Source organism: Triticum aestivum, chromosome 5B (assembly GCF_018294505.1).
Source record: "Triticum aestivum cultivar Chinese Spring chromosome 5B, IWGSC CS RefSeq v2.1, whole genome shotgun sequence".
NCBI lineage: Eukaryota > Viridiplantae > Streptophyta > Magnoliopsida > Poales > Poaceae > Triticum > Triticum aestivum.
Window position 1 is genome coordinate 641,401,416 of NC_057807.1, and position 72,089 is coordinate 641,473,504.

Genomic DNA, 72,089 nt, shown 5'->3' on the forward strand with positions numbered 1-72,089 from the left:
CCAGTCTGTACGATCATGTCTGCTACCTCCATGGATCTGGAGTTTAGGCTTGAGAGGAAGAAGGGAGAGACGGGCAAGAGAGAGGAGAGGGAAGGGGAGATGGGACGACGGCGTGTCTGAGAAAGGAATGGGGAAGGGGGAGGTGTTGCGTGGGCTCGGATGAAATGGAAAGTCGCGGGAAGTTCGCTTCGTAGGGGAAGGAAAAGCAGAGGACGGTCCTAGAGGAGGTGATATCTTGACCAGTTCTAACCCAGCTTTGTACAGTAAAATGACAGGTGGATAGCGCGATTGAGCGCTCTTGTAGCGTAGCTTATTGTGTTGGATGGGCTGCTCGGTTTTTTTTTGCGGGGAAATGTGGGCTGCTCGGTTTTTAACTAAGAGAAATGTCATAATTATAATAGTAATAGGTGCTATGGTGGCGTGTTGGTCACCTTGGTTTATACTATTGTAGAGGTCTTGAGTTCGAAGCTTGTTGGTGCTTCTATTTTTGAACTTTAATAGAAGAAAAAAAGGTGTAAGTGGGCCGGCCCAGGCAAGAGGCGGGCTGCTCGCAGAAAGTATACTTACCCGTAGGCTAATCATACATATGAAAAGTAGATACAATTTGTGAAAGGTTCAAATTACCCTTTATACGTTTTGTGAGGGGGGTGTACCCAAGTGGAGCTCGTGCGAATATTTGAGGTTTCTAAGCCCAAACAAAAGTACTCTACAAACCAGTTTAAACAAAACAGGAACTTTAAACTGGTTTTCCTAATAATCCCCTTGAAAGTGATTGCCTTGTTGGGCCCTGAACTATCCAAACAATCACTATAAATAAAAGCATATAAAAGCATAGGCGCTAGCGAGTCATTCTCCTCCTTACGGGCTGGGTCGTCGGTCGAGCTTTTCTTCCTGGCGCTTGACTCGAAGCAGCGTCGCTCACACTTGAGATGTAACTAATGACACGGATGGGTCTTGGATACACTGCAATGGCAGCATCAACTTCTCTGCTGACAGTGCTACCGTTGAAATCGATCAGGGCTAGTCTCATCAGATGGTTTATTCCGGTTAAAGATTCTACCGTGCTGTAAGACCATACAATATTCTCAAGCTTCGGAGCCGCTCCTTCCTTGAAGCTAAGGCTTGTGATGTTGGCGCTGTAACTGTGAACCAATATAAGAAACTTGAGATTTTGGAACTCGTCTTTCTCGAAGACCAGGCGGTTGTTGTCATCGAAGTTGTCATCACACAAACTGATGAGCCCAAGCCTAAGGCAGCGCAAGCTTGCGAGCTCGCCGAGCCTCCTTACGTCACGATTCACTAAGAAAGTACCTTGCAGAGTTACCTTTACAAGCTGATGAGGCTTCAGGGCCCAACAAGGCAATCCATGTCGAAAGCCAGATATTCTTATGCTCTGAAGAAGCACCGGAAGTGTGATCACCTGGGCCATGTAAGTGGGGTGGGTGCTTGTGCTTTCATCTTCAACTTGTGGTTTCAACTGGATTGACAGAGATCGTAAGGATTTGTCCAGCTTTTCAATTGCATGGAGCACATAAGAAAGTCAGGATTCACTTTGCCCACTGAGAACCACACCGAACTTCCTCAGTTTTTTTAACCGCACAATGTCATCATAGTTGATTATCAATCTGTCAGAATCACAGGAGACATGTACTTGGGACAATATCTGCAACTCCATCATGTTACCAATCCCTTCGGGCATGCCCACGGCCTCTAAATTTGGCACATCCTCCACACGCCAATATTTAGTACTCTGGGAAGCTAGAAAATCTTTCATAGGGTCTTCCATATACCAATATTTAGTACTCCCAGTAAGTAGATGCTTCAGCTTTAGGAGATAAATTATGTTTGCGGGGAGCACAGTTACCTATAAATTATCACAGATGTACAATAGGAGTTATACTACAAGAAAACAGTGGCATACATGGAAGTAAACAAATTAGTTGGCAAAAACTAAGACGAGTGTAACAAGTTAGCTTAGGCATTGGGATGGTAGGGAAGTCATGAATGCTCTCGCGGCGAGAGTCTCGCCCGCTATCATGGTAGCTACCAGGGAGGAGTCGGGAGGTGCGCGGCTTGTGGTGGGGAGGAGCGCGGCTGAGTGTGAGGACTGAGGAGGGCTAGACGATGAGGATCGCGGGGGGAAGGGTGTTGGGGTGCAATGAGGAACTTGCTTTTCCAGGAGGGCCTGCACGCGCGCGGGAGTGTGCGTGTGTGTGTGGTGATGGGGAGGGGGGGGGGGGGGGGGCAGTTGACTGGCGTATTGATTTAAACTCGGTAAAATTCTATACAAAGAGTGAGAGAGACTATTTTGTGTTCTTGCGCTTCTCGGCGGCATGTGTACTTCCTAAAGCAAACATGTGCACGTTCCATCATCACTATGTGTACTTTTGGGTGGACGATCTAATTATTGTTTATACTTACAAACAAGTGGTTCTTATTAATTTTTCGAATATTGCCCTATCCTACCATGTGTGCTTCCAAGCTCCGGTGGGCAGGGTATGGCAGCCGCCATACCGATCTGGGACTCGTTCGACCGCAGCCAGCGCTGGCCTGATGGGCCGATGCATCCGGGCTGCTGGGCCAGTAGCTGGTGCCCGGTGGAGATCGACCACGCAGGCAGGATCAATTCGATCGAGCGCCCACGCACACGAGGCAAAAAAAAAAAAAGACGCACACGCACGCTCCACCCAGATGCGTCGCAACCCTCAGCTAGCGCGGCGGCGGCGGCTGGCCAGGTCGCGAGGACTAGGCGGGCGACCGACGACGGCTGCGGCAGGCAGGGGGCTTAGAGGGATGCGGCAAAGTAAAGATGTTGTTAATAACGTGATCAAGTACACTCCGATGAAAGAGTGGGCTTGGGATAACATGTCATATTTGGATACACTAGCAGAATCCAAAACTCATAAATTCATAATAGAATATATATTTTTACAACATCAGAAAATTGTGAGAACTTTCCTATGGCACTTTGGTGCATCTCATAGAAAGAAAGAAAATTTAATGAGATTGGACTCAATGAAAAATTTCCTTGAAACTGAAAGCAAAGTAGACAATATATATAGGAATAATTCAGATGCATGGTATCTAATCCTAGGTGTACAAACCAAACGAACTCCTAAGTAATGGAATCCTTTAAATTTTCCTATTAAAAAAAGGCATCCTTTGGAAGAGGAGCTCAACCTTATGCACAGAGAGTTTGGCATTATATCATGGATTGTACTGTGAGAGTAATGTATATTAGCAGTAAGTACCTTGGTCTCTCGGATGTCAAGCGTCTCCAAGTTTTGGAGCCTGCTGATCTCTTCGGGGAGCTCGGTGACAACTGTTCTCCTCAAATTTAGATACCTGAGCTCAGATATCTGGCATATATTCTTGATACAATACGTTGGTAAGGGATGACTTCCAAGGGATTGCAGATCCAGCACTTTCAGCAAGCCCCGCCGCTCAATGGTGGGCAACGACTCCAGCAATGCTATAATATTATCCCAGGACGGTTTCGGGCCTGGTCGATCGCAGTTGGTGATGCGCCACCGGACGCCGAAGCCGGAGTTGAGCATGTGCCGCAGGATGTCGAACCAAGAGCGGCGCCGTTCTCTTGGGACCTGCTGCATCTGGATTCCGCTGCCAATGGAGATGCGGTGAGCCAAGTCGAGAGGAAGATTCATATCTATGAAGTTTTCGGATCCAGCGGTCTCCCCTATGAATTGGAGGACAGGATCAGGTACCATGATAAACTTGGCCTTGCCAGCTGCACCGCGTCCAATGCAGCGGAGTAACCCTCGATCCAGCAGAGCGCTGACGCAACGCTCGGCCGCATCGTCCGCGCTCAGCCCAGCTCTTCTGGTAATGAGGCCGTCGGCGAGCCATCGCCTTACCAAGCATGTCCGCCTGACCCCTCCCAAACTTTGAGGGTAGATAGACAGGTACATCAAGCAGGTCCTATAAACGGCCGGCAGATCGTTGTAGCAAAAAAGCAACATTTGGCGAGTATTATCCCACTCGCCTCCACCAAACTGCAGGCTGTCGTTCAAGTCCCCAAGTTGCTCCAAGGCCCGATCAGGTCTGACATATAAGAGTTGAAGCAAAATATCCGAGCAAAAGGAATTCGCTGCAAGTTTTGTCATAATTATCTTCAACACCCCTGCCTTCTCGTCTCTGTGAGGCTCCTGGATTAAAGCAGCAGCTCGCCTCAGGTAAATCTCGACGGTGTCGGCAACTCCATCCAAGGATCTGTAGGTCGACGACGAAGGCTGGACCAAGCTGTGATCCTTGGCGATCACTATGATTGCACTACCACGAGTACAAACACTCTTGAGATTTCCCTCGAGTGTTTCCCATGTATCTCTATCTATACCATCCAAGAAAATCAAGAACCTTTTCTGGTGAAGCCGGCCAAGAACCTCGTCCCACGTTCCTCTACCTATGTCCTGCAGTTGGTGCTGCTCCCCATCTTGCGCTTCAAGTGCAGAGAGTAGCTGCTTCACTATATCCCACTCGTTGCTCCCCATATCAACAGTGATCCATAAGATACGAGTGAAATGGGTGGCAATGGAATCATCAAGAATAAGTTTGCTTCTGAGACTGGCTTTGCCCAAATTACCAATCCGGTGGACGCGGATGAGCCGTGGGATGCCATCGCCAGTTTTTGTCAGCCGCCCGGCAAAATATCCGAGCAAAATATTCTCCTCCTTCGGGATGTCTTCTAAGCATCGCCTTCGAGTGTTCTGCTGCTCCTCCGTTTCATCTCCTCTGCCGCGGCCATCCTGGAGATCCTGGAAAGTTCGTTTCCTTTTTGGCGGCACCTCTACGCCGTACCTATTGCGCCTCTCACCGATCTCCTGTGCACGAGCCTTTAGCTCCCCAATCTTGGTCGCGACCTCCCGGCGCTCCGAAATCGTCAGTACGGAGTGGGTGACCTGCCGCAGGTAACCCAAGAAACCTCCACCATTCGGAGCTTTACCGGCCAAACGTTGGTATCGGTCGACCCATCTCTCCGACTCGATGGCTACATCCCTGATTTGTCTCATCCAGGCGCACAGCTGGTGGTCCTCGTCTTCAGAGGTCTCGCCAACGTGGAGGAGGAATCCGTTCATGCTTTCCATCTCGTCCTTGATGAATTGGACGTCACCCCGGATATAGCCCAAAAGCTGTGTCTCCTCGCGGATGACCGAGCCAAGGATGCCGAGGAGTGAGTCCACGGCACCCTGGGCGGAGCCGAAAGTGGCCATGGCCATGGCCGTCCCACCCACACACCCTCTTTCAGAGATGACTGGGGGCTGGCTGGGGGGAGGCCACCCGGCCTGATTATTGCGTGGTGTGGTGATTTGTTCAAAGTTGCATGATGCCTGCCCTCAACACGTACGTGATACTTCTTATATATAGCGAAATCGTCTATGATGGCATCCATTTTGTTCGTCTCACATCCCATTTCATTATCTTCTTCTTATTCCCCGTACTTTCGTGGGCGACTATCACGATGTTGACCCGGTTCATAATGCATTGATAGCTAAGAGATGTTATTGTCGTGTTCTTTTGGCATTATTATGGTGCCGATCAATACAAGGTTGGATAGTGACCTCATCAGGTGGGATTCGTTTGGTTGTGCTTTCTATTCTTTGTTTATAAGAACGGCTAGCCGGCCGCCTTTGATTGAACAATGATGTTCATAGGTATACACGCAATTTTTCAGCTAATGGAAGGACCCACACGTACTGCCGGCCTTAACCTAGAATAATTGTTACCCTAAAAAAACTAGATTAATTGCGTAAAAGCGAACGTGGGCAAGGTCGATCACAGCGTGCCAGTTTGAAAATCGCCTCACCACGGCGGGAACGCTACTTGGCCCACTTCTTCGGGGCCCGGAGAGCCTATTTGTGCACTACAACACGGCTGAGCATTAAGGGCGTTTTGTAGAAGGAAGTTTTAAAAATGCCATGGATTGCCTTTCTTGAAGGCGTTTTTTGAAAAATGCCTTCAAAACTCTTACTTTCCAAGGCACATACGAAGTATGCCTCACATAATACTCAGTTGAAGGCATTCTGAAATCGTCATAGTATAAAGGGAGGCGTTTTCAGAAAACGTCGTATAACATGAAAGCATAGGAGGCTTATTGGAAAATGCCAGCATATTTTGAATGCATTCTGGAGGTGAAACGCCCCGCGATCACGTTACAGAGAGACCCTTCCATTCGTAAAGTATTCAATATATAGCCTTCTTCTTCACCTCACAACATTCAAACATTAAAGAAAGCCGCCTTCTTTCTAAATTAAATAGCTATCATCGATCTGGTGGCCTCCCATGATACTTGCTAGACCCTAGCACTACAACACGGCTGAGCATTAAGGGCGTTTCCTAGAAAACAATTTTTAAAATGCCTTGGATTACCTTTCTTGGAGGCGTTCTCGAAAAAGCCTTCAAAACTCTTACTTTCCAAGGCACTTACGAAGTATGCCTCACATAATGCTCAGTTGAAGGCATTCTGAAATCGTCGTAGTATAAATGGAAGTGTTTTCAAAAAAAGCCGTATAATATGAAAGGATAGGAGGCTTATTGGAAAATGCCAGCATGTTTTGAAGGCATTCTGGAGGTGAAACGCCTCGCAATCACGTTACAGAGAGACCCTGCCATTCGTAAAGTATTCAATATATAGCCTTCTACTTCACCTCACAACGTTCAAACATCATAGAAAGCCGCCTCCTTTCTAAATTAACTAGCTATCATTGAGCTGGTGGCCTCCCATAATACTTGCTAGCCCCTAGCACTACAACACGGCTGAGCATTAAGGGCGTTTTCTAGAACACAATTTTTAAAATGCCTTGGATTGCCTTTCTTGGAGGCGTTCTCGAAAATGCCTTCAAAACTCTTACTTTCCAAGGCACTTACGAAGTATGCCTCACATAATGCGCAGTTGAAGGCATTCTAAAATCGTCGTAGTATAGATGGAGGCGTTTTCAGAAAAAAAAAGGTATAACATGAAAGCATAGGTGGCTTATTGGAAAATGCCATCATGTTTTGCAGGCATTCTGGAGGTGAAACGCCTCGCAATCATGTTACACAGAGACCCTTCCGTTCGTAAAGTATTCAATATATAGCCTTCTACTTCACCTCACAGCGTTCAAACATTATCGAAAGCCGCCTCCTTTATAAATTAACTAGCTATCATTGATCTGGTGGTCTCCCATGATACTTGCTAGCACCCAGCACTACAACATGGCTGAGCATTAAGGGCGTTTTCTAGAACGCAGTTTTTAAAATGTGTTGGATTTCCTTTCTTGGAGGCGTTATCGAAAAATGCCTTCAAAATTCTTGCTTTACCAGGCACTTACGAAGTATGCCTCACATAATGCTCAGTTGAAGGCATTCTGAAATCGTCGTAGTATAAATGGAGGCGTTTTCAGAAAAAGTCGTATAAGATGAAAGCGTAGGGGGCTTATTGGAAAATGCTAGCATGTTTTGAAGGCATTCTAGAGGTGAAACGCCTCACAATCACGTTACAGAGAGACCCTTCCATTCGTAAAGTATTCAATATATAGCCTTCTACTTCACCTCACAACGTTCAAACATCATAGAAAGCCGCCTCCTTTCTAAATTAACTAGCTATCATTGATCTGGTGGCCTCCCATGATACTTGCTAGCCCCTAGCACTACAACACGGCTGAGCATTAAGGGCGTTTTCTAGAAGGAAGTTTTAAAAATGCCATGGATTGCCTTTCTTGGAGGCATTCTCGAAAAATGCCTTCAAAACTCTTACTTTCTAAAGCACTTACGAAGCATGCCTCACATAATTATCAGTTGAAGGCATTCTGAAATCGTCGTAGTATAAATGGAGGCATTTTCAGAAAATGTCGTATAACATGAAAGCGTAGGAGGCTTATTGGAAAAGGCCATCATGTTTTGAAGGCATTTTGGAGGTGAAACGCCTCGCAATCACGTTACAGAGAGACCCTTCCTTTTGTAAAGTATTCAATATATAGCCTTCTACTTCACCTCACAACATTCAAACATCATAGAAAGCCGCTTCCTTTCTAAACTAAATAGCTATCATCGATCTGGTGGCCTCCCATGATACTTGCTAGCCCCTAGCACTACAACATGACTGAGCATTAAGGGCGTTTTCTAGAACGCAGTTTTGAAAATGCCTTGGATTGCCTTTCTAGGAGGCGTTCTCGAAAAATGCCTTCAAAACTCTTACTTTCCAAGGCACTTACGAAGTATGCCTCACATAATGGTCAGTTGAAGGCATTCTAAACTAGTCGTAGTATAAATCGAGGCGTTTTCAGAAAACACCATATAACATGAAAGCATAGGAGGCCTATTGGAAAATGCCAGCATGTTTTGAAGGCATTCTGGAGGTGAAACGCCTCGCAATCACGTTACACAGAGACCCTTCCTTTCATAAAGTATTCAATATATAGCCTTCCACTTCACCTCACAACATTCAAACATTATAGAAAGTTGTCTCCTTTCTAAATTAACTAGATATCATCGATCTAGTGGACGCCCATGATACTTGCTAGCCCCTGGCACTATAACACGACTGAGCATTAAGGGCGTTTTCTAGAAGACATTTTTTTAAATGCCTTGGATTGCCTTTCTTGAAGGCATTCTTGAAAAATGCCTTCAAAACTCTTGCTTTACCAGGCACTTATGAAGTATGCCTCACATAATGCTCAGTTGAAGGCTTTCTGAAATCGGCGTAGTATAAATGGAGGCATTTTCAAAAAAGTCGTATAATATGAAAGCGTAGGAGGCTTATTGGAAAATGCTAGCATGTTTTGAAGGCATTCTGGAAGTGGAACGCCTCTCAATCAAGTTATAGAGAGATCCTTCCATTCGTAAAGTAGTCAATATATAGCCTTCCAATTCACCTCACAGCGTTCAAACATTATAGAAAGCCACCTCGTTTCTAAATTAACTAGCTATCATCGATCTGGTAGCCACCCATGATACTTGCTAGCCCCTAGCAATACAACACGGCTGAGCATTAAGGGCATTTTCTATAAGGCATTTTTTTAAATGTCTTGGATTGCCTTTTGTTGGAGCGTTCTCGAAACATACCTTCAAAACTCTTACTTTCCAAGGTACTTATGAAGTATGCCTCACATAATGCTTAGTTGACGGCATTCTAAAATCGTCGTAGTATAAATGGATCCGTTTTCAGAAAACGCCGTATAACATTAAAGCAGAGGAGGCTTATTGGAACATGCCAGCATGATTTGAAGGCATTCTGAAGGTGAAGCGCCTCGCAACCACATTGCAAAGAGACCCTTCCAATCGTAAAGTATTTAATATATAGTCTTCCACTTCACCTCACAGTGTTCAAATATTATAGAAAGCCGCCTCCTTTCTAAATTAACTAGCTATCATCGATCTGGTGGCCTCCCACGATACTTGCTAGGTCCTAGGTTGCTAGTTCCAGTCATGGTTTGCTAGCAATACTACCAAAATTTGCCGACATCCCGACGGCCTTATCTATGCCGACAGCCCCCGTAGGCATACATGGAGGTATCCCGATGGCCTAGGTCAAGCCATAGGCGTAGAAAAGCCGTCAGCATAAGTCCATGTATGCCGATGGGGGATGTCGGCATAGCTCGGCCGTCGGCAGCACATGCTCTATGCCTACAATGGTCGTTGACATAGGTCGGGCTGTCGGCATAATAGTGGGCCCGGCTGTTGGGGAACGTTGCGGAAAATTAAAATGTTTCCTACGGTTTCACCAAGATCCATCTGTGAGTTCATCTAAGAAACGAGTGATAGGAGAGAGATTGCATCTACATACCACTTGTAGATCGCGTGCAGAAGCGTTCAAGGGAACGGGGATGATGGAGTCGTACTCGCCGTGATCCAAATCACCGATGACCAAGTGCCGAACGGACAGCACCTCCGCGTTCAACACACGTACGGAGCAGATGACGTCTCCTCCTTCTTGATCCAGCAAGGGGGAAGGAGAGGTTGAGGAAGAAGGCTCCAGTAGCAGCACAACGGCGTGGTGTTGGTGGAGAGGCGGTACTCCGACAGGGCTTTGCCAAGCACTTAACGGAGGAGGAGAGGTGTTGGGGAGGGGAGGGGCTGCGCCTTGGATGTGTTGTGCAGCCCTCCCCTCGCCCCTCTATTTATAGGGGAAGGGGGAAGGGGGCCGGCCCCCTCTAGATCAGATCTAGAGGGGGGGCGGCCAAGGGAGGGGGCTTGCCCCCCAAACAAGGGGGGCGCCCCCGCTAGGGTTTCCCCCCAACCCTAGGCGCATGGGCCCAAGGGGGGGGGCGCCCAGCCCTCCAGGGGCTGGTTCTCTGCCCCCTACGGCCCATGAGGCCCTCCGAGAGGGGTGGCCCCTCCCGGTGGACCCCCGGAACCCCTCCGATGGCCCCGGTACAATACCGATATGCCCCCGAAACTTTCCGGTGACCGTATGACAACTTCCCATATATAAATCTTCACCTCCGGACCATTCCGGAACTCCTCGTGATGTCCGGGATCTCATACGAGACTCCAAACAACATTCGGTAATCACATACAAGTCTTCCTAATAACCCTAGTGTCACCGTACCTTAAGTGTGTAGACCCTACGGGTTCGGGAGACATGCAGACATGACCGAGATGGCTCTCCGGTCAATAACCAACAGCGGGATCTGGATACCCATGTTGGCTCCCACATGCTCCTCGATGATCACATCGATGAACCACGATGTCGAGGATTCAATCAACCCCGTATACAATTCCCTTTGTCAAACGGTACATTACTTGCCCGAGACTCGATCGTCGGTATCCCAATACCTCGTTCAGACTCGTTACCGGCAAGTCACTTTACTCATATCGTAATGCATGATCCCGTGACCAAACACTTGGTCACTTTGAGCTCATTATGATGATGCATTACCGAGTGGGCCCAGAGATACCTCTCCGTCATACGGAGTGACAAATCCCAGTCTCGATCCGTGTCAACCCAACAGACACTTTCGAAGATACCTGTAGTGCACCTTTATAGTCACCCAGTTACGTTGTGACGTTTGGTACACCCAAAGCACTCCTACGGTATCCGGGAGTTACACGATCTCATGGTCTAAGGAAAAGATACTTGACATTGGAAAAAGCTCTAGCAAAACGAACTACACGATCCTGTGCTATGCTTAGGATTGGGTCTTGTCCATCACATCATTCTAGTAATGATGTGATCCCGTTGTCAACGACATCTAATGTCCATAGTCAGGAAACCATGACTATTTGTTGACCAACGAGCTAGTCAACTAGAGGCTTACTAGGGACGTATTGTGGTCTATGTATTCACACATGTATTACGATTTCCGGATAATACAATTATAGCATGAATAAAAGACAATTATCATGAATAAGGAAATATAATAATAATCATTTTATTATTGCCTCTAGAGCATATTTCTAACACCGGCTACCCCGTGGGCAACGACCGTTTGACGGCATCAGACCTATGCCGACAGAGCAAACAGGGGTCGTCGGCATAGCTATGCCAACGTCATCAATCGGTGTCCTCTGCCACATCATCGATCTGTGGGCGTAGCTATGCCGACGACATAGATTTGTGCTAATTCTTCTCTATTTTGTTTTTTCTCTTGTTTATTTATTTTTCTCTTTTTTTCAAAACTAATTTGATTAATTTAAATTTTCCCTATCTAAACAAAAACATACCTCAATTATATATCGATGCCACCCCCCTCACGGACGTCGTTGCCGCCGTGTCATGGATGGGGGAATCGACCAACACAGAGGGAATCTAGTTTAGACGGGACGGGGTACCTGGTGGTAAGCAAACACGTCAGGTCTTGCGGTGGGTCCTCCTACTCGTGTTGAGGCATGGTGGCAGGCGGAAGCACATGGTACGCGGCTCCGGGGTGTGCACCCCTCACGGGCGTTGCCGCCGCCATGTCACGGGGGTCGGAAAACGACCACGTCGGGCCGACACGGAGGGAATCTTGAGGTGGGTTGGGCCCTGAGCGTGTTCGTGGGTGTAGCTATGGGCTGGGCTATGACAACCTGGTGAAACCGTCCATCGATCAAACCCCGTCCGACGAAAGTCAAAGGCCTAGATCCACCGGTCGACTATGTCAGGGTTAGATGGGACGGGGTACCTATTGGAAATATGCCCTAGAGGCAATAATAAAATGATTATTATTATATTTTCTTGTTCATGATAATTGTCTATTGTTCATGCTATAATTGTATTAACCGGAAACCGTGATACATGTGTGAATACATAGACCACAACATGTCCCTAGTAAGCCTCTAGTTGACTAGCTCGTTGATCAATAGATAGTCATGGTTTCCTTACTATGGACATTGGATGTCATTGATAACGGGATCACATCATTAAGAGAATGATGTGATGGACAAGACCCAATCCTAAGCATAGCACAAGATCGTGTAGTTCGTTTGCTAAAGGTTTTATAATGTCAAGTATCAGTTCCTTAGACCATGAGATTGTTTAACTCCCAGATACCGTAGGAGTGCTTTGGGTGTACCAAACGTCACAACGTAACTGGGAGACTATAAAGGTGCACTACAGGTATCTCCGAAAGTGTCTGTTGGGTTGGCACGAATCGAGACTGGAATTTTTCACTCCGTATGACGGAGAGGTATCTCTGGGCCCACTCGGTAATGCATCATCATAATGAGCTCAATGTGACTAAGTGGTTAGTCACGGGATCATGCATTATGTAACGAGTAAAGTGACTTGCCGGTAACGAGATTGAACGAGGTATTGGGATACCGACGATCGAATCTCGGGCAAGTAACGTATCGTTTGACAAAGGGAATTGCATACGGGATTACTTGAATCCTCGACATCTTGGTTCATCCGATGAGATCATCGTGGAACATGTGGGAGCCAACATGGGTATCTAGATCCCGCTGTTGGTTATTGGCCGAAGAGCTATCTCGGTCATGTCTACGTGATTCCCAAACCCGTAGGGTCTACACACTTAAGGTTCGATGAAGCTAGGGTTATTAGGAAGACTTGTACGTGATTACCAAATGTTGTTTGGAGTCCCGGATGAGATCCCGGATGTCATGAGGAGTTCTAGAATGGTCCAGAGGTGAAGATTTATATATGGGAAATTGTCATACGGTCACCGGAAAAGTTCGGGGGCATACCGGTATTGTACCGGGGCCACCGGAAGGGTTTCGGGGGTCCACGGGAGGGGCCACCTCTTCCGGAGGGCCTCATGGGCCATAGAGGGAAGGGAACCAGCACTTAGAAGGCTGGGCGCCACCCTCCCCCTTGGGCCCATGCGCCTAGGGTTGGGGGGGAAACCCTAAAGGGGGCGCCCCCCTTGCTTGGGGGGCAAGTCCCCCCCCTTGTCCGTCGCTCCCCTCTAGATCTCATCTAGAGGGGGCCGGGCCCCTTCCCCCTCCTCCTATAAACAGAGGGGCGAGGGGAGGGCTGCAGCAACACATATAAGGCGCAACCCCTCCCATCCCGAACACCTCTCCTCCTCCGTAAGAGCTTGGCAACAAAGCCCTGCCGGAGTACTGCCGCTCCATCACCACCACACCGTCGTGCTGCTGTTGGAGTCCCTCTTCCTCAACCTCGCCCTCCTCCTTGATGGATCAAGGCGCGGGAGACGTCACCGGGCTGCACGTGTGTTGAACGTGGAGGTGTCGTTGTTCGGCGCTAAGATCGGTGTCCACCGCAAAAAAGATCTGAATCGCTTCAAGTAAGACTCCCTCATCCGCGTTCTTGTAATGCTTCCATCTCGCGGTCTTCAAGGGTATGAAGATGCACTCTCCTCTCTCTCGTTGCTAGCTACTCCATAGATTGATCTTGGTGATGCGTAGAAAAATTTTAATTTCTGCAATGATCCCCAACAATACCTATTGAGGTAGCAAACACGTCAGGTCTTGCGGTGGTCCCTCCTACGCGTGTGGAACCGTGGTGGCAGGCGCAAGCACCTGACATGCGGCTCCGGGGTGTCCCCAGCGACGCCATGTCACGGAGGGGGCAAACGGCCACGTCGGGCCGACATAGAGGGAATCTTGGGGTGGGTTGGGCCCTGACCATGTTCGGGGGTGTAGCTATGGGTTGGGCTATGAAAAACCGGTGAAAAAGTCCATCGTTCCAACCCCGACTGGCGAAAGTCAAAGGCTGAGATTCACCGGTCGACTGTGTCAAGGTTAGACGAGACGGGATACCTGGGGGTAGCAAACACGTAAGGTCTTGCGGTGGGCCCTCCTACGGGTGTGGAAGCATGGTGGCAGGTGCAAGCACCCGGCATGCGGCTCCGGGGTGTGCCACCCCCCCACGGGTGTTGCTGCGGCCGTGTCACGGAGGGGGGAAACGGCCACATCGGGCCGACACGGAGGGAATCTTGGGGTGGGTTGGCACCTGATTGTGTTTGGGGGTGTATCTATGGACTGGGCTATGACAACCCAATGAAAAGGTCCATCGGTCAAACCCTGTCCGGCGAAAGTCAAAGGCCTAGATCCGCTGGTCGACTGTGTCAGGGTTAGACGGGACGAGGTACCTGGGGGGTAGCAAACATGTCACGTCTTGTGGTGGGCCCTCCTACGTGTGTGGAATCGTGGTGGCAGGCGCAAGCACCCGACACGTGATGTCTACTACGCAACCTTCTTCTTGTAGATTCGTGTTGGGCCTCCAAGCGCAGAGTTTTGTAGGACAGTAGCAAATTTCCCTCAAGTGGATGACCTATGGTTTATCAATCCGTGGGAGGCGTAGGATGAAGTTGGTCTCTCTCAAACAACCCTGCAACCAAATAACAAAGATTATCTTGCATCCTCAACACACCCAATACAATGGTAAATTGTATAGGTGCACTAGTTCCGCGAAGAGATGGTGATAGAAGAATAGTATGGATGGTAGATATAGGTTTTTGTAATCTGAAAATATAAAAACAGCAAGGTAACTAGTAACAAAAGTGAGCAAAAACGGTATTGCAATGCTTAGAAACAAGGCCTAGGGTTCATACTTTCACTAGTGCAAGTTCTCTCAACAATGATAACATAATTAGATCATATGGCAATCCCTCAACGTGCAACGAAAGTCACTCCAAAGTTCCTATCATGGAGAACATAAGATGAAATTGCTTGTAGGGTACGAAACCACCTCAAAGTTATTCTTTCTGATCAATCCATTGGGCTATTTCTATAAGTGTCACAAACAACTCTAGAGTTCGTACTAAAATAACACCACATGACACACATTAATCAAACCCTAATGGCACCTAGATACTCCAATGTCACCACAAGTATCCGTGGGTCAATTATACGATATGCATCACACAATCTCAGATTCATAATATTCAATCCAACACAAAGAACTTCAAAGAGTGCCCCAAGATTTCTACCGAAGAAACAAGGACGAAAACGTGCATGAACCCCTATGCATAGATTACCCCAATGTCACCTCGGGAATCCACGAGTTGAGTGCCAAAACATACATCAAGTGAATCAATAGAACACCCCATTGTCATCACGAGTATCCCACGCAAGACATACACCAAGTGTTCTCAAATCCATAATAGTATTCAATCCGATAATAGTAAAACCTCAAAGGTAAAACTCAATTCATCACAAGAAGGTAGAAGGGGGAAACACCATATGATCCAACTATAGTAACAAAGCTCGTGGTACATCAAGATCGTGCCAAATCTAGAACAGGAGAGAGAGAGAGAGAGAAAGAGATCAAAGACATAGCTATGGGCACATACCCTCAGCCCCGAGGGTGAACTACTCCCTCCTCGTCAAGGAGGCCGACGGGATGATGAAGATGGCCTGCGATGGTGATTTGCCCCTCCGGCAGGGTGCCAGAACGGGCTTTCATTTGTTTTTCGTGAACTCAGAGGCTTGCGACGGCTGAACTCCCGATCAAGGTTTCTTTCTGGGGGTTTCTGGAGTTATAGGAATTTTTTGCGTCGGTTTCACGTCAGCGGGGTCCATGAGTCAGCGATAAGGCAGGGGGCACGCCCTCCACCCTTCTCATTGACTCGGGACTCTTCTGGCCCAACTCTTGTGCTTCGGTGGCTTCTTTTGGTCCATAAAAAATAACCGTAAATTTTCAGCTTGTTAGGACTCTGTTTGATATTCCTTTTCTGCAAAACGCAAAAACAAGGAAAAAAACAGAAATTGACACTAGGCTCTAGGTTAATAGGTTAGTCCCAAAAATAATACAAATAGCATATTAATGCATATAAAACATTCAAAACATATATTATAATAGCATGGAACAATAAAAAATTATAGGTAAGTTGGAGATGTATCAGCATGCGGCTCCGTGATGTCCCCCCCCACCCCCCCGGTCACGGGCGGCGCCTGGTTGGAGTACCCCGGGTAGGGCCCCGCGGAGCCAAATGGTCCGCCGAACTACATGGACGGAGTTGGCTGTTCCAGAGCCATGGTGTAGACTGGTGGTGGCAAAGACCTGGCCGCCCAAGCTGGTATTGGCGACGGGGATGACGGGAACCGGATGTGCTGTATCGGTAGGCCAGCCGGTGCGGGCGACGGCAGGCCGAAGCTGGGCAGAGGTGGCGCCTGGAGTTGCAGCTGTTGTTGGCCGGGAGCCGTGGCAGCAGGCAGCGGCCACTGTGGCCAGAGGGGAGGCTGGGGATGGCTGCAGTTGTAGCATCTATGGCGATGGCCCGCGGGGGTGCCCCGCCTGGAACGGCAGCAGCGGTGGCCTGCTCAGGGCAGGGATGCCCTGGGATGGCCACGACAGCGGGGGTTGGCTGTAGGCGGCGGTGGTCGCAGCCAGCGGAGGCGCGGTGGGCCGGCCAAGTACAGGCGGATGCTTTGGACGGCCGTCACGAGATCCCAGAAGGTGCTGGTGACTTCTTCCGGTGTGAAGACGGCGGGTGAGGACGCAGCGGGGGTGACCGGGGCCGGCGGGATTGCCCCGTCGGTGGTGATGGCCGCCTGCGGGGTGGAGGTGGTCGGCAGCTACGGTGTTGGCGGTGAAGACGACATGATCGATCCCGAGTCTTTGGATACCAAATTGGTAGAACCCAGGGTCCTACCGGACCTGCTCCTTAGGTTGTAGGGGAAGACAGGAGGTTGTCGGGGGCGAGGACGCTGCGGTCGGCGCGTGGGCGCCGTCGCGATCAGGAGGGAGGGCGGCTGCAAGAGAGAGAGAGAGAGAGAGAGAGAGAGAGAGAGAGAGAGAGAGAGAGAGAGAGAGCTGGCTAGGGTTTAGGATTTTTCTCCTCTGGGAGCCGGGCAATAGATTATTCGTATTGCTTGATGTCAAAATAGTCTTACATCTAGTATATATAACCACGGTTCTAAAAATAAGATAACTTGTGGGCCAAGTCCCTAACTAAACTTGCCCGGTGGGCCTCCTATGGCCATAAGTCTGCCCAGTCATAACAGGAGTCCTTGGAGAAAAAACCTTAATTTCAGTGGAAGTTTCAATATTTGGGCTCACGCCATCGCTCGACTGAAATTTGAAGACATAGAAATATTGAGACCATAATGGGTCAAAACACAACACGAGATTATAATCAGAGTTTGTTGGTCCAGGTTCAGTATTTGGAAGTGCCATCCACTCTTGGGTTGCTGGATTGCACACAATAGCGTTGGAAATTTTCTGACTCGCATTTCCTCCCCGCTAACAAAGAATTAGGCCATTGCTGCAATCCTCAAGCTGTATTGGGTACTTATAACATGGCACAAAGCTAAGTGTTGTGTCAATTTTCTTGTCACTGGAGGGCAGTCCAGCGAGATGGATGGCAGTGCCAAGAGACCAGGGAAGTTTGCCATGCTCCCGTTTCCTGTACAAGAGACCAGTGGGAGTTCTTGGGAACTTTTGCCGGTAGTATGGATGAGATGAGAAGGCAAGCCAAGACTTGCAGACACATTTGAAGCGGCACAAGGACTTCAGCGGCAGTCGAGACAAGATGTCCACCACCAGCTCATCAGGTAGTACACATGTGGATATCCCTTGCCGGGGCTTTATATCTCGCCTGAGCCAATCTAGCATCTGAACTTATCTATACTACTATTATCTATACTACTATTAAACAAGAAAACATGTTCAGGGGTGAACAAAAACTCTGCCGTCCGCCGAATCGGCACGAAAAGAGGAGCCAACGTCTGCCGTCGGAAAAAAAAGGAGAGCCCACATCTGCCGTCGGAAAAAAAAGGAGAGCCCACGTTTCGTCCTGCCTCGCCTCCATCGTTCCCCACTCCCCTCCCTCCCTTCCCTCTCCTCCTCGCCGCCGCCACAGGACGCTGCTGGGTCCCTCTCCTCCCTCCAGCAGCAGCGGCCGCACGAGCCGCAGCGGGCTCGGCCTTCGTTGGTGGCGGGGTTACTCTCTTCTGTCAAGCAGCGGCAGCGGGGGATGCAGCGCGATCGGCCTGCGTCGGCGGCGGCGGGTCCCTCTCCTCCGACGAGCAGAGGCAGCCGCATGGGACATGGCGGGCTCGGCCGTGCCGAGCGCAGGCTCACTTGACGTGGGAATCATATTCCTCGAAAACAGATGCAGGGATCACCGCGGATGCCGCAGGTTCTATCATCGAACAGTTGGCATGTCAAATTATGTCCCTGTTATCAGTGTATATCCACAGGTCGGCGGAGTTGACTCTCTTGAGGCTGACGCGGCAGAATGGACAGGACTGGGATCTTGATCTCCTACAGGGAGGTAAGGCCACACTCTTAAAACAATGGACGTTCATTTACGAAAAAATGGAATGGATCATATAGAATGTTGATTGTCAGACTCTGACACTGAAAGATAAATCTTGTGGCATTATCTTGAAGTTGATCCATATTTTGATTTAATGAATACTCAAGCTACTACCATCTTGATGTAGCGAAGGAGGGGTAATCTCATACTCAAGCCAGTTGAAGTCCTCCATTGACACGCCGAGGACGAGGTCAAGCGCATCGTGGTGTTTGAGTAGGAGAAGCAGCGGGCGGCGGGGCTGAGGATGGTGCAGGCGAGCGGGAAGAAGTGGGTGAGCACGTACGGCAGGAAGGCAGCGGGGATATGGCGGCCCAGTCGATGTGGGGGTAGAAGAAAAGGCGCTCGACGGAGTCCATGAAGAGCCAGGCGAGGTCGTCGAACAAGTGATGTGGAGCTCCGAGGACGGGTGTCCTCGCCGCCGGCGCCACGTGGATCTGCTCCAGCAAGTGCACCTCCGCTTCCGCCATGGGTTCGCTGGCTTTTCTTGCTTGGGTGGGTCGATCTTATCTTCTCTCTATGCCCACCTACCACTATCTGACTATCAGTGTGCTTTGCTTGCTTGCCTGTGACTACAGACATGCGGGGTAGGTTTGGCACTAATCTACTGGAGTGATTTAGCTCCCATACTGCAACGAACACGTTTCGTCCAGCCATCGCTCATATTTCCGTAGTTCACAAGACCATCAAGACCGTCAAAATGAAGGTTCATGTATCCATGTGTAAGTTTTAAAATCTTCACAAAGGTAGGAACCAATAGATTGACACAAATTGCTCACTCAGTGGTTCAGCCTAGTCAGACAGCTTTCATGCCTGGACGACACATACTCGAAGGAGTGGTCGTCCTACATGAAACACTTCATGAGATTCACTCGAAGAAACTAGATGGGGTTATCTTAAAAGTGGATTTTGAGAAGGCTTATGATAAAGTCAAATGGCCTTTTCTTCAGCAGGCAATGTGTATGAAGGGTTTTAGTGAAACCTGGAGGCACCAGGTGGATACTCAAGTCCAGAAAGGTAGTGTCGAAATTAAGGTGAACGATGATATCGGTCACTACTTCCAGACGCATAAGGGGTTGCGACAAGGGGATTCCATGTCACCTCTTTTGTTCAATATTGTGGCACATATGTTGGCCGTCATTATTGGCAGGGCCAAGCATCATGGCCATGTAGAGGGTCTAATTCCTCATGTGGTTGATGGGGGGGGGGTGTCCATTCTACAATATGCTGATAACACTATTATTTTCATGGAACCTGACATGGCTAAAGCACGTAACATGAAACTTATCTTATGTTTATTCGAACAATTGTCTGGATTAAAAATCAATTTTCATAAGAGCGAGGTGTTCTGTTTTGGGAAAGCCAAAGACGAGGAACATACTTACAGACAATTGTTTGGATGCGAATTAGGTGCTTTACCATTCAATTACTTGGGTATTCCGATTCATCACCGTAAACTATCCAATAAGGAATGGAAGTGTATTGAAGAACGAATTGAAAAAAAACTCAGCTGCTGGAAGGCAAGTTGATGTCATATGGAGGTCGACTAGTTTTGATTAACTCAGTATTGACTAGCATGCCAATGTTTTTACTTTCGTTCTTCAAAATTTCGAAAGGAGTCCGAAAGCGACTTGATTTCTTTAGATCTCGTTTCTTTTGGCAGTCTGATGAGGCCAAGAGGAAATACCGTCTTACCAGATGGGATATCCTTTGTCGACCTAAAGACCAAGGGGGCCTCGGTATTGAGAACTTGGAAATTAAGAATAAATGCCTCATGAGCAAATGGTTGTACAGGTTAGAGATAGAGCCTGAGGGCATGTGGGCTCAAATCCCGCGCAATAAGTATTTGCACTCGAAAACGCTAGCCCATGTAACCATCAGACCGACTGATTCACTATTCTGGAAGGGACTTATGAGAACAAAGGATATGTTCTTTCGTAGGGTCAAATTCTTGATTGGCAACGGGATGTCAACAAGATTTTGGGAGGATACGTAGCTAGGAGAGACACCTCTGGCCTTACAATATCCTACCGTTTATAATATTGTGCAACGTAAGGAAGATTACGTAGGTATCGTCCTTCAAACTATTCCCTTGAACATCCAGTTCAGACGTACGTTAGTGGGTGAGAGATGGACAACCTAGATGCACTTGGTTCGTAGATTGATTGAAGTTCGACTCTCCGACGTGCCGGACTCCACACTTTGGAAGTTAACTAAAAATGGGATATTTACGGTGAAAACTTTTTATACGGATCTGATTAATTCCGGCCCCATCCCAAGGTCAATTCATATATGGAAGGTTAAGGTTCCTTTACGGATTAAAATTTTCATGTGGTTTGTCCACAAGCAAGTAATACTCATAAAGGACAACTTACTTAAGAGGCGATGGGTAGGTAACTCGCGGTGTTGTTTTTGTACTAAGGATGAGACAATACAACATTTATTTCTCGAATGCCCACTTGCCAAGTTACTTTGGAGAACAATTCATATAGCTTTTAATATCAATCCTCCAGTAGATATTGCGTCTTTGTTTGGGACGTGGTTAGCTGGGCTAGAACAGATCACGGCAGCTCGTATTCGGATTGGAATATGTGCGCTATTATGGGCTATATGAAACTGCAGAAATGATATGATTTTTAACAGACTACACAACTTAACTTTTTTGCAGGTTATCTTTAGAGCTACAGCTTGGATCCGTACGTGGTCCTTATTCACTCCTACGGACTCTAGGGAGCCTTTGGTTACTGGGTGCAACCAATGGGAGATGGTGGCTCGGGTTATATTCAACCGGTTCGGATGGCGTTTGCATAACAGGATAGGAGTCTAGAGAGCTTGTCCTTATTATCAACGTACCGGTTGTCTTTGTCCGCTTGTATTTTCCAGTTCTATGTGCTTTGTTTTTGCTCCGTTTGCGAGCTGTAAGACCTTTGTGTTAATACTTTCTGGATTTTTAATAAAAGGGCCGCATGCATCATTATGATGCAGAGGCTGGGGGTATACCTCCATTTAAAAAAAAATCCATGTGTAAGAATAGCTTAAATCAAGGTCTGAAACATATCAAAAGTCCGCAAAGCGTATGTTTTTTGTATCTTAGATTTCTGCTAGGGTGTTATGTATTTCAGGTGTATTTGTATTAGTTGATACTTGCAGCAAAATCACCACCATCATACAGAAAATCTAACAAATTATATGTATTGATGCTTCCTTGAGTCTACCACTAATGGGATGGCATTGTGTTTTTACTGAAAAGCTGTAGCAGCCTTGATTCAAGTCGAAAATGAAGTATGAACCCATTTTTATCCAATTTATGTGGATTGTCTGCCCATAGAAGGTACTGATAATGAATCGCCTCTATGTTCTTAAACTACATTTCAATTGAGAATTACTATCTCTAATGAAATATGGTTGGCCAGTGGTACAAAAACACTAGCCTTGCTGCACTACAAATTCTAACCTACAGTAAGAAGGTGCTTTCCGCTGGTGTATATCCCTTTGTTCCGTCGAATTAGCAATAGTACAACTACTAGCATGTCGCCGCCGCGCTCGTCGATACGTTGTGTTTATATATGTTACTTCTATTTTTACAGTTAAACTCAATTTAAAGCAAGAGAGCTAGATAGTTGAGGTTACAATCATAAAAGAAGAAGCTAGAAATGACACATTTATCATCACCGTGCATATGTATTAATGTTAAGTTTCGTATATATGTTGCTTTTGTCTTGTTTTATAAACTTAAACTTAAAATGAAAATCTTTAGTTCCATATGTTAGTATGAAAAGGGCAAAACATGCATGAAAGCAAATTCGTAAGTTTGTAATGAAAAAAAGGGCAAGACATGATAAAAGCAAATTGAGGACGATACACTAATTATTAGGATGAGTGCTACATCTTACAAAGTCCAAAATACACATCGACACTATCTTAATAAGACTAAACACATTTCATTTTTTTATGACATCGCGGCTTCATGCATGTGATGAACTTGTATAGATCTTTTGCAAATTGGTGCATATCTTCGCTAGGATCTTAATCTGTCTTGTGAATTTATTTTGCTAGGCGGTTACATGTTGAACTGTCATTGGTTGGTGCGTGCCTTCTCTTGCATTGGAAACAGGTTTCTCTTTGTGGCTTCAAATGTGTTAATAGTTATGATCATTGATAATCAGGTGATGCTATAGTGAGCACAACCTTGAACAGCTCACGATCGGAGGCGGGAAGAAGCATGGCCAGGAGCAATGGGGCCGCTATCCTATGGCGTGTTTAAAGATCAAAGCGAAACCATCATTGGGAGAGAAGGACATGCTTCGTTCGAAATTGGGCCGACCGGGCAGAGGTTGGTGGAGAACATGCCGTACTGCCAGAGGACATGGCTAATCACATGAAGGAAAAATATCTCAATCAGAAAAAAAAAATTCAAAAACACCTAAGCTAATCACATGAAAGAAAAAAAATCTCAATCGAAAAAATTAATAATAACTAAAAAACGAGCTAATCACATGCACGTAGTCACATCCATTGACATGCAGGTAATCACATCCCCTGAAATTTTTGCCCTGTCAGTGCACTCACCTATCAGCTGCCAAACCGAAAACTAACCAATCCCATGCCGCAAAGCAGAAGGCAGTTTGAGCAAAAAAATAAAAATCCCAGGATAAATCGCTATGTCCGTCCAAGGAGAGTACCACTCAATTACCCTGGAATTCAAATGGGAAGCCCATAAAAATGGATGGTAAATCCAGGAATATCTTAAATAAAAAAAGAGAAATGGGAATCCCTAGGGGAAATAGAGAAGTTAGTAGTACGTGAAGAAAGAAAGAAATTAGTTCAAACACCATGCATGTTGGTGTATCCGTGTATATATGCATTTCATGTCCAACACTGGATTTGTTCAAATAGGCACATTGGGTCATCAGTCTAAAGCACATCAATCCAGAATCCAGTTATACCGATTATACATCCATTATTGACAGAAAGCATCCACTAATTCCATCCTCATCATTGAGTATAATCTCTACTCCTAATGGAGCAGTTGGTAGTCTCCGCCGGTCAATTTTCGTCCCACCTCCGCTGGTTTTTTTTCGTCCTAAAAAAATCTACGATATTTCCTAGGTTAACCAGGGACAACTATGACGACGCCTTAGCCTCCCTCGCACGAAAAAAACCCTCCTCTCCATCCACCCCTCGTGCGACCGCTCTCTTCCCCTCTCCTCCCGGTGCGGCGCTGCCCCATCTCTTGCTCCTCCGCCTCCGCCGCCCCTGCTTCCCTCCCGCTCAGACACCTCCACCGCTCCCACCCTTCTCCCCATTGTCGGATCCGCTTGCATATCGTAAAGGTTAGGCGGCGAAGCTCCACGTCCGCGACGCGCATCGTCAAGGAAGCTGCTCCCGGATCTGAGGTCGCGCGGCCGTGATGGAAGGGCTCGAGGTGGCCGCCGAAGACCAAGCCCCCACCATGTCTAGAATCGCTTCCTTCGCCGTGTTCCACTGAGGAAGGAGCCGTCGCTGCCGATCGTCTTCCCCGATGGTCGCCGTCTTCCCTGCCGGTCCCCGTGTTATACGGTCAGTCGTTCGTCTCGTTCGTATCGCTCCACCTTCACCTCGCGCAATTCTTCTATCGATAACCAGCACCGACACCTCGGACGAAGTCAACTCCTCGCTCTCGCCCAAATCCTCGCCTGCCCCAATCGCTCCACAAATCGTTGCATGCCTCGCTCACGCATGAAGCATATCCGCCTCGCGCTGCCATAATGGAAGAAAGGGAGCTTCCCGAACCCTAGCGCCGCGCCCCCGCCAGGCCTGTCTCGCGTGAACCAGACAACCAGTAGCCTGCTCTCGACGCCTCCATGCGCCGCCGCCGCTGCTCACGGTCACCGCGTGCCCCTCGACGACTCCACGCACCATCGCCGGGTTCCCATCTCGTGAGCGGCACGGGTGATCGGAGATTCGGAGTCTCCAGATCACAATGTCCTGAAGCTGCGCACTTCCCCTCCACAACCTCTCGCTAGCCACAATAACTACAGCAATGATGTCGAAGAGGGCGTGCACAAGACCATGTCCTTCCGGTGCCGCCACCATGAGATCTTCTATTGCCGACCACGCCACGATCATTTTCCTCCTACCTCAGTTAGTGCTACCCCTACCTCTTCGCCTGATTGTTGAGATCATTTGTCAAATTTGTGTGTTAATGTGCTGCAGGTTTCGTACGGCAATTCACGACAGGAGCGTTGGCGCGGGCTCCAGGTACGCCCTCGGCCACGTCGCCCCTGGGATGCCCTTTGGTAGGTCTGAGCTCCAGGCCCCCAAGCCCATGGCACATACAATGTTGGTACCAACACACATGTCGAACTAATGGATGTTGGTATTTTGATCTTGCTCTGTTGACCAGCAGTACGATGTAATGTATGGACGTGTCTTTAGGATCAGTGGCAAAATATGCCTGAAGAACGTGTGCACGGTGAGTTAAAAGATTCAGATATGGTCCTTATTTTAACCTCTGTAGTTCTCCTTGTGCTGCTTCTCATTGAATTTTCAGTTTTACCTTTGTTCCCATATGGCTGCAAGCACCCTTAATCGCGAAACCTAGCTACATCAATGCGCCGCCGTCGAGGACAATGCCCAGCCCGCAACCGAGGTCTTCCACATATAGGATTTATGGAACAGCAGGGGCAGCACTACCACAGCTACTGTCTTGCTGCAGTGATGCGGGCTGGAGCTAGCTGGGTTGCACGCGGTGACGAGAGCATTGTATATGTCCGTTCCTCCACCTTCAACATGTCGATTGCAGGTGAGGACTTCTTTTTTTTCCTTCTCCCTTTTTTCATGCAAGTGTAGAACTTATTGTATGATTTAGTTTTTGTCTACACATAGATGATTCAGATGTTACTCCCTCTCTCTCAGTTTACAGGGTATGCGCGTATCCCTAGGTCGTCAATTTGACCAACCTAATACAAGTTATATATTACAAAAAATATACCAATATAAACTTCAAATGTTCTATTTTCAAAAGGTATAATTTTTATGTTATATAGTTTATATTAGGGTGTTAAAATTGGCAACCTAGATATACGCGTAGGACTAGTAAACTGTGACGGAGGGAGTAACGTTGAAGAAAAGATCGACATTAATGTGTGTGCTCATCTAAAAAATATGATTACTTAAATAGCCAATAGTTAATTCTACCTTTGTGAATTTGCAGAATGTTGAATGCTATTGGGTGACATTTCTCATCATGACATTTAATAAGAGGATATTTGTTATCAAGCGACGTCAATGTCTCAGGTATAGATAGTTCTGTTTTGAGGAAGATGATGTGCAACCAGTGAAGAAAATATATTAGGGTGGAACTCCAATGATTTTGTGGATCACTATCTATAGTTTTTTGCGGCCTATAAAGCAGAGGTCCGGCGTGTCAAAATAGAAGTTTCCATGAGTTGTTGCTTTATAAAATTTAGGCGCCCCTATAATGTTGTTGATGATAGAGTAGTGCAACTTATTCTGATTAGTTTTGTTCCCTCCTTAGATCTACGGCCAACACCGGTTTTACTTCTCATATATACAATCTCTGATTCTTTGAGAAGCTGAGCAATTGATTCAGGTCATGCTACTTCCTATTATAGCTTTCTCTATGTCTATAGTTCAGTAATAGTGCATTACCAATTAGGAGTTCTCGATCATATCCCAAATTGTGATTTCCACTGCATTTTCTTCTGTTATTACAACTAATAAATTACTTGTGCTATATTAGGAATGGATAAAGTGGCTGCTCCTCCCTACCAGTTACAGCGAGATGAGGCCCCTGGTGATCCTCTGAAATTTGATTCCCTTGATGGTCCAGGCTCATTTTGCTTTGAAGTCTAATGCACATTTTTTTTATCTCACGTAGGAAGAATGTATTCCCTCTTTACGAAGATGTCTAGCTTGCCTATGTGTTGTAATATTAATAAGTGCATTTGGCCTAACAATTTGTGCACCAAATGAATTTGCTGCGATATGGAAGAACAAGGCGGCACACAAGAGTTGCCTGAATTGCGGTGGCAGCGACGTTGTAATATGTAAGAGTTTGCATCAACTTGGTCTCTTTTCTATGCATAAATCTGATGTGTTGGCCCTTGATTATCAGGAATGTGTTATCAGGGATCGATCTTGTGAAGAACAATTTCGTTACTTTAATAACACACACTTGTGACCCTGAGGAGCCTTGGCGCAGTGGTAAAGCTGCTGCCTTGTGACCATGAGGTCATGGGTTCAAGTCCTGGAAACAGCCTCTTACAGAAATGTAGGGAAAGGCTGCGTACTATAGACCCAAAGTGGTCGGACCCTTCCCCGACCCTGCGCAAGCGGGAGCTACAAGCACCGGGCTGCCCTTTTTAATAACACACACTTGTAGTAACTCATTAAGAGATATATACAGTAAATGCAAGATTGCTGAGCTAAGAGCCACCTGTGTTATCTCCATAAATTCACTGAAAGCAAAAATAATTTGCCCATAGTCATGCGAAACTGCAATCTATAATTCTTTTTAGTATTATTATACATTGCTTGTGCATTCCATTTTTTATCACTTCTAATAACCTCATTAACTCATTTTCCTATCATCATGTCAGTCCTTGATCTACAATTTTTTGTTAACATGTTGCACTACTTTTGATTTTCCATTTTTATCACTTCCAACAACCTCATTGGCTGTTTACATCTCATTGTGTATACCAAGAATGCAAGAGTGATAATTTTATTTTCTGACATTAGTTCTCAATTAGGCTTACAAATATTTTACATTGGCAGTAGTTCTGTCATCAAGCTTATGTAGAATGTATTCCCTAGAATGGTATTTCAGCCATTTGGATTTAGGTGGTATGTGATGGCGCATATTTTCAGCCATTTGGGTTTAGGTGGCATGTGCTGGCACAAGAAAAAGGAAGGCCCTGAACTGAAAGAGAGCAAAATATATTAATGAATTGACAGAATGCCCAAATTGCTATTATATGAAGCAAGGCTTATTTCTCGAACTTGGACAGGATGATATGAAGCATTTGATACCGACGCTCACCTCTTTGACAAGCCATGCAGAATACATTCTTATTCATGCAGTTACCTGCGAGCGACTACTTTACTGTACTTCTTTTTCAGGCTTATAGTATTTCAGGCCTCTATTCCAACACACACATTCCAGTTGCCCTTGGTGAGCAAATAAGATATAAAGTTACTGGTAATGTTCATTACACATGTTAAAAGTAATGCAAATCATGCTTTCTGAAGAGTTGAACTACTGACTATTGATCGGAGAATAGTTTTTGCCTTTTTGGTGACCAGTGCCCAGGGTGTGTGAAAGCGTCTAAAGTTAAAGTTTAGATTTATCATATTGGCTACTCTTTCAAAGGTAAAAGCAATAGCATTATTTCACTTCTACTGTAGATTTTTCGGCATCCTTGTATTTTTATTATCTGAGATTTGCATAATTATTTTGAGAATGGGGAGAGATGAGACTGGTAGTTAGCCCACTTCCGTAGCCTGTCAATATGCCTCTGAAATTGCTGGAATAATAAACATGGCCACGATCATACATGTCTATTTTAGCTTCTCTACTACTCAACATACTTCACTTTGGTATTTTTGGTACGTCTGAAAGTAGTACCTTTTCTAGCATATGTGAGTTTATAGGACAGGTTTTAATAATCCATGTACAAAAAGGCAACGTTTTTAACAAAAAAGAGAGATTATACTTATACTTCATATGCATCATGTACATATATAATGTTACAGATAATTCTATTGCGTGTGAATGAACAGAACATTGAGAATGGCACCAGAAAAAAGCAATCGAAGTGAACTCCCTTTTGCTGATATCGGAAATTTGTGCCATGGTCCATAAAGATAACAAGTGCAGGTGTGTGTTCCGATCCGGTATATTTGTTTCATGTACCACAAGAGATGACTCTGCTATTTGACCATGATCTTGAGAGGTACAACTTTACTTAGGTTCTCTATGTTCATAGATACGATGAAACCAAATAAAGCCGCAACTAACATGTTACATTGTCTTTCAGCTATGAACTTTATGATCATATTAGTGACTCTCAAGTTCGGCAAGAGTTTGTACAAAAGATAGGGAAAGTGTTTGAGGCTGCACTGGAAGAGATAATTACTTCTCTCAGTTCGTAGTGCCTTTTTTTTGCTGATATCTCTTGGGTTTTGATTTCTTGTATATATGCGCACAGACTGGCAAGTTAAGCACTGGCGGAGCTATGCCTATAGCTGCAGGGGCCATGGCCCCCCCAGCCCATGAACTTTTTCTGAAGCAACTCCATTTTGGATAGCACAAATTCAGAAAAATACAGTTTTTGGCCCCTCCAGAAAATTATATTTCATCATTTGCCCCCTCAGCTTTTCCTCGCTAGCTCCGCCACTGAAGTTAAGGGAAGAAAACAAGGAAGATGTTTCACTGCCCACATGCTCAGGGCTTCTGGGAAGAGGCGTCGACTTGGCTCGGCCTTCGCCTGCCTCCCCTACACTCCAATACTTGGGCGTGTGATGTAACTTGTCACCCGCAGTTTTCAGTAGACGATCGAGCCAAGATCACTACCATAATGTGGTCTATTTGGCATTCGAGGAACCGAATCAAACATGGCAACGAGGGGAGGGACCCCATAGCAACCATGAGATCTATCAAGGAAGCAATCTCCCTCTTACAGCTGCCTCGGAAGGACGCTATGATTCTCCCAGGTCACGGCTGGCGACCCCCGGAAGAGGGTATGATCAAAATCACAACCGATGGAGCCCTAAACTTTGATGAAGGGCGGGGCGGTGCTGGAGGAGTGGCTCGCTCCTCTACGGCCCTTTTGGGTTCATGGTGCAAACCATACGTGGGAGTTTCGGATCCCTTGATGATGGAGTGTTTGTCCTTGCGAGATGGAGTCCGATTCGCTTGTCTTCGAGGATTCCCGCAAGTGACTATGGAAGTCGACTGCTTGGAGCTGGTGAAGCTCTGGCACACTCGCCACAATGCTCGTTCTGTTGTGGCTCCTTTACTTTTAGAAATAGGAGAGCTATGTACTTCTTTTTCTTCTTTCGATATTCAACATGTAAATCGGTCGGCAAATCTTCCGGCGCATCTATGTGCCAAGCGTGCTTGCACATTGAATGTTACGGAAAGCTGGCTCGATGATACCCATGGCTTCTTGGTCACCAGCCTACTGGCTGACTGTCCCAAGAATGCGTTTAATGAATAAAAGCTCTCTGATTTCCCGCAAAAAAAAACAAGGAAGATGTTTCTATAGATAAGTCCATCGCAATTTTTAAGGCCAGGGAAAAGGTCTTGATATACCCCTTGATCGCAGGTTTAAATGTTATAAGCATGGTTCCCCACATCCAATTTTTCAGGGCAGGGAGCTTCTTTACCTAACATGGTCAAGAAGTCTGCAAAATCCAGTGACCATAGAGTAGAGCCAGTTGCATACATATCTACAGAATGCATGTAGTGTGTGTGTGTTATCTATATCTTGGTAAGTCACCTATCTGCAGAATGCATGTAGTGTGTGCAACATGTAGTGTGTGCGTGTGTCAGATATACAGTGAAAAAAGCACCACAATGCAAGTGTCAAATCTTCTTCTTGATGCAAATTTGCGACTTTGTTCTGGACTGGTTGATGTTACACTGAAGGAGGAAATGAGTTTCAACCTTAAAACGACCTTAATTATGTTTTCAATTCATTTGTATGTATTGGAGCCCGTAGCAACGCACGGCGTTCTACTAGTCTAAATAAGACTACACTGGATCAAGACATGTAAAGCATTTGTTAATAATAAATATGTAGGACATGACCAAACCTGAAACTGAACAGAACAGAGATGACATACGGCCATCCCAGATAAAAGTCGTCACCCATGATGGCCAAGGACGTGTTCAGACCAAGTCGCTGCTGAATTGATCTGTGGTTCCATGTTCCATGGTCTATACAACATAAACATGAAATCTCCGTAAATAGACACGCAGGCACAAAAAAATAAAAGGAGAAGACAGGAATTGAAGTAAGGAGACGAACGCTTACTACCCACGTACCTGTGAAACGAAGACAGTAGCAGCATGGCCGCGTGCGAGAGGAACGCACGCCCCAGCAGTTGATGTTGTAGAGCGCCGAGAAGAAATTGGTCGACCCGCAGGCGACGCCGTCGTGCAAGATGCCAGCAGCTCCCCGGCTTTTCTCGGTAAAGCAGCTAAAACGGCGCAGCCGGCTCCTCCATGGTGGTGGCTGCTCCTCCTTCGACGAAGATGCCCGAGGGATGCGCTGGCGGCACTCCCGCTCGAACGGTGAGAGGCAGACCCACCCGGCGATGGCGATGCAGGTTCTCGCTCCTCAGAGCAGCATCGGCATCGACTCGACGCAGCTCCTTGCCCGATACAGGCCCCTGGTGGCGGCGACAGAACCCCCCTGCGCGGCTGCACCCCGAGCGATCCCTGGTGCCTTGTGCGGCTCCATTGACTGCACGCCCAGCGGGCTGCCCTCGATGTCCCTAGCAGCTTCCGGTCTTTCCACGGCTCCCCGCAGCGTTAGGGCACCATGAACTGCAGCAGGAAAAGAAAAACATAATGAGATCGGAAGAGGTGGAGAGGCGACGACAGCGAGAACATGAACAACATCGACGGGAATGGCATGCCGTCGCCGCCTTAATCCTGCTTCCCGCACGCACGCCTTTTCTGGCAATCTCTGTGCGCCATCGCCATAGTCGCGTAGAGAGAAGGTTGGAGCGGGACCCAGAAAAAGAGGGCGCCGAGACGGGTAGCGCCGAGGACGGACGTGGGAACAACCTTGATCGGGAGACGCACGCCGAAGGGAGGAGCTTTTATAGCCGGAAACGGCGGTAGAGCGGTGCTAGAACATTGGACGGGATTCTTCGTGACCCGCCTTCGACTGCAGATGAAACGACGACAACTGCACCGATAAGAAAGAAACAGCAGGCTCTGGAATAGACGGTAAAAGCGGCAGCGAGAAAAAAAACAGCAACATCTACTCCCTCCGTCTAGATGTGTAAGTCATCTTACGAAAACTAAATATTTCAAAACACTTAGGCGCAGTGCATTAACTTCTACCTCGTTTCTTGTTTCTTGACATATCAACCAATAAGATATCAGGGGTGTGCATGTTTCTAATGACTTGAGACTACTAAACATGACATGCAGTGGTTAGTTCATTGCATGCAATGCTATTAATTAGCAAATAAGTATTAAGGTCTTTCGTTTTTCCCTCCTCCTTGGTCACGGTGCACAACCTAAGATGACTTACTCACCTAGACGGAGGGAGTAGATAAGATGATCGAGGCGGCACTGTTGTTTCTCTTCTCGCAGCAGGACGACACCGATTAGCCCAACGGAGGACAACACATATAACCCAATAAAGAGACTTCCGCAGTCAGCACCATCTAGATCGAACGACCGAGAGCGGTAGAAACACGCCACCGCGAAGCGAAGGAAGACCAACTGGGCCAACAGCAGCACGCACGCAACCCAATGGGACAACATTAAGGGACAAAATTACTGTTCTGACCTATGTGGCTAACAAAATCCCGATTTGACCTCGTTTTGAAAAAAAAAATCGTTTCCGACCTTTTTAGGTGACGCCAACATCCCTGGCGTCTGGGTTGCGAAGCAAACGCGCCATGAACCCTGGCGTCTGGCCCCTGGCCCGCACTGCCCGCCTGCCCGTTGACCTGCTGACGTGGCAAAGGTGCCAGGCGCCAAGGACCCTGGCGTCTGGCCCTGGTAACTGGATAACCCCCACGGGCCGAGCCCACCCACCCATCTGTTCTTCTCCCTGGCGGCGCACGAACAGAGGGGTTCTCTCCTTCGCCCCCCTTCTCCCTCACACCAAAGCCCCCCTTGATCTACTCCATCCTCCACCCAAATTTGTGGATCCGAGGCCCCCAAGCATCCTTGAGGTATTCTCCCCTATTCCCTCCAATTTGTTTTGGTTTTCCCCTCTCATTTTGGATGCATTATTTCACATTAGGTGATGTTAGATTAGTAGATGGTTTCTTTGTTTTAGGAAATAGTTTGTAGTTGATAGATGATTTGGTAGGTAGTGTAGTTGGTAGATGTTTGTAGTTGTCCACCAATAGACATAGTTTGTAATTTTTTTGAATTATAGATGATGTAAGCATGTGCTAGTAAATTAGCTATATGTTGAATATATAGATAGCATAATATTTGTTTGAATCTGAGAAGACTACTTTGGCAAGCAAATATATTTAGAAAAAATATTATATGTGTGAAGTGGTATGACAATATAGTTGAATATATAGATGGCATAATTTTTTTTGCAAAAGAGATGATGAAATTTGATGAGTGTGTGTGACATGATTTGTTTAATAGAATGGCGGATGATGATTATGAAATTTATTTGATGGTGAAATTTGGTACTCTAGATGATATGTGTGCATATGAAGAAGAAAGAAATGATGTTGTTATGTTTGAGAAGAATGGTGTGTTCATATGGCATAACTTGGAGAAGGAAATTTTATTGTTTGATATTGTTCATGTATTCATAGATGTTTGTGATTTGTTTTGTAGGATGGCGGATGATGATGGACCTTGCTACGCCGGATTAATCGATGAGTGGGATAAGGAGCATCGTGCTCGTGCATTGAGAACGGAAAGGTAAGAAGCAAGACTTATCAAATTTCTTGTTTCTCATTTGTGTTCTTGTATTGATCAAAACATCACTTTATTTGCAGCTTGTAGTTGCTATGCGCATGAGGGGTCATTCCGCTGATGGCTTTACTTACGACCCGCGGTACGAGCCTTATATTCGGAGATTGGGTCTTCTCCCATTCGTGTTGCAGTTTAAGCGACGCGCTCCGCCGGTGAACCACGCGGCGTTGACCGCACTTGTGCATCGTTGGAGGCCAGAGACTCACTCGTTCCACCTTCCATGTGGGGAGCTGACGATGACCCTAGAGGACATGGCTATGATAAGCGGCCTTCCTATCAACGGACATGCTGTTACCGGTCGTGTCAGCTTCGTTAATTGGCGAGAACGGGCTGGCATTTTAATTGGTGTTCAGCCCGACGACCCTCAAAAAGGCAAGGCCGATACCGCGAGAGTGATGCATTCTTGGCTAAAACTAGTCAGAGGAGACACCAATCCGTGCCCTGAGGGTGCCAATGACGTGGTTGTGCAGCAGTACGCGCGGGCCTATCTTTGGTATGTACTAACCAAGGTAGTCTTCTCATATGCAACCGGGAACTCAGCCCTGTGGATGTTCCTGGAGCTACTCAATAACTGGGATACCCAGTATAGCTGGGGTTCGGCCGCACTAGCATATTTGTATCGTCAGGTAAGAGATATTTGCAATCATTTATCTTGCATTTGTCATGTGCCTCCATATCTAACATGTTTGTTTGATTGCAACTTGACTTGGCATGTCGCAGGAAGGGAGATACATCCTCATTGGCTGGGTTTGTTTGGAGCCTATCCGTGTGGATGTGGGAGCGGATCCCGGTTGGACGCCCCGATTTCAAGAACCCCAACATGCCAAACCCACGGGGTAATCATGATGGGGTGCATGATAATGATCCATATCAGCGCCCTACGGTTGCGTACTATTGGGAACAAGTGACAGTGTACACATGAAGCTCGCATGTGCGATACAAGTGCTATATGAACGAGCTGGACACCTTGACTGTTGAGCAGGTATTGAGAAGTTCGATGAGACAAAATTTAGTCAAGAATGAAACTTGTATCTAACAATGTATCTCTTTGTTTTGCAGGTACATTGGTTGCCTTATGTGGAAGATTGTGGCTTTGATCTTAATGAGATGTGCACGCGTGATAGCCATCTTTGGCGGGCGAGGTGCCCAATGATATGCTTCTTCGCAGTCGAGTGGCACTTTGTAGACCGTGTGGCAAGACAATTTGGAAGAAGACAAGGTATTCCAATTGAGGAGAGCATGGAGGAAATGCTATCTCTGCATCGGTGAGCAAGCATGTCCTTGAGTATGTAGTAGAGCATTGAATTAGTCTATGTTTGCTAATGCTTTGTACCGTGCATCATTTGTAGGTTCGATCGAAGGAACAATGAGGATATATCTGATTGGGCAAACAAACACCGTGCGTGGATACAAATTTGGGATCAAAGATACACGTTAGTGCAATCAGAGAACAGACCTCACAATCAGTTAGCATATCAGAAGTATCAAGTGTGGTATGCGGATCGTTACCGGTTAAAGTGAAAGCCTGGTTGGACTCACGAGGAGTGGTTGGAGTTGGTGTCTGAAGACCCGGAGACTGCAGAAGGTTATCAGACCTTCAACACGGTTGTGAGAGACACCAGAGGGGCTCATGTTGACTATGCACCGGTGCATGACGAAATGGTAGTCTAATGAACCTATTCTAACATACGTGCATCATATTGTCTTCTTTCAAATACATAAGTTTGGTGTGTTCATGAATTGTAGGGCAGAGAGTTGCTTCTGTGCGTCAACGATGCCAATGTTGCACTGAGTCATCCACCTGGTGGTGGATTATCTGAGAGGACTCTTAGGAGCACGATGGAGGTTAGTTGCGATATATTATAAAAGTTTCTTTTCGTGGATTAGTTATTTGCATCTCATATCATAGCATATTTTGTGTTGTCGCAGAAGTTCAAGAAGCGGTTCCATAAGATGGCAGCTATGCTTTCTTGCCATGGTGCTCAGTCCAGTGACGTGTATGCACCGGGTAACCACGCCGCCAGAGCTAACAAACGGTGTTATGTCCAGAACGAAGAGGACATAGAGGAGGAGGTCCATGAAGAGGAGCCAGCACATCACGATGAGCATGAGTATGATGCAACACATCAAGAGGATCATGAGTATGATGTTGATGCTCCACAACCATCACAGGTTACACAACAAACACAAGGCAATGCCCGCTCTAGAAAAGGCAAAGCCATAGCTAAGACACCGGGCAAGAAAGGTAGAAAGAAGACATGGAACACTCAATTCCATAGTCTGGAGTATCCTCATCAATTTATGCCTACGGGAATGCAAAGATATAAGTCCAACAATAATGGGGAGGCGGAGGAGGCTAGCAAAGAGGAGGAGGCTAGCGAAGAGGAGGAGCATACACTTGCAGATATCGTGAAGAGAGGAAGGAGGAAGTGAGCTTGTTGTAGTTTGTTTCAATGAGCTTGTTCTAGTTTGTTTTGATGAACTTGGTGTAGTCTCTTTCCATGAACTTGTTGTCGTTTCTTTTCATGAACTTGTTGCCATTCGAATTAAGTTGCAATGGATTCGTGAAGTTGATGTGAATGTATGACATGAATTTGTCGTTTAAAAGTAGTACTCAATCATGTGATTTATGTGAAATGTTGTTTCCTGTGATGTCTATGAATTCATTGATTGCTATGAAATGTTGATGAAATCTGTCAAAAGGAGGAGTCATTTAGTCATTTATATGCACAGGGGACCAGACGCCAGGGTCCTTGGCGTCTGGTTGTAAGTCAGGAGACCAGACGCCAGGGTCCTTGGCGTTTGGCAGTCGACTGACACCAGAAACAGGGTAAAGCAGGGGAGCTAGACGCCAGGGTCCTTGGCGTCTGGTCCTGGTGCAGACAACACTTCTCTTTTCACTTGTAGTTTTGTCTAGCTACCTAATTGCACACATTGATATACACTGTAAATGACACAAATATCATGATACATAGAAGATTAGTCTCGAATAACATACATAAGCATTGCATAGTATTTTCATACAACTATAGTTCAACACACACACAAGGTTTCAAATGACATAGTCTCAAATTACACAAATTACACAAGGTTTGAAATGACATAGTCTCAAATTACACAAATAATTGAGGACCACGATAGTTCAAACCACTAGATTAAAAGCATTACATAGTCTTTTGAAACCACTAGGACATAAGCACGATAGTTCAAATGACATAAACATCACATATAACTCGGTTTCCGGTAGCAATGCAACTCAACAACCCTTTTCCATTCCCATTCGCTCAACATTTCTTGAATCTTGCCATCATCAATTATGTCAATCAATTTTCCCCAGGGCCATCTGACTGCCTCCTGCTGACATAGTACACAAAATCGTCTTCCTTCAACCCTTGCTTCAACATGAATTTAGTCTTCAACCAATCAAAAGTGAGGTCCACTTTACTAACTTGCACAACGCTTGGAGGAAGGCCTTGGACATGAACAGTAGGTCTAAGCACCCACTGAGCACCCGTATCCATCTGAGGGGGGGGCAGCAGCTCGTGAATGTGAGTGGAGATTAATGGAATGGGGGTGGAATTGATTTACCTACCCCTTGAGCATAACCACTAGGAAAAATGAAACTAGGGTTTGCACAAAAAATGATACATTAAACCAACCAAAAATAGGGGTGGAGTTGATTTACCTTCTTGTTATGAAATCCCGAAGATCCAACAATGAAACATGACTGATTTGTGAGAGATTTGTGGGGGTTAGGGCGATGGAGAGGGAGTGAGGGGGGCAGCAGCTCATGAATGTGAGTGGAGATGAATGGAATGAGAGGGCTTGATGTTGGCCCATAGCATCTTATCCACATACCCTAAGTGAAACTTGGCAGCACCCAGACGCCAGAGATGAATGGATGAGAGGGCTAGAGGTGGGCCCAAAGAATCTTATCCAGATGCCACAGACCTTGGCGTCTGGGTGTGCATCAGACACATCAGACAGGTGTCTGGTCACCCGCGTGACCAAAACGAGCCAGACACCATGGTCCTTGGCGTCTGGGTGTGCACAAACAGCAAAAAATGCTCTCTGGATAGGGACCCAGACGCCATGGACCTTGGCGTCTGGGTGTGCATCAGACACATCAGACAGGTGTCTGGTCACCTGCGTGACCAAAATGAGCCAGACGTCACGGTCCTTGGCGTCTGGGTGTGCACATCAGCAAACTGCAAAAAATGCTCTCTGGATAGGAACCTAGACGCCATGGACCCTGGCATCTGGGTTTGCATCAGACACATCAGACAAGTGTCTGGTCTCCTGCACGACCAAAACGAGCCAGACGCCAGGGTCCTTGGCGTCTGGGTGTGCACATTAGCAAACTGCAAAAAATCCTTCTCACGACGCTCCCGCTCCAATCCCCGTGCATAGGACTCCTTGAACAGGCGCTGCCTCCGTAAGAAATCTCGACGTTGGTCCTCTTGGACATCTTTTGGTACCTCGTGATCTATCCAAGTGAAGTACTTGCAAAGTGGAGGGGGGGGACTACATATAAATCACGTTTGTGTTAGAAATAAAATGACAAACATATTTACATTTTTTGTATGTATACCTAACATACCGGTGGTATGTCATATGCGTTAGTTGGCCTTCGACGATCATGTGCATAGTTGGGACACACGAAAAATCTTCTATTTTCTGTCCATGACTTCTTGTGATCAGTGGACACCTTCAGCTTGCAAACATCACCACACCAACATAGTGGTGTGGGCACATCCTTCTCCTTCTCCTTGTCCAACCTGGCCTCCATCCCTATCTTGGGCATGTCCTCTTGGTCCGCACACGCCGGCCTCGTCCTGGAACCGGATGAAGCCATGCCTACAAAAAGAACAATTGTTAGCACAAGACACAAAGAGAGTAAATGTGTAAATAAAGTAAATCAATAAATGCTAGGAATTGTATGAACAAACAATATACCATTATTATTAGATCAACCATCTAGATTAAGCAAAAAACCGAAGGCCGATCCATTATCAACCATTCTTCTACGACCACCACCACCTCTAGCACTTGTGCTTCCTCTACGACCACCACCACCTCTAGCACTTGTGCTTGCTCGACCACCACCTCTAGCACTTGTGCTTGCTCGACCACCGCCTCTAGCACTTGTACTCCCTCTATGAACACTAGCACCTCTAGCACTTGTGCTCCCTCTACGACCACCACCACCACCTTTGTCACTTGTGCTTCCTCGACCACCACCACCGTCATCTCTTCCAACTTGTGCACCATCGGTGCCACCTCCACGACTTGTTTCCCTTTTCTTGGTTTTCCTTTTCTTGCATGTCCGCTCATTGTGTCGCCCTTCACCGCACACCCACAGTTGATAGTGTCAGGAGCCTCCATGAAATGACCGCTACCAAATTGTTTCATGCCAGTGTATCCAGCCAGGTCATCCATATCACCCCTGAACCTCTTAGTTCTCCTTCTACCCTTGGTCACCACCTTGAGAAGAGGGTCTGGCTTAATATGAGGGCCATGGTACTCAAGCCACTGTGATTGGTCCAAGAAAGGGTGAAATCTTGGCGCCCATGTCAACCTAGTAGCTTCCACATGGAACTCTTGCATCCGCACGGTTTTTCCATCACAAACATGTATGTTTCTCGCCTTCGTCGCCGTTATCCAATGCGAGCATGGCCAATGATACTTACTAGGCCTCTCGCACTAGCACCACCGAGTCTTCGGATGCACCTCAAATGCAACACCACCATATTGAAAACCGTCTCGTGTTGTGCCACCTGGCTCATCAATTTGATAGATCATTTCAATTCTGTCAAATATGATAACTTGTTGCCGTGAAGACTTGCTTGCTTGTAACTGCAACCATTCATCAACCTTTTCCGGATAATCCTTTTTTTCACATATCCATTTTGCAGTCTCTTCAGAATGCCTCTGAAAGTACTCATTAAGCTTGAAGAAGGTGTACTCCACTATTGCAGTCACCGGCAATGCACGAGCACCCTTCAGCACATTGTTGAAACATTCTACTAGATTGCTTGTCATGTCGTCGTATCGCCTACCACCATCGTCATGAGCGCGTTCCCACTTGTGCTTCTCGCTTAAATTCCTAGTTAAGAACTCTTTTCCCCCTTCGTTCACCGCTGCAAAGAGTTTGTTGTACCGAGCATCAAAACCATCGGTGGTGAAGGCCACACATACATGGGTAAGGTCTTTGCTGAGCTCCTTGCTCTTACATGCCCGGTAAAAGTTGGCCACGAAATGCCTCATGCACCATCTATGGTGAAGCTTTGGAAATCCTGGAATAACAATGTCCATTGCCTTGAGTATGCCATGGTGCTGGTCTGATATGATGCATACCTCCCTAGCCCCAATCACATTGTGCCTAACATGACCCATGAACCACTCCCAGTTGTCTTGGTGCTCGGAAGGCACCAAAGAAAATGCAACTGGCAACATGTTGCCATTTGATGAGTGCGCCATTTCTACCATTAGTGTGCCCTTGTATCTACCGGTCAAGAACGTGCCATCTATAGACAAGACCGGACGATAATGCTGAAACGCCTCCACACATTATCCATAACTCCAGAAGGCACTGTGGAACACTCCTTCGTGATCCTCGACCACATGAAACATGCCCGGGTTCTTATGTGCAATCGCGCCCAACAACCTCGGGAGCTGGTTGTATGCTTCTTCATAACCACCATACAACATCCTAATAGCATTTGCCTTTGCCTTCCATGCTTTCCCATACTTGACTTCATAACCAAATTGATTTTTCACCGTCCGCATGAGAAACCTCACTTTCACAGTGAGATCAAAGCCTATGTCTTTCATCCATTTGTATCTGAGATACTCAGATGTGAGTTGACGGTGTGTCGTTCGAAGTCGTTTAGATGGCGGTTTGCACTTATGAGTGGCAACACAACTTCTTAACGCCCATTCTTCGGTTTCTTTAGGCTTTCTTGCACGAACCTTCCATGGGCATCGTTCTTTCTCACACTTCACGGTGTAACGCAACTTCATGTCGGAGTGCTCAACATAAATTGGCCTATGGTTCCGAATGGCATAGTCAGCCAACCAAAACTTCAGCATAGGCAAGCTCAGAAACTTCACTCCTTTCTTCAAATAAGCATTCTCGTCCTCATTCTCCACCCTTGGTTCTCCTGGATCCGGGCATGGTGTTGGCTCAATCGCCGTCATTCTCATTCCACCGTCAATAACAACTTTATGGGCAAGGCTGATATCTTTAAACAAGTGAGTTCTTTTTTCTAAGCCTGTCAGCTCAAAGTGGATTTGGTTTTCCTCCTTTGTGAATCCATCCTCGTCCAACTGTTCAACTCACTACAAAAAAAAGACACATCCGTGACATTTTGGGCCGAACGAATTTTTTTCTGTCATACATATGACACTTCTATGAAGATATTTGTGACAAAACCTGGTATCATCATAGATGTGGTGGGCTCCTACTTCTATGACAAAAAATCATGACAGAAAATGGGCTTTTCGTCCTGGGCGGGCCGGAGACGCAGCTGCATGACATTCTTTGGGCCGTCCATGACGGAAAAAACCGTGGTAGAAGCAAGGGGGAGGAAAATTTCAGGGAGTTGCCGGTTACGGTGGGAGGTCGGGGGCGGAGCGATGCGTGTTTCTCTCGTACGTACGCGCGTGTGTGCGAGGCGTTGGCTCTAAGTGAAGCTGAGCGAGGCGTTGGGCTCTAATTGAACCCGAGCGATTGCACTGCAGGCTATGCGTTACTGAACCCGAGCGATCGATCGATGGCTGTTAACTAAACCCGATGGAGCGATTCCTTCGCTACTGCTGCTAACTAAAGCCGATCGATGCTACCTCTGGGATGAACAGTGAGCGTTGCGGGGGAGGGGGGAGGGTTGGACGAACAGTGAGCGGTGGCGTTGCCTCTGGATGAACAGGAATCCGTGGTGTGGAGGGCTGGATGAACAGTAGACGGTGGAGGGGTGGCCGTGGAGGGGTGGTTGAACAGGACCCCGTGGTGTGGAGGGCTGGATGAACAGTAGATAGTGGAGGGGTGGTTGAACAGTAGCCGGTGGAGTCCCATTTTGCGGTACGCCACACCCCTCCCGATGAACAGGACCCCCATTTCGACCGTAGCGCTCCAACACAAGTCCGTTTCGTCCGTTTTGCGGTACGCCACACCCCTCCCGATGAACAGGACCCCCGTTCCTACTGTAGCGCTCCAACACAAGTCCGTTTCATCCGTTTTGCGGTACGCCACACCTCTCCCGTTGAACAGGACCCCCGTTTCAACCGTAGTGCTCCAACACAAGTTCGTTTCGTCTGTTTTGAGGTACGCCACACCCCTCCCGATCAACAGGACCCCTGTTTTGACCGTAGGAGGTCCGTTTCCTCCGTTTTGTGGTACGCCAGGCCCCTCCCGATCAAAAGGACCCCGTTTCGAACGTGGCCGGTCGAACACAAGGCCGTTTCCTCCGTTGTGCGGTACGCCAGGCCTCATTTCCATCGCCTGTTCCGTCCAAGCCCTCCCGATGAACACGACCATGCATTCCGTTCCGACCCAGCCGGTTGGCGCCCCATGAACACGACGATGATGTTGTTTCTCCGTTCCAACCCAACCATGTATGTATGCACGATAGGCGTTAGAGACCCTGCCCGTATGTACGTACGTGGCCATATTTTCTTTCTTGCACCCTCGCCGATGTACGTACGTGTACATGCTACGTGCGCGCCTCTACTACGACACGTGCGCGCCTCTACATCTACGACACATGCGCGCCTCTACATCGACCAGTATGTACGTACACGTTCGCGACCAGAATGACAATGCTACGTACGCTTCGACCAAGTGGGTCCCGACTGTCAGGCACTTTCTTGCCTGCGAAGATGTAGCTGGTGGGTCCCAGCAGTCAGGGGGGTGAATCATTTTTTTTTGCCTAGACGCACTTCCTTGCGTGCGAAGATGTAGCTGGTGGCTCCCAGCAGTCAGGGGGGCGAATCGTGTTTTTTTTGCAAAATACGGTGGCCCGTCCGGTGGGTCCCCGCTGTCAGGTGGAGGAATCATTATTTTGCGCGTAATAAGGAGGCACTTCCTTGCGGCGGCCGTGGACCCAGCTGTCAGCCTCTCCACGTACAGTCCACGTCCGATGGAAGTCGTTCCTTGACCACGTTGACCACGCCGCGCCGAGAGCACCACGGCGGTGGACGACGGTGAGGCCTAGGAAGTGGACGACTCAGAGCCGAGGAAGACGCAGCAGTGGATGCCCACGCAAAGAGGAGTACGAGGATTCACTGGTTCGGCTGCGGTGTGAGGCTGCTGTCGCCGCAGAATAACAGGGTGTGTGGGTGAGTAGAGGGATGGTCTGGACAACGGTGGGAGTAGTAGGGGGTGGTGAGGCCTCCACGGCATCACAGCCGGCCACGGGAGGCAGGAGCACGCGGCACGACCAGCGCTGGTTTGGGCGGCTAGAGCAAGAAGACCAGAGGTTGAAGAAGCACTATGGCCATTGGATGAACATTGTACGGTAACAGGAGCTAGAATCGTTCATATTGACTAATTTGACAAAGTCCTCCGTCCCCGTCAACTTGGTAGGCCCACAAGTCAGCCTCCCACTATGCTGGGTTCCAGATGGCAGGGGGAGTATTCATTTTTTTGTGCGTAATAAGGAGGCACTTCCTTGCGTGCGAAGATAGCTGGTGGGTCCGACATGTCAGCTGGGGGCACGTTTCTTTCGCGAAATACAGAGGCCCTTCCAGTGGGTCCCAGATGTCAGGCGGAGGAATAATTATTTTGCACGTACTAACGAGGCACTTCCTTGTTGCGGTCATGGACCCAACTGTCAGCCTCTCCACGTACAGTCCACGTCCGATGGAAGTCGTTCCTTGACCATGTTGACCACGCCGTGCCGAGAGCACTAGGGCGGTGGATGACAGCGAGGCCTAGGAAGGGAACGACACGGAGGCAGGGAAGACTCGGCAGTTGTTTCCCACGCGGAGGGGAGTACGACTGAACGAGGGTTTACTGGTTCGTCTGCCCTCGCCGGAGAATAACAACAGGTGTGGCCGTGTGGGTGAGTAGAGGGATGGCTAGGCCAGCGATGGGAGTACGATGGGGCGGTGAGGCCTGCGTGGCAGCACAGCCGGCCGCGGGGAGGAGGGATCAGGCAGTCCCGCCGGCGCTTGTTTGAGCGGCTGGAGCAGGAAGAGCAGAGATTGTAGAAGCACGACGGCCGTTGGATGGACATCGTACGGTTAATGGAGCTAGAATCATTCATATTGACTAAGTTGACAAAGCCCTCTGTCCCCATCAACTTAGTAGGCCCACAAGTCAGCCTCCCACCATGGTGGGTCCCAGCTAGCAAGGTGAGTATTCATTTTTCTGTGCGTAATAAGGAGGCACTTCCGATGGGTCCGAGCTGACAGCGGGGGGAACGTTTTTTTCCGTGGAATATGGTGGTCCGTCCGGTGGGTCCCAGCAGTCAGGGGCAAACGTTTTTTTTGCGAAATACAGTGGCCCGTCCAGTGGGTCACAACAGTCAGGGGGGGAACGTTTTTTCCGAGAAATACTGGTGGCCCGTCCGATGGGTCCCTGCTGTCAGGTGGAGGAATAATTATTTTGCACGTAATAAGGAGGCACTTCCTTGCGGCTGTCATGGACACAACTATCAGCCTCTCCACGTACAGTAGTCTTCCGATGGAAGTCGGTCGTTGATCACATTGACCACGCCGCGCCGAGAGCACCAGGGAGGTTGTAACGCCCCGGATACAACTTTCCATATTCGTAACTCCGACTCTTGCCTTTTCCGGAGATGCTATATGATATTTCCTTCGTGGTTGGGTTTTTGTCTGTTGTTTTGCATTTTGTTTTTGTTATGCATCTCGTCTCATGTCATCATTCGCATTTCATCTGCATGTTTTTCAAAACTTGCATCCGTTCGGGTTCCGCCGTTTCTCTCCATTGTCCGTTCTGAGCCCGACCACACTCGCAAGCGCCCGCGGCACCTCCGAAATATTATTTTATATGCGGCATAAAAACGTTCTTGGAATGGGTTGCAACTTGTTGTGCGGTCTTATTATAGTGTAGACAGGCCGCCTGCCAAGTTTCGTCGCATTCGGAGTCCGTTTGACTGCCCAACCGTTATATTTATAACCGCGATATAGTCGGTTTAGTCGTCGGATGTTTCGGTCTCCGAAACTGCCACCGAGTCTCTCTGTTTCTCTCTCTTCTCAGCTCGAGGCATTCTACAAAGCCCACCTGCAGCCACCTAGTCCCCCGCTCTGTCCGGAGCCGTCCGATGTCGATCTGAGGCCCCGAAACGCCCCCAAACCCTCAAACCCTAGCCCCTACCCCTTTATATACACCTTCCCCTTCCAATTTTGGCAGCCTACCCCCCTCCTCCTCTTTTTCCGTGCCGTCGCCCTCCACCTCCCCCAGCGCGCCACCTCGCCTCCCCCAGCGCGCCTCCTCCACCTCAAGCCCGCGAGGCCCAGATCGGAGCCCGCCGAAACTCATCTGGGCCCGGCTCCCGCTCGCCCGCGCCCAAGCGCCGCTTCCCCTCGTCCCCGAGCCAGGAAGATCCAGCAGCGCCCGATCTGGCCTCGACCTCCTTCCCTTCGCCTCGCCGGACCCCATGCCGCCTCGCCAGACCTTGTCGCGCCGCCGCCGCTCCAGGTCAACGCGCTGCTGCCGCCCCGTTTCCCTCTCCTCCCTCTTCCTCACGAGCTCTCCCCTCTGCAGATCCCCGCCGCCCTTGCAGCTCCTCGCCGGAGTCGTCCCCGTGCGCCGCCGCCATCGGGAATGGATGGATCCGGCCGGGATCCGCCGGATCCGCCCCATCCCGGACCTCTCCGGCCTTCCCTCGCCCCACCGCCGGCTCTCATCGCCTTCCGCGTCGCCGGCCTCGTCTCTATGCATCGGGAGGACGACGCAGGCGCCGCCGGCCTCGTGGCCCGGCCTCCCCACGTGGGCCTCGGCCCCTCCCCTCCAGGCCCAGCGCGCCGACTCCTCCAGGCCCTGCGGGCCAGCGGCCTCCAAGGCCTGCCTTGGCCTCTCCTCCGACTGGGCTGAAGCCCATGGTGAGCATCCAGCCTATCCCTCGCCCCAGCGCACCACATGTTAGCTTGCACCCACCAGATTCGGCCCGCATGTGTTTTTTTTCAGTCCCGCGAATTTGCTAATTTCCAGAGACTGCAGTTTTGCAGAAAAACCCCTAAGCATCATACATTTAATTACTCTTGAATTGTGCATCAGATTAAAATGATTTATATATGTAAAATGCTCAGAAAATTGTGTAGATTAATAATATGCCACTTTCATCCATGTTAAAAATGTTTAACATGTTGTTTGTGTTTATTTTGCATAATGTCATGCTAAAATGATTTAATTCATAACTAAATAACCGTAGCTCCAAATTAATTAAACTTTATATGTAAATGGGTTGGAAAAATGCCTAGTTTAACATGGTCCACTTTATGTTGCTGTTTAACAACAATAAAATTGTGTTTAGGGCAGAACAGTACCAAATCCATAATTTGCATATGGGGATTTTCCGGAATTGTTGTTTGTTACTTCCGGCCTCATTTAAAATTGCCTAGATAGGTAGTTTGGTTATACTTCACCTCTTGCCATGTTAATCAACATTTAATATTGATGTGTACCTAAACGAGATTAAACTAAATATGTCAATGTGGTGTTTCGTCAATATGCAACTCGTTGCATATTGAGCTCCACTTAACTTGTAGTATTGTTTGTTGCACTTGCCATGCCATGCCTCATTAAACCGGACATGCATCATACTTTTTTGTGCATCATGCCATGTTTATGTGTTGGTTGTTTACCATGTTGTTTGTTTCTTTCCGGTGTTGCTTCTTAGTTCCGGTTATGTTGCGATTGTGAGGATTCGTTCGACTACTCCCATTCGTCTTCTTCATGGACTCGTTCTTCTTCCTTGCGGGATCTCAGGCAAGATGACCGCTACCCTGGATCTCACTACTATCATTGCTATGCTAGTTGCTTCGTTCTATCGCTTTGCTGCGCTACCTATCATCTATTTGTCGAGCCATCCCATGTTGCCATGAACCTCTAACCTTTGACACCTTTCCTAGCAAACCGTTGCTTGGCTATGTTACCGCTTTGCTCAGCCGTCTTATAGCGTTGCTAGTTGCAGGTGAAGTTGAAGATTGCTCCATCGTGGACAGGATTTTGGTTGGGATATCACAATATCTCTTATATTATTATTAATGCATCTATATACTTGGTAAAGGGTGGAAGGCTCGGCCTTATGCCTGGTGTTTTGTTCCACTCTTACCGCCCTAGTTTCCATCATACCGGTGTTATGTTCCCGGAGTTTGCGTTCCTTACGCGGTCGGGTGATTTATGGAACCCCCTTGACAGTTCGCTTTGAATAAAACTCCTCCAGCAAGGCCCAACCTTCGTTTTACCATTTGCCTCACCACCACCTATATTTCCCTTGGGAGTAATTAACCCAAGGGTCATCTTTATTACAGCCCCCCCGGGCCAATGCTTGTCTAAGTGTTGGTCCAAACTAGAGCACCGTGCGGGGCCATCCCTTGGCAACTTGGGTTACGTCGGTTCCTGTACGCTTAGCTTATCTAGTGTTGCCCTGAGAACGAGATATGTGCAGCTCCTATCGGGATTGTCGGCGCATCGGGCGGTCTTGCTGGTCTTGTTTTACCATTGTCGAAATGTCTTGTACACCGAGATTCCGAGTCTGATCGGGTCTTCCTGGGAGAAGGTCTATTCCTTCGTTGATCGCGAGAGCTTGTCATGGGCTAAGTTGGGACACCCCTGCAGGGTATAATATTTCGAAAGCCGTGCCTGCGGTTATAGGCAGATGGGAATTTGTTAATGTCCGGTTGTAGATAACTTGACACCAGATCCGAATTAAAACGCATCAACCGCGTGTCTAGCCGTGATGGTCTCTTCTCGGCGGAGTCCGGGAAGTGAACACGGTTTCTGGGTTATGTTTGACGTAAGTAGGAGTTCAGGATCACTTCTTGATCATTGCTAGCTTCACGACCGTTCCGCTTGCTCTCTTCTCGCTCTTATTTGCGTATGTTAGCCACCATATATGCTTAGTCGCTGCTGCAACCTCACCACTTTACCCCTTCCTTTCCCTTTAAGCTTTGCTAGTCTTGATACCCACGGTAATGGGATTGCTGAGTCCTTGTGGCTCACAGATTACTAAAACAACAGTTGCAGGTACAGGTTTATGCGATGATCATGACGCGAGAGCGATGCTTGCTTGCGTTGAGTTCTTTTTCTGCTTCTTCGATCAGGGGATAGGTTCCAGGTCGGCAGCCTGGGCTAGCAGGGTGGATGTTGTTTGAGTTTCTGTTTGTGTTTCATCCGTAGTCGGATGATGCTCTGATGTATTGTGTTGTTGTATTCGTGTGGCATTGTATGCCTCTTGTATGTACCCCCATCTATTATGTAATGTTGATGTAATGATATCCACCTTGCAAAAGCGTTTCAATATGCGGGTCTATCCTTGGTGGGACCTTTGAGTTCCTTTTGGATAGGGTCGCATATTGGGCGTGACAGCGGTGGACGACAGCGAGGCCTAGGAAGGGGATGACGCGGAGCCAGGGAAGACGCGGCAGTGGAAGCCCACGCAGAGAGGAGTACGAGGGTTCACTGGTTCGGCTGCGGTGTGAGGCTGCCGTCGCCGCAGAAAAACAGGGGGAGTGGGTGAGTGGAGGGATGGCCTGGCCAGCGGTGGGAGTAGTATGGGACGGTGAGGCCTCCGCGACAGCACAACCAGCCACGGGAGGCAGGAGCATGCGGCACGACCGACGCTGCTTTGGGCGGCTGGGGCAAGAAGACCAGAGGTTGAAGAAGCACTATAGCCATTGGATGGACATCGTTGACCACGCCGTGCCAATAGCACCAGGGCGGCAGACGACGTCGAGGCCTACAAAGGGAACGACAGGGAGCCGACGAAGACACGACAGTGGCTGCCCACGCGGTGGAGAGTACGAGGGTTGACTGGTTCGGCTGTCATCGCCGGAAAATAACAGGAGGTGTGGGTGAGTAGAGGGATAGACAGGTCAGGGATGCGAGTATGATGGGGCCGTGAGGCCTGCTCGGCAGCACTGCCAGCCACGGGAGGCGGGAGCAGGTGGTTCCGGCAGCGCTGGTTTGGGCGGCTGGGGCAGGAAGATCAGAGACTGAAGAAGCACGATTGCCGTTAGATTGACATCTAACGGTCTGACGCTGGTAGAGTCGATTGTTGACTAAGTTTCTTTTTTAAGAAACCTTGTGTACGCATGAACTTAGTAGGCCCACAAGTCAGCCTTCAAATCTGTGGCAGACAACATAAAGCCCATTTGCTATTTTTTACAATTTGCAGCCCATTTGCTATTTTTTATAATTTGCAGCCCATTTGCTAATTCTTAAGTAATTTATTACAGCCCATTTTCTGCCCAGGACCACGGTCAAAAAGTTCAACCTTATTTTGCATATTTCGATGGAGTCCAAACTGTTGTAATCCCGAAATGATAAACATTTTTTAAGAACTTATTGATTTGCCAAAAAAATTGTTTTGTTTTTGTAAGCAAATAAGACGTGGGACAATTGAGGTTGTTTAAGGGAAAACCAGTGGTAAAAAAATCAGCGCTGGGTGGGAAAAAACAACAAAAATAAGGATGTAAAATGAAAAGGGAATTTTATGTGTTTTCAATATAATGATACGTGTATATGAGCTAGTAAAACTATAGGTAGAGATTAGAAAACGGATGTAGGACATGCGTTTCAAGAGGAAAATAGAACTGGGCTGTGTGTTTGATTCAGTAACAAAACTGCCTGCGGATGTTGTAAGACAAAATATAACTAACGCTGGTGGGCCAGAGGCCAGTAGATACCTGCTGGATCTTTGTGCCCCATTGTCATCATGGGCTGGGCCTGTTAAAAACTAAACCAACCCTGGTCAGTCTACAGCCCAGTTGAAACTTGCTTGACCTGAAAAAACAATATACATGCTCAATAAACGAGAGAATTCTGCAAGCACAAACTGATAACTGGGACGTAGGACGGATATTGTTTTTTTATCGTGATAATAAGTGCATGCACTTGTTTCGAAAAAACTGCAGAACTAGGAATTCGAACGACGGGTGCTTATGCTACCCATCAAATAAAAATTAGGTGCCTGAGAATTTGTTTCGAAACAAATGATTCAGCTTTATATCCACGTCGACCCTTGGCATGATGGTTGGAAGCAAATGCAAGTTCATACCAAAATATCGTTAACAATAACACCAACTTGCGGACGACAAGGTAGTACAACTACCAATACCAAACTACTCCTGGCCCTAGTGTTCGTCTGGTAGAAAATCTTCCAGAGGACCAGCTCCCGCTCCTTCTCTTGCTCCAGGTCCCCGATGTGATACTGGTGCATCACCCAGTTGGTCCTCTGCTGGTCAAAGTTCTTGTTGGTGTGCATCACCAGAACCTTTTTTGCTGCCCGTCTGCTGGCCGTTGACCATCACAGGCAAGGTATTGCCGGTCTTGTGCCACATCACGTGCGTGCCGCACTCCGACTGTATCTTGCGACGCGTCCACGTGCCCCTTTTGAACGCCCTGGAATTGCGCTGGAAGAAATGCTTCCTTAGGCCACTCAGTGTGATACCTGCAGTATTGTGGAATACAGGTTTTAGTGTACCTAGTTGGCATTTTCATAACATCTTTGGCATGTTGCAGTCACTTGTTTTACTTTTTATTAACTGTCAAATTGTAACTGTTTCATCAGGTCTGCGTCTAAAAAGAAAAATAGAGCTATAAACAAAGGAATATGTTTGTGCAAGTAGACGGCCGATCAGTGTCTTACCTGGAAGTTTCTCAGGTTGGGTGTAGCATATGTCGTGCTCGCTCTCGATGGTTGGTATAAACAAATCGATAAGAGACTGAAATCTCGCGCTGTCAACACTCACTTTGGCCTCAAGGTGCTCGATCAGCTCCTGATCCGTGGGATCGAACTTGACGCCAGCCGGCAGCACCGGCCAATCCTTCTTCGACTTGCATCGGTAATTCCAGTTATATGGTACTCAATGTATGACCAATCGACTGTTTTAAGTGAATGATGAAAGATTTCGACAGAGTAAAAACTCGTGCTTCTTCGACAGTTGTACGAGAGTAATTTCCATGCCGTTTTGCAAGGGCGCTTGTAAAAACTCTAAACTTTATTCTCCTCTTATTTAATGGATGAGGCAAATCTTTTGCCTCCGTTTCAAAAAAAAAGATTTCGACAGATAAGTGGTACTCCAAATCTGAAGTCCGGAATAACCGAACACGCCGCCGGGATTCTTGTGTCACCTCACGCGCAGCATGTTGTCACGTCAATTCAATGTGTGGACATGATGAATAATTTGACTGACGTATACTAGTACTGCTACTGTACTACTTACTAGTCGTATTTAGTGTCACAATTTATACATAGGTTTAACTAACAAGTACGCACTTGAAGCCTAACTGATATATATGTATATATATGGCTTCTGCATAGCATCTCCATCATCATTATCAGTACATCCTATGCAGGTGAGTTAGGATGCACTTGATCCCAGGAAGGTATCTATCCTTCAAACCAGAGGAGTGCTTCAAACTAACAACAGTACATAATATCCAACAAAAGAGGGTCGTGCTACAGCAGCAGAATACATGGCTTAGTCTAGATATCAGCACGAATCAAGTTGTGCATATTTGTTGTTGGCATGAACCACATCGCCGCATGTCGGGTTTGCAAAAGCCATCCATCGCATGGAAGCTTGATGCCTTTCACACACTGAAGATTACCTGGCAACAAGCTGTGTCGATGAATCTCTGGATATGGTGATTCCTGAAACCCATGGTATGATGTGTAAACACAGCCCCCCCCCCCCTCGCGAATGGAAGTTGCATAGCACAGTAATCATCGCCGATGATATGATCGATGATTGGTTGGATGATCGGATAATTGAGCCCGAGGAACAAGGAGTGGTTGCCGAGGCTGTAAACCCGCCTCCAGTTGAATACGCCTGGCCCAACGGAGCTAGCATCTTTCTCAAACACGAAGCAGCCATATCCATCAATGTCACGAACGCCCCACGCATTGTACTGCATGTGGTTTGATGTAATGGTTTGGTCAATTTGGTATGTGCGAATGAGCATCAACTGACCGCCGTCAGCTGAACGAGCGATAAACCAGCACCCATCGGCTGGTATGATTCCAGGTCCTGGAATCATGAAGGCCAGCGCATTTGCATCTGCTGCAACAATTCAAATTGGAGAGCAAAAGGACAAAAATAAACAATCATGTTCAGAGTATGTGTGGAATTAAGATTACTATAACAGTGACACATATCATAGACAGAGAATTGCAATGTCGTGGTCATAATCATACCCCAAGTTAAAAAAATAAGCCAATGGCTTTCATATTCTAGCAACATGTCATGGTTCAAACATCATGTAACAATGAGAGGAAAACAGCTATGACAGCGCCTACTCATGTTCTACCATAGCACTTACTACTACTATTCTCATATCAACTCTAAGCAATAACATGCGTTGTTATAAAAATCTAGTAAACGAGAGTAACATATAGCAATCATGATGTTATGCTCATAATATGTATTCTAACAATCATTAGATGCCAATTGTTCTCATATCAACTCTAACAATAACATGTGTGGTCATAAAAATCTAGGAAATGAGAGGAACATATAGCAATGATGTGGTTATAGACATGCTATGCATTCTAAATTTGTAACAAATGAACAGGCAGTCGTATTCATAAGGTAAAGATGAGATGAGATAGAACAATTACACGATGATAGATTCCACCAGTATATGCAGCCAATCTGTGCATCGACCGTGTAAATGATGCCATCGTGCACTATAGCATCAGACAGAAATGTTGCCTCAACAGGATTGATGATGAGCCATAACCATGTATGGCGACCGGATTCCAGATAGACTAATCCCATGTTGAACAAGGCAATGAGCTTGTAATCCATGTAGTCTTCTGATGGTGTGGGCACTTCACAGATTACAACTTTCTGCAAACAGAGGTCGACCCAAAAGCTTGACGCGTCTCATGCGTAGTAGGCAGGAGTGTCCGGCGGGCCGCGAGGCTCGATGTCGGCGGTATCCAACGATGGAAGGGTGATCTCTCGCTGGGTGTAGATATCCACGAGACGCCACAGACTACCGGTGTGGTGGATGAGGATGATCTAGTTGGCCTTCATGCGCGCCTAGTAGTGGCCGCGCATGAAGGACAGGTGGACGGGTAGTGGTAGCATGTCAAGGGGCACCACGGTAACCTCCGTAGGATCGTCAAGTCGGTGTCTGGGCCACCTGCGAGGATCGGACATCAGCAAGCAGGGTGTCTTGAAAAGAGCCGGCCGGTTGCAGACAAGTAGACGGTACAAAGACACCGAGCATGTGGCCAGACGGACGGTGCTGAGTAGGTCCATACGACTACAGATCTGCTCCAAGAGAACATCGGGGAGGGAATTCCAATCGCGGCTCTGCGTGTCAGTCGGTTCTGCCATTGGGGTTTTCGGTGCCTGCGAGCCAGCGGGGAAGTGGATTTGGGCGGGCGAGCGAAGAAGCTTCTCCTCGTGTGGCCGAGCAATGAGCGGGGGGGGGGGATATGGTACACGCGAGCTACCAAGGAAGATGGCGCGGGCGGGCGAGCAGTGAGTGGGGGTAAATGGTGTGCGGCCGACGATGGGGAAGAGAGGAGGAACAAGAAGAGAGGAGGAAGAAGAGTGGAAGACGGGGAAGAAAGTGCATTAAATCTCAATTCTACTAGTACTACTACCAGGATATAGGCACCGTCCTCCGGAGTGTAAATAGTTACACCGATGACATGTGGGTCTACCACAAGAGGGCCCATATGTCAGTTAATGGAGGACACAGGTGCGTAGGCGTATTTGCGGAAGCGTGCTCTACTGGCAAACATGATGGCAGTACTGGGTAAGGCTGATTTAGTAACACCAACACACTGGTTCAGCTTATTAATTACGTGTCCCATCTGCTGCAGCGTGTATTGTCACTTCACTGCGAAGACTAGTTGAATAGTTCTCTCTGACCGAGATGGGGAATGATGGATCGCGAGGATTACCTTTCTACAATATCCCTATGCCTATACACTCACTTCACTCATTTTGCTCCGTACCTAGTCACTTGTTGAAATCTGTAGAAACACAAATACTCCGTATTTGGGAACAGAGGGAGGCTTTTACTCCGTACTGGAGTATTTGGGAACAGAGGGAGTATCACCATATGGAGGGAACAGAGGAAGTTTGAAATATGAACATGTCAATGGGAGGGAGTAAGCCCCATGCATGCATGCATGCATGCAACATGCAACACTCACACGTACTCCACATGGACGCACGCAACACTCACGCACCCATGCGGCACACAGCACATGATGCAACACACACGCTCACACTCAAGTGCTCAACCTACTCCCTACGTCCGTGAAAGACTGTACATTTAGAGATTTACACATTGACTAGGGTATAATTAACGCCCAAAAGTAGCAGACTTATGTGTGCATGCGACCATTGAGATAAGAAGATTAAATGAAGGTTGTTGCATGTTGTAAATAAGGATACACATGTAGCTTATACCTACAACACAAGTTGGTGCATTAGTCAATCAATATCGATTTACTCCCTCCTTTCCGATTTATAGGGCTTATCTCAAAATTTTAGTTTTCCAATTTTATAAGGCTCAGTTTGGTTGTTTCCCATCACATGTTCAGATTCCAAGGTGCATAAATCATTGCATGCAAGTATTGAGAGAAAATTGACCAATGCATGTACTTTATGCATGCATGCATTGCAATTAATGCATTGATAAACATAATTTTTTGAGAAAAACAAGAGCATTAATTAGGTGCTTTTGCAAACTACAAAAAGTATTCCACCACTCACCATCTACCTTGGATGGTGAGATTTTTGAATTGAGCCTTATAAACCGGAAAGGAGGGAGTAGATTAAAGGCTCAATGCATTGGAAGTGTAGATGTACATCATGTACTACTACACTCTTTGTTTTATAGCCGATGTACACTCTTTGTTGGAAGGCCGAGGGAGGACACGTGCATGCACTTACATACACAGCCAGGGCGGTTCGGGCGCAAGGGGTGGACTCGTGTGGCGCCTGCATAAAGTTTTGTTTAACTGATTTCTTTGCTCCGCCACCTGACAGGTGGGACCCAGAAACCAGATGACAATTTAACCAGTCAACAAAGTGCCACGTCGACTATGTGGCCAGTCAGTAGGGTGCAATACGGTGCTCTACGATGAGCTAGTGATCGTATAATCGACGCAAAACTATATATAGTGACCGTAAAGAGTGTATTGTTACATACGTTGACCGCCAGTGTATTTTTCTCGTTTCAAATTAAGCCATACTAACCGGAAAGGACACAGTATAGACTACTACTAGTACTAGTACTGCTTTGATGTGTCCCGTCAACTCGCCGAACGAGGAGAAGCGGGCTTACTACGCCTCTCCCTCGCCCACGCGCGCGGTGGTTCGCAGGACGAGGAGAGGGTTTTGACTACAGCACCCTCTCCCTCGCCCTCGCCCTCGCGGTGGACGTGCAGCAGTTCAATCGGTGTCAGATTGCCAGGCGCATATTGTACTGTAGTATCATCATTGTTGGACCTTCCGAAGAGGCGAAGAGGCAAGTGCAAGGTTCACACGAGTATGAACTGTTGAACCTCCCGAAGAGGCAAAGAGCCAAGCGCAAGGTTTAGGAGTTGTCGTCCTAGTAGGAGTGTACTACAACTAGAGCGAACGATGCTACTGTATGATGCCGCCACGTCACGTATATCCAAAGTTGTGCCACCTTTTTTTCTCAAAGAGCGTGTTGGAGACCGTGCAACAACCACACAAGTTGCACGTACACATAACACATTTACTAGTAATAAATTCTAAAGGACAAATGCCAGTATGCCACACAAATTCATCTCCAATTCATGTGATAAATTTGTGCACGACTAGTCTACATATATCCACAACGCCACCATTCACAATTACCGTACTCCACTTACACGTTATAGATGGGCTACATGCATGTCCTCCTCCAGGTTCCAGTCCTAGGTGTTCTTCATGGATGGCACGATCCATAGCGGTGGGCAACGGGAATCATTGTCGCAGCTTTCTAGTCCGGTTCCACACGATGGAGACTCATCCAAGCTAAAGCGGCATAAATCAGGGATAATGTGTCCCAGCATGTCATTCATTCGGCGGTGCGCAATGAAGACACAACCATGCTTCATGAACGGCAGGCCTTCCGTGTCATGCATGGAAGGTGGCATCCGCTTCACAATGGGGTAGCTGTCCTCGATGAAAAGCGAGTACTCTTCAAGAGTGTTCCTCGGCACCCACGTAGCATCACGGGGGTCGAACTCGGCGCCGTTCATCTGGTACACGCGGCATCCCAGATCTGGACACATGGTGACGTACATAGTCAAGGTCCATGCATAATAATGGTGTGCTCAAATATGGCGGTCAGTAATACTGTGCAGCAAATAGTACTACTCCGGTATAGAGGAAGTAAAATAACCACCTTATTATATATATCCACTCTTGGCTACATGGATGAGATAGTAAGACATGGAAAAACAAAAATGGTGGCAGCTAGTGGGTTCAAGTCTTCAAGGGCCCAGCTAGCTATACGCGTCCTCCAAGGTAAAAAGTACTCCTACTAGTAGTACTAAGTATACTACTAGTACAACAATGAAAGAGAAGGCGAGACGGTTAAAAAATGGAATACCTGGGTAGATGGTGACAGTCCGATCGTGGTAGATTGTGTGACCATGTTGCACATCAGTGATACCATGAGTAACCACTGCTAAGATAGTTGATCCCAATATGCCAAAGTCAGCTACAAGGTTCCAGGTTAGACCGAATCACGGATGCAAATGCACATCCAGGATCGGCGATCTTATTTTGATTGGGGGATGACTGGTCCCTGCAAAATAATGGAGTACCGTTAGGGATGCAAATGATGGTTTGTGCATTCCGTTTGTAATCTCCCGTACCGTAGGATGGCAACCAGATGAAACAAGTCCCCTGGCTTGTCACCGCGAAGATGCAGCCTAGATGGCGCACGACGTCTTCGAACATGTAGGGGTACAAATCTGTCGCCGCCAAAATGCGCCAGCCTCTGCCGTTACTGCGTCTTGCATTGATAGCAATCCTTATGTCAAACACCGCGATGAGATAGTAATCGTCGTAGCCGCGTCGCTTTGTCGGCGGGTCCACAATTGCTATCTTCTTCAATCTCATGTAGGCATCATCATACGTATTCAAGCCCAGCCAATCCGGAAGGCCGATCCCAATGGTGGAGAAGGGGTCTACCAGAACGGCCGCACTGCTATGGATGTTGTGCAAAATGATGGTGGTATCCGGCCGGAGGTATGCAAGCCAATCTTCGTTGGCACCGACCCAGACCTATATATAAGACGGTGGGCAGCGGAGAAATTACGGGATGGAAATGGAATAACTAAGTACTACATGATCAAACTCCATTACTGACCTGCTCATCGGACAAAATCCGACTACCTCTCAACGTCGGCAACTCTATCAGAGTCAACATGCAACCATGGCCAGGGAGCGGTGGACTGTTCGAAGGATTGTCCCATAGAAGAACCTTCTCCTCGAGGACAAATGGAAGACCAACAAGCATGGCCTTTTCCCAAACCTGTTTAAGGAGCATCTTGAAAAAGTTGGTGCAGGAAGCACCGAGTCTTGCGGCGGTGAGGATGTTGGAGCGGCGTGCGATTTCTCCTAGAGGATCGTTGTCCAAGGTCTCCCAGCCCCGACGAGGAGGAGAACCGCCTGGCGAATCCATGGGAGCAGCGACGAACTGCCTTCTCTTCGGGGGGAGGGGAACTGGCGAGGAGGAGATAAGAGCGTAGTAACCGCAGGGCCTCGTCCCTTCCAACTGTAGATCGTTCCTCAGCGAAGGGGTGAGGCTATTACTATTTACTACTAGTACTAGCATTATGGAACGTTATGGGATTGCATTATACTATAAATAATAGCACTAGAAGAAAATTTTGGCACTAGGTAGTAGTTTTTGGCATGGATTAAGAAATTTTGGGTATGTTTTTGCCATTTTTATACACGCCAACTAGTGTCAAAAAACGTCTTACATTATGTGACAGAGGAGTACGTACTCGTACTGTAGCAGTACCAGTACTACTTTTCTCAACTATGAGTATTAGTGCGATGTACTGTACTTCTAGTCTAGTCTAGTCTAGTATAGTGCACCAGTTTTGAACTCTTGAATCTCAGGGCCAAGGAGCTACAGTTGGAAGTGGAGGGTACTACTGTTCTATAGAACCATCACTGTACTATCAATGCAGGGGAAGTACACCTGCGTAGTGGCCTAGTGGGTACTCTTAGTGCTATATTTAGCCGCTCCTCTCATGTAGGAGTAGCAGGCCTACTCAGCCGCTCCTCTCACGCACACACTAGCAGCCTGTTTATTAGCGATGGTTACTGCGGTCTGCGGGGGCAGAACATTTGAATTATTTGATACAGCGAGACTAGGCTTTTCGCTTCCATTTGTGGAGGTGTAATGGATCTCGTCAAACTTTGTTAGTAGTTCCTTCTTTATGAATGAGATGAAGCAAAGCTTTTGTTAGTAGTAGAGCCGATAATGGAGTGAAGTCCATGCGTGCAACGCCACAAGCTACAGAGTACAATACTAGTAGTACAACACTTTACATAGAGTACAGAGCCATATTGCACAATTCCCAATGCCCCGCCAGGCTTTTCCGGCTCCTCGGGCTTAATTGGGAGGCGCTAGTTTAAATATGCTACTACTAGCTGATGAGGAAGCTGCAAGCGAGGTGCGGCTAGGGAGAGCACGCGAGCCACGGGATACTGGGAAGGAAAACCCGTTCACGTGGCTAGGCTGTCCAGTGTACCCAGATTGTGGGGCCGCACGTCCGTTTGACTTCAAAACTCAAACTACCCGTGTAAAATATTGGCTCGTAGTGAAGTGTAGTACTAGTACTCTTTTTTTAAAAGGCCACCGTGCGTTCGGCCGGGATCGAACCCACAAAACAAGGTATACACTCCCGCGACCACTAGTAGTACTCGTTGGAGTACAACGCAACCTAGAATCTCCTTTTGTCGCTAGTAGTACGTACATTGTTCCTTACAAGAAACCCCTAATAATGCAAGAAACCACTAAAATGCCAAGAAACTACTACCACTTGCATACATGAAAGACTTAAGATAAGACTACCTTATCAACCATTGTACATGCTCTTACCAACCAAAATCCTTGAGTGACCTCCTACCTCTGGCCCGTCCACCTAGTCATCCTCGGCCATGGGACGCAGCTACCGCCGCCGGCAGAAGTTGAGGTCAAAACCACCAGCTGTGCAGAGCCCATGTTGTGGCAGCCCGGATGCCAGCTCCATCCGACGCTCGCAGCCGCTAGCTAGCCAAGATAGCTCCGTCCAGCTGCTTGTCTGCCAGGTTTGCTAGCTAGATTGGCACAGCAGCATGACGGCTTGCTCGCGCGCGCCACGCTCAGGCCAGCCATCTGGCTCGAGCGAAGGCCAGTGCGGTGGCTTGCTCGGTCGTGAGTCACGCTCGGGCCAGCCTGCCAACCCATGCGGAGGCCAGCGCGGCGTCCGGCCCGTCCGGCGGAGCGGCGACCAACTCACTCATCACCGGCACCACCGATGAACACGCATCAGTACTGTTTGAAGTAATGTTCAGGAAAAATAATGATTTGAGGGGGAATAATAGGATAGAAGGTCAGATGTGGGTCCCTCGTGTCAACGGTCAAACAAAATGTGTTGGTTTAAGCTGCCTCTTCAGCACGGACGTGTGGGCCAACCCAGTCATAAATGGTTTTAAACGAACCTAATCGGTAGGAGTACTAGGTAGTACTAGAAGTTTTTGGCGTGGATTAAGAAATTTTGGGTATGTTTTTGCTATTTTTTGTACAATAGATTCTTCCTAGGGCTGGTTGAAAGTGGTCGTTTTTTGTTAAATACTCTACATATTGTAAGTAGGAGCGAAAGTTAAGCTTTGGAAGCCAATAAGCAGGGCTAGTTACATAGTGCATATGTGTACATGATTGAAAGTAAATATCAACCATGAGTGGCTATTATCTTAATGGGAAACTCAAAACTATGGAATACTAGAAAAAAAATACATGGTAGGAAATACTAGCAATGTTCATGTCCGTTGCAACGAATCATAATTAGAATAATACTTATTCACAAACTTGGTACAAAATACCCTAATTTTGATATACATATGTATATTATGTTTCAATTATAATATATTCCTTGGGCTGTTTTGGTGAGGTCAGGGAGGGATGTGGTTGGTTTTAAGATACTAATTATGGGTTTTCCTACAAATTAGTAGACAAGTGGGATGTTGGTGAGAAAAGGCAACAACTTACCTCACAATCGTTAGATGTAGATCTAATGGTCAGAAACAATGGATGGCAGACACACCATCATCACCAACTTAGTCTTGTGTAGGAGTACTAGCAAGATCCGTGCATTAACGGAACATCAAGATGCATTTTTTTATAAAAACACTTGTTGTGATTGACCCTTGCGGGAGTAATCCCATGTGTAAAAACTAATGATATCTCGAGAAATATGAGATAAGGTGAAGAGGAGTTGGGTGTGGTGGTGGTTGGTGGTCGGACTGAGCGGAGGCACATGGGGATTGACGACGCCGGCAGCGGCCACTAGGCCAGTTTGTTCCAGAGGCTTCCTTTCTTAATTGCTCAACAATGAGGTTTGTTGGAGATAAGGATGAACAAGGGAAGGCCTTGTCTGCAAATGTGGAGAGGGGTGCGGGTATCTTTTAGTTTAATTTCCATCTGTTAGATATAGATCAGACGGTCTATATTGCAAGATGGCACGCGTACCATCATCACCAACTTGGTTTTTTATAAAATAAGAAATATAAGTATGGAGATACAAACGTATTATCGATACTTGCTTCCGTAAACTAGCATCTACATTCTATTCAACGCCTCGGCATGTGGGGCCATAGCACAATGACTTCTCAGCTGTGTAAAACAAAGATTTTCCCGTCGCCGACAAGGAGGGGGTGACGGCGGCGCGCTTTTTGGCTTGCTCTAGTCCTACTAGGTGGTCTAAGAACGTGTAGATTTATTCTTTTTCATGTCTCGTGTTCGCCGTACTGACACGACTGTTGATGAGTAGACGGTAAGTTATTCACGGGGAAACCCTTGTTGAGCGTGTTTGCGAGAGAGAGAGAGAGAGAGAGAGAGAGTGTGTGCGTGTGCGATATGTTAGAGACTGAGGCAATGATAACAGATTCTTTGTGTCTATGTGTGTGGAGGATAAAGAAAGACATGTACATGGGGCTTTGTGTTGTGTAACATGGAGACACATATACATAATTAGAGAGTGAGTGTGTGAGATACACATGCGGACATGGGAAGAGATGAGGATCCAAATAAATGGGTGTTTGTGCGTGTCTGTGTGTGTTTGTGCACGCGTTTGTGTGTGACAGGGAGAGAGTGTATGTGGAGTAGAGAGACCACTGATGATGTAAACCTAGTATAAGGGAAGGGGGAATGGTGTGACATGTGTAGTAGCGAGATAGCACGGGTGCGGGCGGGGGAGCAGACTATTTGGAAGATACATCGAGTGTGTGTGTGGGAGAGGGGTGTGAGAGCGAGAGAAAGAGAGAGCTAGCGACGAGAGAGAGAGAGAGAGAGAGAGAGAGAGAGAGAGAGAGAGAGGAAGAGAGGGGCGAGAGGGGTCGTTTGTGTCCATAAATGGCGTATAGATAGGGAGACAATGTTGATGTTGTCCGAAATTGGCCTATGAACGGAGACGCAAGGGAAGCGAGTCATCGTGTGTGTGATAGGGACTTCATGAGAGATCTAGAATAGATGGTGTAGAGAACAATGTGCAAAATCGAGAACGATTATACATTAGGGAGCTATGCAAAGAGTCACAACATAAATGTATACAGTGAAGGAGCTGGGGCGGGTCCGCATGTGGGAGAGATAGAAAGAGGAGAGTGGTGCACAAGGAGACAAAGTGTGCTTGTTTGCAGTTGGGGTGGTGTGTGAGGTGAGTGCGCGAGAACCACATAACTAGGGAGATAGACGTTTGGGGGCGACGTTTTGTGTGTATGGGAAATATACACTCTACATAGTGCGTGTGCTTGGGTAAGAGAGATAGTGGGAGACCTAGAGAGTGAGGGAAGAGATGTGTGCATGCCCGGGAGACAAAGTGATAGAGACCTATGTTGGGGTCCGGACTTTACAAGAGAGAGGGGTGTTAATGTGCTCGTGTGTTGGTGTCTAGGGGAGAGAACGACTTCTCTATGTGTGTGTGTGTGTGGTGGTGGGGGGTGACTTCAGATAAAGAGTGAGGTGTCTATATTTGAGGTACTTTAGCGTAATTGAGATATTGTGCACTCATGGTTGATCAATTTGTTTCACAGTTTGTACTATGAGATAACGATACTTTTGAACATGCGTGATATACCTTGATGTACCAGAATTACAAACCTAAGATTGGAATTTTGGAATTCGACTCCATCATTAGCTTTTGTAATTCATTTAAATGGAGGTACATTTTTTAAGCCGGAATTTCGTGATTTCAAATTCATATATCAAACCTAGAGATATACACATACGGGCATGTTCAAACTTTATAATCATTCACTTTATTCATACACATACACATTTTTGCTCTTGTCATCATATTTAGGATAAACACATTTGGAATTTCATTTGAATTGGACCGTATGATGGTATTTGCTTGTAGTAGCTCAATGATCCATATTTGAATTGAACGGACAATCTAAGTTTCGAGCTGGAGACATTGATTTTCAAAACTTGCACTTTTTTTTGCGTGCAAAACAAACAAATTGTCGGCCATGATATCATAGTCGGCCGTACGAGAGCAGAATACTTATAATTTTAGGCACCAAAAGCTTTCAAACTTCCCGCTCACATCAAAATATCACGCGCCCAAAAGTTTAGCCCTACGATATTCCTGTTTTACCCCTGCCACATGAACGGAAAAGGGCTGCTTTGGTAACTCCATTGTTTTCCCCTCTTTACCCCCAACATTCTTCCCCAGAGCCCCTCCCCTTCCCCTCCCCGACCCCCCCAACCACGGCAAGCCGCCGAATCTAGTCCTCCGCCGCAGCAGTGGACCTCACACCCCGCCGGATCTACCTTCCGCACCTTGGAACCCCCAACTGCCAACTCACCACTTCACCGGAGCTGCTTCAGCAACTGGCTTGTCCACCGCTCCAGATCTCCTTGACCGCCATCATGGTCCACCACACTGGATTTGCTTAACCGGCGCCCTCGTCCACCATAGCGTAGGCCCTTCACTGACTCCCTCGTCTGCCACTTCGCTGGCCCTTCATACAAGCCCTCGTTCTCGGCAACAGATTCGCCTCACTGAAAGCACTGTACAACGCACCCGCCGAAGCCTTCGTCCACTGCACCGGACCCGCTCCATGGATGCCATATTCAACTCCACTGGCCCTGCTTTATCGACGCTGCAGCCTCATCAGGTTATTTCGATTTGTACTCCTTCGGTTTTTCTCTTTATCGCGCAACTGTTCACTTACCACAGATGAGCTTTCTTGTATGTCAACACGCGCCGCAACTGTAGCACCGGAGCCGCTTCAGCGATGGCGACAGCTGGCCCAAACTCAACCGCAACACGAGCACCATCGACGATCCTTAGCTATCAAGTATGACAACGATACCCATACGCCCCCGAGAATCAGGTACTATCATCCAACGGCCGGCGCCTACGTTCACTTTCCTAGCATAAGCACCGCACCTTTGAATTTCTTCAGGGCATCATTCAGTTTTTCATGAGATGCATTATTTTGCTTGCACCTGTAGGGCCATACTTCTCGCAGTGAACATGTTACATGTGCTAAATTACATACCAGTGCACATCTATATCTATATATGTACTACTATATAGTGTACCAGTTTTGAGATGGATCCAGAGCATCAATCATAACCGTTGGTCTCCAAGATCCAAGGGCTAAGATCAGCCGGATTCGCCATGAACGGTAGACTGTTGTTGCCTCTATTGTGTTCTAGAATATTCATGTGGCCCTTCCAGGAAAAAAAAGGCCCATATGCGATGCCTCATGGGCTATATTACTGCTTGAGCGCATGACGACTTGAGCCCAGATAAGAAGGTTTGGGAGGAGAATGGGAAGAAAAAATAATAGAGTAACATACAGTTTTTTAATGAACCTCCAGTATTTTAGATGTGAATGTACAGTTTTTTGTGTGAATATTAAAAACAATGTGGGTGGAATTCAATTTATCAAAATCACTCCATTATACTTTTCTCGAGTCACACTCCAAAATCACTCCATTCTTTTAAGACGTGCATTGCACGTGCATACATACTAGTATAGTTAATATGCTTTAGTTTTGTTCTGATGCCACCTATTGGTTCCATCAGACTGGTTAATATTCTCTATGCTTAATTACACATAAGCAAACTAGCATGTGGTCCCGCTGCTTTTTGTTCGTTTTACCCTACATTTTCTGATGCTAGTTATTACATCACTGCTCCGAGCCTCTGTTCATTACTTGTTTGTGTGTTCTTGATCTTCCCAAGTTGCATGACTAATTTGATGCTTTTATTAATTATGGAGCTGCCAACCCCATCAAGCAAAATATTTGTTCTTTTGGGGCTGGCACCTCGAACAAGCATAAAAATAGAGGGAAGCAGATATATTGTCGTGTATGCACACACCCTTCTTTCATTAGTTTTGATGAACCATTGATGATCAATTCGGACCAGTGCATGCGATTAAAATTAATTTTACCTAAATAGATGGTGCAGGATAAACTACAACAACTAGATTTGCAACCACGGGATGCTGACGATATTTTCAAAGAACATTGCAACAGCAGCTAGGCTTCACAGCAACATATGGTAAGCCAATGTGTTTTAGTACATGTGAAATGTAATGCGAGAGGGCTCCTTTCTTGGCTTGTGCCCTCAATGTGTAATCCTACCGAATTACAAATAGTTCAGTTGTCTGCTTTGCTGTATTGCTTAATTTGAATGCTTGTTTGTTGTTACGCTATACCTGAGTTGGCCAACATGTCAGCAGTGCCTGTTGTACTATCGCAAAGAAATGCATGCCTATTTCATTTGAGTCCTTAACTTTTCCTTTCAACTTCATCACAAGACTGTCTTCGTAGTTTATATGAGGCCACACTGTTAAGTGCTTTCTCAGATTATTTCAACTGCTTAGATGCCTTGGCAACTTAAATATAGCGGTTGTACACTCCCTTTCAACTAGGTATGTCAACTGGGTCCCGTTTAATCCCGATTAAAGTCCACTAGTGGTATGATAGTTCAGAAGAGTTTTTGTTTTTTGAGGAAAATGAAATAGGGAGGTAGCAAAAACTAACTAGATGGGACTGGCGGATGTCGTTTATTTGACACTTACATCCCTAGTTTCATCTTACCATTTTAATTTCTTTTCGGCTGATGCTGCTTCGAACCATTCAAATATAGTTTGCCATGCTCGGCAATAATTCGTCCGTCGTTTACCATGTAAGCTTACGGTGGGGGCCAAACGTGGGCGGCAAAACACATTTGATTCAAGCTCGTCCGAAGGACATGTGTCTCTTCCTCCATTTCCCCATTCATACATGGTGGGCGGCAAAACAAACTCTCCTCGTCCGAAATAGATGTAGGCTAATATTTTAAATAGGGGCAGATGTGTAACTTCCATCAGACGTGACACAACCGCCCTACCTGTCAGCCCCGTTCATACACCATGGGCGCCAACCGTGGGCGGCAAAACACCCTCTCCTCGCCCGAAATAGTTACTGGCAAATATTTGGGAGATGCGAGATTACCGTCCTATCTCCAACCGACGCGATGTCCGAAATTTTAAATGGGGGATAAGTTCGTAACTTTCCCCCATTTCAGAGAAGCGCGTCCCGAAATTTGAGATCCCCCCTCCCCTCCATTTCCCCATTCATACACCATTCGCGGCACGACAACCTCCGCACTGCGGCCAGCCTCCTCCGTCTGCCACCCCATCCTCCACCTTGCCGGAGCCGCTACCCTTACCCTGTCGTCCACTACAAGAGATGGACTTCTCTCATCCACGGCGCTGGACCAAGATCCTTTCATCGCCTCCTCTCGCTTCATCGGCGCCGTCGTCCACCTTGCCATTGCCGCTCCTACGACCGCCTCGTCCACGGCAACAGGATAGTCTTCTTCCCCGCCGCCGACAGCCATCGCACCCGCAGCACCCTCAACGTATCAGCATAGGCCTACACGGCGTCGCAAGAGAGGTGGTACTCTTCCATATGTGCTTAAGCTATTGATCTCACCCAGAAAATAGATCATAATTTGTTTACTGTATTTTTCTTGTCCGTACCAAATCGTAGTGGCTAGTTGAAACCAAACATTGGTTGTGAAGTAGCTTTGTCCGGTTGGCACCTTCAGATCCGCCATGGCACGGGCACTATACTCGTAAAGCTTATGGTTTCCCCCCTTTATATTCACTACCATCATCGTAGGTGCTTCGTGTCGTGCTAGCACTGCTCCTCAAGACCTCAACCTAAAGCTTACATGTTGAAATACGAATATGATATGATGCTCATATCACTAAAAAAGAGAACGTTTAATTGGTCACCTAATGTTCCTATATTCGTTTCAAAAAGCATGTGCACCACCCATTGGTCCAGCTAGTTTCACTTTCCTGATTTTTCTCTTGATGCTTAGGGTTTTCCCCTTTTATCTACTCTACTATGATCTGCGTAGGTGCTTTCTGTCGTACTGGCATTACTCCACCCTTCAAGCTAAACAACACAACACTCAGAATTCGAAAGCTTAGTTGTTCAAATATGATTGTGATATGATACTGATATTAGTTAACCGACACATTTAATTGGTTAGCTAAAGGTCCCACTTGAGTTTCCAAATGCATGTCGCGACATATAGAGAGACAGCATAATTGCATTTCTTTGTTACTTGTTGACCATACTTTCTTGTGCATACCAAATCTTAGTTGTTATTTCAAAGCAAACATCGGTTGCTAACTACCCTTTGCACGGTTTGTAGCTACAGATCTGCCATCCCACTGCCATGGTCAACACTGTACTCATCATGCTTATGTTTTCCCCATTTTATGATGACCACAATAAGCCTACGTGGTTCGTGTTGTAATAGCACTGCTCCACCCATCGAGCTTAACAAGCTTAGTTGTACAAATTCATATCTGATATTATTGCTGATATTAGTAAAACTGAGAGATGTTTAATTGGTGAGCTAAATGTTCCTACTTAATTTTGAAATGCATGTGAGCAACATATGGAGAGACGGGAAAGAATAGTATTTCTCTGTGCGCTCTGGTTCATCATGGGTGGCCAACCGACATTGTATTGAAAGACTTGTAATATCTTCAATCTTCTTGCTCTTCTGCTCTTCTTTAAGATGATACTCTTCTCTTGCGGTCGACTGGTCAGGTCGAGTTGTTCTCCCTTAGTATATTTTGAATCTGTCAGGTCAGGTCGACTTGTTCTTCTTTACTATATGTTGAAGCTATCATCTGCGAAGTGTCATCACTTCTGGAGCTCTCATATCTTGAGTAGTAGGCCACACTATATTAATGCACACAACAAATTACAGCATGCATGGCATCTTTTAAAAGAATTACAGAGATAGCACAAAGGGGTTTACAGGGAGGCAATATTGGATTATAATCACTTCTGCATTACAAAGAAAATCTCACTTGTTTTTATGTTTTCATGCATGTCAGATATTGAACATTATCAAAATGAATATGAGAATGGGAGCACGATAGGAATATTGCGGAACGATCCACTGGCTAACAAACTTGGCATGGTGGAGGATGGCCTATCTTATTCACCCATCAAGGTGCTTGCTCTAGCTTTGCAAAATTGTATTGGTCGCACATATTTTGCATCTGACCTCTTGCATTACTTCTACTTTGTTACACCATTTCCTTAGTTTAAGCATCATATATGATTATATGACATACCTATCCATATTCTATACCTATTCCATGTGTCGTCACACTATGTTTTTCCAGTCAAATGTTGTTCTTTCGTAATAGATGTCCAAAAGGAAGAGGGTGAGTGCAGATCCTCAAGGAGTACAAACTATGTATTTGGAAAAGGTAGTGATACCTGTTAAATCAGATAGATCAGCAGCCACAGAAAACACAGGCCCAACTGTACCACACTTTACCCCTACTCCAGTGGCCAAACCCCTATTAGAACTGCTGGGAGCCCAGCGTCAGGTACTGTCTATGATATCAATTCAAAATTTGAACTCCTAAATTTCTGCTTGTGCCTCACCTTCTCTCTTGTATGAAAAGTAATTCCAGATGAATCTCCTTGCTCAAAGGATCATACGATCTCAAAACAATAATGGGCTCTGCATTGCTCTCGTCAGTACCTCTCTCCCTTTTGCCTTGTAACGCTGTACTTAATTAATTGCTATATGATTATGTATCATCAGTCTGCACCTGAGCTTCATTATCCTCTATTTCTTCCAATATTATTTGATCTATATTTACTCTTTGCAAAATGTAGAATAATGGCAACGCTTACAAAGAATTTTCTTTGGGGAATTTATTGAATTATCCTTCCATCAACATGGAGAAGGGCTTTGTCCAGCCCGTGTTAACATGTAATGTAAGTTCATCCTTCTCAAGCCTTCAAACTTTGTTCTAGTATAGATTTGGATAGGCATCATTTCCTCCACTGCTGTTTGCTTTGTTGTTTACATCTGATTGGATGTTTGCAACAACTACCAGTTTCAAATTGTAGTTGTAAAAACATGTTCCTTATGCAGAACAGATCCATTTATTTGCTTATATAATTGTGAAACCTGTTACGTGTCTCCTTGTTTCTCTTTCAGAGTCGTATCTCTTACGCCAGGCAGAACTTTAGGGAAGATAGTGAGCCATACCATCTTGTGGACAGCGAGATGACACCAAGGTCCTGTCTTGATGAAGACAGTGAGTTGAAGCTACTCACCAGCAGGTGTGAGACAACCTCTATGCAGTCGCTGCCTCAATTAGTTCGACTTCTTCAGTCTCAACTTAAAGCGGAAAGGCTTGCTTCAGCTCAGCTCCGACTTGAAGTCAAAGATGCAATGAAGATGTCAGAGGACTGCCGTGCGCACCATCAAGCCTTAAATCTAGTATTGATGCATCTATCGTTGACACAACTGAGGTCTACTCAGCTTCTTCAGCTGTTTGGGGGGCCCTTCCTGGCCAGGCCTAGTCCCTTCTGAAGTGCTCTCAGTTTTGTATATTCTTTTGTCGGCGTGTTTATTTGCACTCGTGGCGAACGTTGATACCCAGTGGATGTAATATGTGATAGCCGTGATAGCCTAGCGTAAGTTGCTTGCTTATTTATTTCCTTGTTGTCTTGTTTATTTGTTTGCTTGTAGTCATTGCAGTTCTTTTTCCGCGGTTTGCTAGTGGCTGCAATAACCTATTTTTTAAAACTAGGCTACAATAACCATGGGCTAATATTTACTGTAGTGACACTGGGCCTCCTACGGGCCGTAGAAACAATGGGCCTTCTACGGGCCGTAGAAACAATGGGCCTTCTAAGGGCCATAGAAACAATGGGCTTTCTACGGGCCATATCATCAATGGGCCTTATACGGGCAGTATGATAACATGGGCCAATAACAGTCTGCATTATGGCCGTAAACGGGCTAGAGTTGGAATCGTCCGTTCATGGGCCGACCATAACGGGCCATCAATAGGCCGTATTTCATGACGCTATGAAAACGGCCCAACATATTAACGGACCATAAACGGGCCGACTGTAACCACGGGCTGAATTTGGCCCACAAGCAGAAAATGACAGTAACGGGCCGTAAGTAAACGAATGCTGGAAATGAGCCCAAGAATAATTGGGCTCCGAGAAGGCCGAAAGATAACATGGGCTGGAAACGGCCAAACGGAATAACGGGCTGTTAATGGGTATAAAGTGATACATTGTTCATTACGGGCCAGTTTCACCATGGGCCGTTAATGGGTGTAAAGTGATACACTATTCATTACGGGCCAGTTTCACCACGGGCCGTTAATGGGTGTAAAGTGATACACTGTTCATTACGGGCCAGTTTCACCATGGGCCGTTAATAGGCCAAGAGTTACATAGGGCCTCATATGGGCCGAAAGACGTCATGGGCCATACATGGGCCAGAAGTGAAAACGGGCTGGAATCATATTGGGTGGCCCAGATGACGCTACTAGGCCTAATTCGGATAGGGCGTAACGGGCCTTGGGTTAGCGGGCTGTAAATGGGCTATATGCGAACAAGCCATTAACAGGCTTTCCATGGGCCGGCCCGCCACATTTTGACCAAGTCAAACGGGCCGGCCTTATCATAGGAATGGGCCTTTGTTGGGCCATGCCACGTATCGACGTATCATAGGCGCCTTCCGTCCAATGAGTGGATGACATCTGTCCCAACGGTGAGCCGACACGTGTTTCCTCCAGCCAATGATGATTTTACACGTGGAAAATCCCCATTGGTTGGGGCTGTTAATGGGTTATCGGATCCAAAACCCGACCAGATAGCTTAACGGCGTTCCGTTACGGTGGATGCCACGTGTCGGTCACCCTTGACGAAAGCAGTTCTGTGACGTGCGATTTATCGTCATGGAATTGGACACTTCCGTGATGATAATTTTGGTAATGTCATGGAACACTTCTATGACAGCACAGGTATGACTATCTTGATTCTATCATAAATTTGTCATGGATGTACATGCATGACAAAAAACGCGACCTACTGTGACAAACACGTATCATCACAGAAGTGTATTTTTTTTGTAGTGACTGGACCCTCGTCATCCGAGTCATACGCATATTGACGCCTAAAAGGCAACTCAGGATCCATGTCCTTTTGCGCTATGTACGCATCCAAGTCACCAACATCATTACCATGAAACCCTTCCTCTTGCTCTTCATCGTCATCATAAGCATCTTCGTCCTCCTGAATTACTTCCTCACTAGCAATCACCTCAACTTCATTTGCTTGGATAGTTGGTGGTTGGCTAGAAGCATTGGGAGGATACAACTCAACCTTATTTGCTTCAATAGATGGTAGACGGGGACGTGGTTGGCGATAAGCATTGGGGGCATCAACCACAACCCTATGCTCAACAAGTGGCACCATTGTCCTCTCGCTCATGTCATCCATTGGGAAGAGACATGCCGGTTCAAATCAAGTGTAAACCGAGGAGATTCAACCTTGGTGGCAAACAATTAAAGTGACTTGTCTTCCGATTGGGAAACTTTTTCCTTGTATACATCCCAATGCAAATCCGAGGTGATAGGCATACTTTTCAAGCGAGATTTGGCTCCAACTCCAACATCATACCTATCTATTAACTTAACATCAATATTGGTGTCCATCCACTTTAAGACTTGTCTCACTTCTGCAACAACATCCTCATAGCTAGGGCTTGTATCAAAAACCAATGGTTCCTCACCCATGTTGGCATTGTTACTCAAGAATGTCTCCTTGTCCATGTAATGAACATTAACAAGTCTCCCCATCTAAAAACAACATGAATGCATTTAAGACTTCAATGAGAATTGGTGTTTATCCAAATACATCTCATTATATCCTAATTATATCAACACTAAATTATTGGTGATGTCCACAAAAGTTTCACTAATTAACACACACTAAGTAAAGTTAACCCTAATCACTAACTAACCCTAACCCCCAATCTTTCTACTCAACAAGCATATATTCCTAGTACATACCATGCATATGACTATATTATCAAAGTTAACCAAGCCATTCACACTAACTTAAGGGAGAAAACATGAACTAGGGTTCCACCAACATGTTAAAAATGCAACCAAAATAACAAGTTTTAACCAAAAAAATTGGGTGATTTGAGGGAGATTACCACAAGCAACAAAGTGATGGAAAGATCCACCTAAGGGAAGCAACTTTTTGAGAGGATTTGAGGGGGGGGGGCTTGAGGGGTGAGAGAGAGTGGGGGGGCAGCAAATGTTCTTCAAGCTCGGGATGGATTGGGGAGAGTGTGTGGGGTGGGACCCACACACTCTCTCGGTGGGGTTATCCAGTTACCAGGGCCATACGCCAGGGTCCTTGGCGTCTGGCCCCTTTTCCACGTCAGCAGGTCAACGGGTAGGCGGGCAGTGCAGGCCAGGAGCCAGACGACAGGGTTCATGGCATCTGCTTCGCAACCCAGACGCTAGGGATGTTGGCGTCACCCAAAGAGGTCAGAATCGATATATTTTTTTGAAACGAGGTCACATCATGATTTTGTTAGCCACATAGGTCAGAACAGTAATTTTGTCCACATAAAGCGACACAACAATTGTGCCAACAGCGGCACGACCAGAACGACAGACAATAACTGGGCCGACAGCGACAGAAACAGAACCAGTGACGAATAGAAATCGAGAGAAGCATCGAGGCAGAACGGACGCGCCAGGGCACGAACTCCACCGTACAACCTGCCGCACACACAACAAAAAAATGCTAAAGCAACCAACGCAGCTGCCACTAACGTTCAAAAAATTTGAATAAAATAACTGAATACACAAGTCGTTTCTACACTGCCACGTACAAAAAATATGGCACGTGCCACCTCTAAAATTCACCATGGGTCTTTTTCATCCAAGTG

At 46.9% G+C, this 72,089-nt stretch overlaps 1 long non-coding RNA gene across 1 annotated transcript; it reads left to right on the plus strand.

Moving 5' to 3' along the window:
* Positions 1-24,854: 24,854 nt before the first annotated feature.
* LOC123117334 (uncharacterized) lies at positions 24,855-25,437 on the plus strand. Its single transcript, XR_006457343.1, has 3 exons — positions 24,855-24,937; positions 25,048-25,113; positions 25,192-25,437. It is a non-coding gene; the product is annotated as an uncharacterized lncRNA (long non-coding RNA).
* Positions 25,438-72,089: the final 46,652 nt, after the last annotated feature.